Here is a 71,081-nt window from a genome sequence, read left to right on the forward strand (position 1 = left end):
CCTATAGATTCAATTGCTCAGGAGGTGAAAACATGGATGAAAGCCGACTTGGGTGAATATTTGAGAGTTTGATGGGAGTGAATTGCCTTAAAAGCAGCTGGTGATAGAACAATATACTGATTGTATTTAAAAAAACCCACAATCGTACTATTTGTTGCTGTGCCGATAAGCTTTCTCCTTGCTTGTAGGCTTGTGAGATCCAGGTTTGCAGAAAACAATCTGTGAAAAATCATGGGAATCATGTGGTTTTATGCTCAGCAATCTCATTAAAAACTTGAACTGACTTTTAGAAGCTTTTCTCCATGGTGTTAGCTGGACAAATCTGCATGTGGATGTCAACATGGAGGCTTTTATTGACCTGGAGTAGAAAACAGCATTCGTACCTACCAGGTGAGATGGGCAGCTACTGCACAGGTACACAGAAGAAACTGATGGAAGCATAAGTACTTGAAATCACCCTCCCTCCTATTTATTGACCTATGTATGTGAATGCCGTGCATGAATGCCTCATAGCCAGATGTCAAAATGGAACAATGCTGCCTGAAGTGGTTGGTGACAATATGGAAGACGGTTCTGATTAGCTGCAGTTTGCAAATTACTTGCAAATATTTCATATCCAGAAGACTGCAATTTATCAGCCATGCGATATTGGAGGCAAAGTCATTGCAGGGGATGGGAGTGATCTACTTGTTCCAGAAGCTGTTAATAGAGCTCTCGTTGCTACTGGGTACATCATGATATACACTTAATTACACTACTTTTCAAATGGTATTTTTATTATGAGAACAGCCTCATTGCTGCCTGCTGCTGCATGGGAAAAGTAGTTGCACACTTGGTATAATTATATGTGGTTCTCTGCTGCAAAACTGACCTTTTACAAAATGTCACATGTGGTGTTTGGTGAGTCTCAGGCTTGCCTAATTTCTGTGCATTTTCGTAAGGCACAGCAAGTGCAGAAAACAGGTTGCTTTGTTTAGGGAAAAGAAAAACCAACCACAAATGTTTAGCTGACTTGCGGAATCAAACTCTATAATCCAGAGATGGGTTGTAAAGCAGGTATGTTTATTCCAGCGTTGCGCAGCGCCGGGTGCAAGGGGGATAGCTCCTCCAAACCTGCACACCGACTTGTAAAGCCGTGATACAGAAAGCAGGCAGAAGAAACATCCTTCAAATCCAGAAGGTAAACTCCACCTATTCATTCCTTAACTGGGTTAATAAAGTGCATGGATTTGCCACCACTGAGTGTATGCATTCAACAATTCTATTACTTGCCTTCAAGTGTTGTACCAAACTACCGCACTAGCTATCAAAAATTTTTGCAAAATTGGAGTCCAAACTCCAGAAAGTCTTCTATCCTTCTACAGTTATGTATCCTTATAGGGTACCACTTTACCCTGACTGGGCAATCTCTTGCTTTTAACTTCTATTCAGGGCTTCATGTTTGGCCCTGATGCCCACACCCCTAAGTGCATCATGTTTGATATTGCTGTGACTCCTGGGGTATAACATTGTTTTTCCCCATTTGTGCTAATGTCAGACTTACAGTTTTTAAACAGTCAATATTGTTGGACCCTTAGCTCCAGTTTTATTAAATTTCTTGCCAGAGCAACCTGGCAGGTACAAGAATTTCTGTATTCCTACTTAGTTTATATTTAATTAATCCAAAAAAAACGTAAACCTTTTCTTGTTGGGCAGTAGCTTCTATTACTGTTACAAAACCATCTATGAGTAGTAAGAAGCACCCATATCCACCAGATATGGTGGATCAAATCCACTTCCCTCCAATTTGGAGATGAGGATGTTATGGGGGACCATGTCAAAGGCCTTGCTCAGGTCCAGGTAAATGACATCGGTCGCCTTCCCTTCATCCACCAACGCCGTCACTCCATCATAGAAGGCCACAAGATTAGTTAAGCATGACCTTCCCCTGGTGAAGCCATGCTGGCTGTCTCGGATCACATGCTTGTTCTTTATGCGATCAAGCATGTTGTCCAGGAGGATCTGTTCCATAATCTTCCCAGGCACAGAGGTGAGACTCACCGGCCTGTAGTTACCCGGGTTGTCCCTGCTCCCCTTCTTGTAAATGGGAGTGACGTGACCCTTCCTCCAATCATCCGGGACCTCACCTGACAGCCACGACTTCTCAAATATGATGGAGAGCGGCTCAGCAACCACCTCAGCCAGCTCCTTCAGGACCCTGGGATGCACGCCATCTGGCCCCATAGACTTATTCTCATTCAGTCTAAGGAGGCACTCTCGGACTTGCTCTACCCTTACAGTGGGGAGGGATTTACCTCCTTGGTCCCCACATGGAGGTATGGGGGTGCAAGACTTAGGGACGTGAAAAAGACTAGAATCCCGGCCACCAGTGAAGACCGAGGTGAAGAACTCATTCAGCACCTCAGCTTTCTCTTCATCTGTTGAAGCCATTTCTCCTTTTAAATTTACCAGAGTAGGCACGCCCATTTTGGCCTGTCTCTTCTGGCCAATGTACCTGTAGAAGGTTTTCTTGTTGTTTTTCACATCCCTCGCCAAGTTCAGTTCTGCCTGTGCCTTGGCTTTCCTGATCCCACATCTGCAAGTTCGGACGGCATCCCTGTATTCTTCCCGGGTGACACAGCCTTGTTTCCAGAGCTTGTACACCCCTTTCTTCACCCTCAGTTCTCTTAGCAGGTCCTTGCTGAGCCATGCCGGTTTTCTACCTCTCCTGCCCACTTTCTTAATCAGGGGAATGGAGACCTCTTGTGCTGCCAGGAGGGCATCCTTGAACAGTAGCCAGCTCTCCTCAACGTCCTTATCTTTGAGGGCAGCGCGCCAGGGGATCTTGGCCAGCATTCCATTGAGTAGCTTGAAGTCTGCTCTTCTAAAGTTGAGCATCCTGGTCCTGCTCTTTGCCAGGCCCACATCGCTTGAGATCACAAACTCAACCAGGGCATGATTGCTGGAGCCCAGGCAGCCTCCAACCTTGACGCCTTTGATGATCTCCTCAGCGTTGGTGAGCAGCAGGTCCAGCAACGCTTGACCTCTGGTTGGTCTGTCCAATACCTGAACCAGAAAGCTATCATCAATGGATTCCAAGAGCCTTCTGGAGCTCTTGCAGCTCGCCGTGTGGTTTTCCCAACAGATGTCAGGATGGTTGAAGTCCCCCACCAGGACAAGAGCCCGTGAGCCAGACGCCTCACGCATCTGGAGCAAGAAAGCCTCATCAGCAGCCTCCCCTTGATCAGGTGGCCTGTAGTATACCCCTAATACCAGCTGACCTTTATTAGTCCCATCTCTAATCCTAACCCACAGGCTCTCAACCTGTTCTTGACTGTTTCTCATGGGGAGCTCCTCACAGTTCATCCAATCTCTGACATAAAGGGCGACTCCCCCACCCTTCCTACCTCGCCTATCTCTCCTAAAGAGCCTATAGCCATCGATGGCAGTATCCCAATTGTGGGAGTCATCCCACCATGTTTCTGTGATAGCAACAATGTCATAATTTTCAGAGTGCATCACAGTTTCCAGTTCCTCCTGCTTGTTACTCAGGCTCCGTGCATTAGTATAAAGGCACTTCAGCCGGGCTGTCCATCTCACCACCTTCATAAGCGATCCAGGATCCGCTAGAACAGCGGCATCCCCAGCATCCCCCTGCTCTACTCCCTCCTTTTGCACTCTGCAATCTTTGCCCACAGAGTTTGGTACAATCCCTCGAATGCACCGTTCAGCCTCAGTAGCCCTTATTTTGCCCCCTTCCCCCTTCGTTCCTAGTTTAAAACCTATCAATGAGTCCCGCTAATTCTTCAGCTAATACCCTCTTACCCCTCAGGGACAGGCTGCTTGCATCAGCAGCCATCATTCCAGGTGCAGTGTAGATTGCCCCATGGTCAAAATAGCCAAAATTCTTGTGTCTGCACCAGCTCTTAAGCCATCTGTTTAAGAGATGGGTTTTTTGGATCCTCCCTGTATCTTTTCCTGACACCACGGGCATAGAAGAAAAGATCACCTGCACCCCAGCTCCTTCAAGTATTCGCCCCATTCCCCTGAAGTCTTTCTTGATGGACCTCAGGCTTTGCTTGCCAACTTCCTCACTGCCAGCCTGAATTATTAAAAGTGGGTAGTAGTCTGAAGGATGAATCAATCTAGAAATTTTCTTTGAAATGTCCCTGACCCGTGCCCCAGGAAGGCAGCACACTTCTCTGCGGGTAGGGTCAGGCCGGCATATAGGGCCTTCTGTTCCTTGCAGAAGGGAGTCACCTACAACAATCACCCTTCTGTCCTTACGTGTAGAAGCAGTCTTGAGGCTTCGGGGTGACCGCTTCACCTGAGGCAACCTCATGGGTGCACCTGTTTCCACACTCTCACTAGTCCCCCCTCAAGTTCCAGGGCCTCAAACCGGTTTCGCAGAGGCACCTGGGGAGCCGGGGATGGTCGTAATGGAGGATGCCCCTTCCGTCGAGCAGGTACCCGTTTCCACTTCTCCTCCCTTCTCAAATTACTGCTGGGGGGAAGAGAGGACAGGGGGCCGGCTGCAGTGTTGCCAGCTGGCTGGTTACCCTTTACCACCTGTTTGTGAGGTGGCAGGGGCTGACATGCTCCATTAGGAGCCTCGACTGTGTGCTGAGAACTTGAGGCTGAGAGGGACTGACACCACCAGTCAATCTCCCTCTCACACTCTTTTATAGTCCTCAGCCTCTCCACTTCCTCCTTCAGGTCAACTACGAGGCTGAGCAAGTAGTTCACCTGGTCGCAGTGAACACAATCACTGCCTCCCTCACCCAGCACTGCAAGGGCCATGCTCTGGCACTCAGTACAGCCAGAGACCTGCACACCAGCATCTTGGGTTGGGAGCTCAGTCTGAGTTTCCTCAGACATTTTGGCAGCAGCCTTCCTATAAGGCATGTGCAGGACGTCAGTCTGGGTCTCTGCAGTCTTCATGGTTGCTGCCTCCTGTTTCTGTGAGATCGGGACCCTTGTCTTGGCCTCCTCAGTATTTCTGGCAGCAGCCTTTCGCCGGGGAGCACCCATGTCGGAGCAGAATACTTACCAGAGCTGAAACAGGAAGTCAAGAGGTGCACGAGCCCCGCCTCTTCCTGACCGTTTCTGGTGGGCAGCGACTAGTCCTGTTTAAATCCTTGTGCCCGTTTAAATCTCCCTCCGTAGGCAGGGAACGCCCACACGCTGCGTCAGCGGCTGCGTCAGCTGCTCCCTGAGAGCTGCCGGGCTTCTCCTCTACCCGGGGGTTCCCTGCTTGAAGGAACCGCCCGAGATCCGCCTTGACCACGCGGTCAGCCGCTGCTGATCGGTCCGGGACGGCTCCGAGTCAGGCGACTTCAGCGATCAGAAAACGGCGTTGGCCATGGCTTTGGGGAGAGTGGTGGAGATGCAGCCCAGGTCGAGGAGGGCCAGGTTGAGGAGGAAGAAGTACATGGGGGTGTGCAGGTGGCGGTCGCAGGCTATGGCTGTGCTGATGAGGCCGTTGCCCAGGAGGGCAGCCAGGTAGATGCCCAGGAAGAGCCAGAAGTGCAGGAGCTGCAGCTGCCGCGTGTCTGCCAATGGCAGCAGGAGGAACTCGCTGATGGAGCTGCTGTTGGACATCTGCTGATCCTGGGCTTGAAGTCCTGCTCAGAGTGCGGAAGGTAATGACAAGCCCAGACCATTCTCAGAGACACTCCTCCTGCTATAATATGAAATGTTTTAATTCTCCTACAACAGTGTACATTTAGCACTATTACTTGCATTTAATTTCATGTTGTTCAGCATTTCTTAAGCAGAAGCAGTATATGGAGCTCTAACTTTCCACTTATTTTCTTATTCCTCCTCCCTGGATATTTTCATGTGCTTCATGTCTCATATCTTTAACCCAACTTCTCTTAGAGCCCCAAAAACAGCCTCTGTGCCATTCAGTGTAAATTCTAAAAAGCTGCCTGCTTGCAGGTTAATTATTCATGTCTACTGAAAATGAGGATATTTTCAATTGGTTACATTCTTCAGGAAATGGGATACTGAGAGCACATCATGTGTGACTGTTCTCAAAACAAGCAATTGAGTGAAGAAAAATTCTCAGAGCTGTGACAACCCCTTTTACATTTCTGCCTCCAATCCTTTCTGCATTCCCCTAGAACAGGAAATTGAAACCCCCTGCCTTGGCTCTCCTCTGGCAAAGCAACCTCAGAAACATTCAGTTGTGCAGTGGAGCTGTGATCCCCTGCCCCAGGCAGCAGCTGTGGCAGCACAAGCCCTGCCGGGGGGCTCCTTCCCCCCACCCGTCTCCCCGCAGCGCCCTGGGCAGCTCCCCGGGCAGGCTGAGTGCTGAGCCTGGCAGGCGGCAGAGTCCCATACCCGGCACACAGCCCCTGGGGCACAGCAGGGACCCTGCTCTGCAGGACAGCCCTGGGCACCCGCCTGCAGCCCCAGTAACACAGCCTGCAGCCGTGCTGGGACAGGCAGCCCTCAGGGCTGTGCTCTGATGCTGCAGCACAGAAGCCCTCAGCTGGAGCCGAAGTCTTTTTCCACAGTAAAGAAACATGCACTGCTTGCAGCCATGTCTTCTATGGGATGTCCCAGGTTTAGTTAACCCTCTATGAATAGCAGCTGCATTACCTACTGCAAGGGTCTTACTGTGTCATGGTCTGTGAGCAATATTCCTGCAGTGATCTCACAGCCCGCTCACACCACACACATGCTGTAAGCTCTCTCCATATTCTCTCTTCTGTTTCTGTCAGCTGCAGGCTGTGCTGTGCACAAGAGCTGCTCCCGGGCACAGCTGTCTCTCTACAGCACCATCCTCTTTTATGAGCTCCCTGTGTCCCAGGAGCGTGGCCCAGTTGAGCACCAGATGATGTCATTTATATCCTTCCCACTCATCTCCCCTGAGATGTCTCTGGGTCCTCATGGCCATCAGCTCCTGAAAGGCAGCAGTATCATAACTGTTCTTTGAAACCTGCTCCATTATCCACCAGTCAAATTTTAACATGAGATGAATCCTACTAGAGAATGTCTGATGAATCAAAAATTGCACCCAGACAAGGATAAGGAAGGTTGGACTTCCCCTGTGCAGGGCAGTGATCCAGAGAAGACAGTGCAGGTAACTCATCCCCAGTTAGAAATCCTGGGGCTGAAATGGGATGCAGCTCCCCACAGAAACAAAGGAGCTGGGATTCCTCTGTTTCAGCTCAGATGTTCACAAGTAGTTTTACAGTGCTGCATTCATACCTTATTTAAACAAAACTATAAACAAATAAACAGTAAATGTCTGCTGGATTCTTTCACTTTAAGCTCTCTCCAGATATCTCTCCATTTTGCTGAATAAGTTCTGATAACCTGAAATACATAACAGGAAGGCACAAGGCACAAGATGCTCTTTAGGTTATAATGGTCCCAGGGCACATTTGCTGCTGAGTCCATCAACCTCCAGTGCAGAGAGAAGTTTGTACAAAGTGCTCAACAAGACAAAGTCAGAAGTAATGGTGAAGTTTCTTGGAGTACTAATGGGTCCACTGAGGGCCATTACCAAGTAAGCTTCCCAAAGCACTAGTTAGAGCAGATAATTGTAAGCCATGACTACAGGCAGGCAAAGGCACTGGCATGCTAAGAAACCTCTCCTTTGCCTTACAAAGCAGACAGGTCAAGCCCTGATTGCAAGACCAGAAGTAGGGAGATCCTGTCTCTCATGTTGGCTCAGGGCACTTCCTGGGGCAGTGAGTTGGAAGTCTATATGATGTTAAATGAATGACATGGGAATGCAAGATCCCAGGCTCTGCATTTTGTGCAAGGATACTGTCAAGTTCATGTCCCACATGTGCCCTGTGTCTCATTGCTGGATGTGGGATGTGAGAAGGGCCCCGTCTGAACAAGCAGTCAATCCCTGTGAAACTCTGAACTTCAGATCTCTCAGTTCCAGTGCCCTCCTGTGCACACTCTCCCATAGTTTGATGTCCTTTATGTTCTGCATTGCCCAGAAGTGCACCCAGTGCTCCAGGTAGGGCTGTAGCAATGCAGAGCAAAGAGGGTCAACCTTTTCCCTCACCCAGCTGGCAATAAATTGCTTTATGCACTCCAGGGGACCATTGGCCTTCCTGGCTGCCTGGGCACACTGCTGACTCACGTTCAATTTGATGTTGTGCAGGACCCCCAATCCTTTTCAGTCAGACCTCTCTTATGTGTCCCATATCCAGTCCAGTGTGTATGTCGAGTGTTGCCCATACCCAGATACACAATCAGGCACTTCTTATATTTTAGGCACTTGGTGATTAGTACCAACTGGTACCCACTTCTCTGACTTGTCCACATCTCTCTGCAAGTCCTCTCCACCCTCAGTGGAGGCAACAGCACCTCCTCATCTGGTATCATCCTCAAACTTGCTAAGAACTACTTCTAGTCCTGCATTCAAGTCATCTGCATAAACATGAAAGGAAACTGGCCCTAAAATGGAACCCTGGGGAACTCTGATAGTGACCATGTACCAGCCCGATGGAACCCACTGACTATAAGCCTTTGGGGCAGACCTACTGGCCAACTGCTCAACCACCACTGCTGGTGAACCTGAAAGGCAAAATGTCAGTGTGCTGGGACAAACAGACAAACACCAATATGGTTAAATATAGCTGCATCAATGTATTGCCCGAAAAGACATACTTTTATAGGAGACAGACAAGGGTGTCCAAAAATCACACACACTAATTGGAGGAAAGCTACTGCAATAACAACCTGTCATGGTTTTGTAATTTTGTAATTTTGCTATCAGTATTCCACATCATAACATCATGTAAAGTATGGATACTTCTACTGAATGTGTAGTCCACAGAAGAAGACTACATATCCCAGAGAACAACAGGGTTAATGATAAGTCACGGGACCAGGACTCTATATAATCTCGTTCCCAGGCTGGAGTGCCCTCCTTCTTCTCTCAAACGTCTCGGAGAGTGGGAAGCGTTCCAGCCGTGTCGCCTAAAGTTCACAGTAGGCCTCTCGGTTTTCGGGGACTCTCTCTCTCTGTTTCGTTCGATTTGTTAGCCTCAATTATATTATATTGTGTTATCTTGTATTTCGATATCATATTTAGTAAAATAAATTTTTCCTCCTTAGATTGTCGCTGTTTTATCCCACTCCCCTTTTTCCCCTCCTTTCCGGGCCCCGGGGTGGGGGGCCCACGGGGTGGCTTCCCCTGTCACGGGCATAGGTAAATCTAAGTAACCCGTGACACACCGTTTGTGTTAACAGCAGCTATCCCAAAGGCCCATCGATACCCCTTGGGATCCTTAAAATATCCCATCCTAAGGTAATCGATACACAGTATACATGGAGCCTCTGGACGAGTCACAATAGGGTGTCTCTGCCAGTTTTTACCAGTGAGGCTTATTTCGGCCTCCAACATAGTCAATTCTTGGGAACCCCCAGTCACTCCATGTATATATATTGGTTGTGTTCCTTGGTGACTTGAGGGCATTAGGGTGCATTGTGCACCAGTGTCCACCAAGGCTTTATATTTCTGTGGTCGAGATGTGCCAGGCCACTTAATCCACACAGTCCAGTATACTCTATTGTCCCTTTCCCCCCACTGGCTGGGGGCAGGGCCCCTCTATTGTTTACCTCGGTGGCTTGCAGCGACTGGAACTTTCCCCTTCTTGGAAGAGTTCACCTTGGTGGTTGTTTCACATTGTAATTCTTTCACTCGTGCCTGAAGTGCAGAAGTGGATGAATTACACCACTTCTTCATGTCCTCCCCATGACTACAGAGGAAATACAACAAGGCAAGACGTGTAGTCTTATCATTGTCATTTGCTTGAATACGAGGACGTCTCTTTTTTATGGTTGAGATTTTCAATGATACGGGTCGAGAGGAACTCATGTTGTTTAGCTTTCTCAATAGGCGATCGTGGAAATCCTGGTCTCCATCATCTTGTACCACCGTGGATTCATCTACATCAGGCACATTAGCCAATTTGTCAATAATATCACTTTGTGTTCCCTCCATTTTGTTTAATCTTTCCACTATTTTGACAATGGCTGAAGTATACAGATTAACTTCTGTAGCGCTTATAAATAATTCAAGTTCCTGAAGTCTGCTAATTAGTTCATTCATAAGGGGTTTACTTTCCCCTTTGCCATATACTAATGCAAGTGCACTGGCATGCTTTTCTGGAGCTGCCTTTGTAAAGTCACGCCACATTTGTCGTGGAACGCGGACTGTTTCAGGATCATGTAATTGGTTTGGATCGTTACGATTGAACTCGGGGCTGTATAGCATTTCCACCAGAGCATTTTCTCTCAAAAATTGAATACCTTTCTCTATATCAGTCCATTTCTTTTTCTCAGGCTCCAAGTCCCGTTCAAAGGGGAATCTATCTCTTACCGCTATCAACATCCACTTCCAGAGGGTTTAGGACTGATTTTGGCATGTGCCAATACCTCTGTCCACACGTGAGTCCCTGGAAATGCTACCCAGCTGGCGAGCTTCACTGCCATCGAGCCATGCACTGTTGGCACCATTGTCCCAGCAGCGAAGAAACCAAGTGACCATATATTCTTTTGGCTGACGCGTGAAATCCTTTCTTAGATCTCGAATTTCACTCAGTTTAAAAGATCGATCAATAATGGTTGTAATACTTTGCTCGCCTTTGGCTCTATCAAGAGTCCCAGGTGTTGATGGTGGCAACTGTGTTGATGAGGCTGCCCCATCTAGAAGTTTGGACTTGAGAAATTCTCGTAATGAAAATCTAACTTTCGGCTCCTCTTCTTCTTCTAACTCTGACTCTTGTATTATTTCCTCCAGGTAACCCTCCTTCTTTTTCTTCTCTCCTAACTTCCTCTGCTCCTCTAACATCTTCTTATACTCCTCTAACATCCTCTGCTCCTCCAACTTCCTCTGGTCTTCTGACTCCCCCTGCGCTCCTGAGTCCCCCTGCTCTCCTGAGTCTCCCTGCTCTCCCGAGTCCTGCTCTCCTAACTCCCTCTGCTCTTCTAACTCCTTCTGCATTTTCTCTAACTGAGTTGAGACTCGTTTTGGTTTTCGCCCTCTTACAGGGGCAACCAACATTGTATCTGGTGCCCCCGGTGGTTTGTTAAGTTCGAGTACATACGGTTCAGACTTGAGGGTGTTGCATTCTGCCCTGAGGATGTTATAACTAGACTGGAGGGCGTCGTGCTTGCACTTGAGGGCGTTGCGCTCTGCCCGGAGAGTGTCATACCTGGACCGGAGGTCTTTGTGGTCAGACTGGAAAGTGTCGTGCCCGATCTGGAGGTCGTCGTACAAAGACCAGAGGGTGTTACGATTGGCTTTGAGGGCGTTGTAGTCGATCATGAGGTCAGTGTACAAAGAGTCAATAGTGTCCTGCTTGAACTGGAGATTGACGCACTCAGATTGGAGGGCATCGCGTTTGGACTGGAGAGTGAGGCACTCGGATCGGAAGGTGTTGTGCTCAGACTGGAGAGCATTATACTCAGACTCGAGGGCGATGTGCCTGGCCCGGAGAGTGTTGTGCTCAGACTGAAGGGCATTATGCTCTGACCGGAGGGCGTTGTGCTCGGACTGGAGAGTGTCGTGCTCAGACCGGAGGGCACTGTGCTTGGACTGGAGAGTGTCATGCTCGGACCGGAGGGTGCTGTGCTCAGACTGGAGAGTGTCGTGCTCAGACCGGAGGGCGCTGTGCTCGGACTGGAGAGTGTCATGCTCGGACGGGAGGGCGCTGTGCTCGGACTGGAGAGTGTCATGCTCGGACGGGAGGGCGCTGTGCTCGGACTGGAGAGTGTCGAGTTTGGATTGCAGGGAGCTTTTCTCATTTCGGAGAGCCTCTCCCTCATACCAAAAGGTGTCTCTTTGATATAGGAGATCTTTTCTCTCAGCTTCAAAAGCTTTTTCTCTCTCTACCTTCTCAGCCCAAAGTCTTTCTCCCTCAGCTCTAAGACTCTCCTTCGCATACCAGAATGAGTCTCATAGATACAGGCGGTCTTTTCTCTCAGCTCTAAGACTCTCATTCTCAGCCCTGAGACTCTCTCTCTCAGCTTCAAAAACTTCCGTTCTGTCCTGTCCCAGTTTGGTCCGTTCCGTTCAGTCCAGTCCTGTGGTTCCGTTCCCGCAGCAGAGCCCTCAGCAGGGCTGGCAGCCCCATGGAGTCGCACCATGGCTCCCATATAGGGCCGTGATCCCTTATAGGGCCCTGATCCCATAGGGGGTCCTGATCCCATATAGGGCTGTGCTCCCTTATAGGGCCATGCTCCCCTATAGGGCCATGCTCCCTTATGGGGCCATGCTCCTCTATAGGGCCCTGATCCCATATAGGGCCCTGATCCCATATAGGGCTGTGATCCCTTATAGAGCCATGCTCCCATAGCCGTCCATGCTCCACTATAGGGCCGTGCTCCCGTTGCCATCCGTGCTCCATTCCTGCCCCCAGCCCCGTCCCCCACCTCCTTTATCCCCCGACTCCCCCCTTTATCCCCCCCCATTGGAGCCGCCTCGTCTGCCCTGTGGGGCGGCGGCGTCTGGGGCTGCTGCCGTGTGGGGTCGGTGGTGCTGCTGTGGGGTGGGGCTGGCACCGGGGGAGCGTTGGGTGGGGGGCACCTCATGGGGATTGGATGAGCTCGGGACGGGGAACGAAGGCACCTGGCGACGGGGAAACTGCTCCTCAAGGCCTTCACCGACGAACCTAAAATAAGGGCACAAGCAAACCGGTTAACCCCTAGTAATCTTTGTGCACGAAGGCCGAACGAAGACCCATGGGGTGGGTAAGTATAGGCCGGTGAAGCCGTTCGGTTGGGGTTGGGTTCCCCGGGGCACAACGACTGAGACGTCCAATTGCGGGCGAAGCGAGTGCGGACCCGTCGGTAGTGTGGTTCCCACATCCCGCGAGGGACTGGGCGACGAAAAGGGGGAAGCGTGTGTGTGCATGTGTGCATGTGTGTGTGTGTGTGTGTGTGCGTGTGTGTGCGAGTGTGTTTGCGTGTGTGTGTGTGCGTGTGTGCGTGTGTGCGTGTGTGCGTGTGTGTGTGTGCGTGTGTGTGTGTGTGTGTGCGTGTGTGCGTGTGTGCGTGTGTGTGTGTGTGCGTGTGTGTGTGTGTGCGTGTGTGTGTGTGTGCGTGCGTGTGTGCATGTGTGCATGTATGTGTGTGTGTGCGTGTGTGCGTGCATGTCCGTGTGTGCGAGTGTGCGTGCGTGTGTGTGTGCGTGAGTGTGTGCGCACGTGTGCGCGTGTGTGCATGACTATGGAAAAAGAAAAGATGATACAAATGGGAATTTGGGAAAATGAAATGGGAAAATGGACATTACCTGATGGATGGGTGGTTTTACCAAAATCAGTAGCTATGAGGGTGTTACGGAGGTTCCATGTTGCATTGGGGTACTCAGGCCTTAGTGTATCAGTTTGCCAATAATTATATGTGTACAGGGCTATAGAACATAGCAAAGGGGATTGTTAATGGATATATGACTTGCTGGAGGGTGAATGCAAAGAATATGAGAAAAAGAATCCCAGGAGGGCGAGAATTGGCTTATCGACCCTTCACAAGGATCCAGTTGGACTTTACTGAACTCCCTAAAACTGGGAGATATAAATATTTATTAGTGATTGTAGACCATCTTACAAACTATGTTGAGGCATTCCCTAAAGCAAGGGCTACAGCACAAACAGTACTGAAGGTACTATTAGAAAATATAATTCCTCGATATGGAATTAGAGAAGCAATAGATTCTGACGGGGGACCTCATTTTGTGTCAAAGGTTACACGTGACACAATGAAAATTCTAAGGATTAAATGGGAATATCATACTCCTTGGCACCCTCAGAGCTCCGGTAAAGTAGAACGAATGAATGGGGAAATTAAAAAACAACTTAGAAAATGAATGATAGGAACTAAGACATCTTGGATGAAATGCTTGCTGTTAGCTCTGTTAAATATATGTGTGAAGCCCAGAACTGATCTGGGAATTTCGCCTTTTGAAATGCTGTATGGTATGCCCTATAATCTTGAAATACTTCTTGGTCACCCCCATTTACAAGATGATCAATTAAAATCTTATACAATTAATGAATGGGTGCAAGGAACTACAAGAAGGATCTGATTGCACAGCAGTCCCCATTGGAGATAGCAGTCCACAGGATACAGCCAGGGGATGGGGTCCTAATAAAAACTTGGAAAGAAGCTACACTAACACCACAAGGGGAAGGTCCCTATGTTGTTTTATTTACTGCAGAAACAGCTATTCGAACCGCAGAGAGAGGATGGACTCATGACAGCCGTGTTAAAGGACCCATCGGTGACGAGAAGTGGGAGGTAGCTCCCGGGAGTGACGACTTGAAACTCACACTGCGACAAGCCCAATGGGTATTCCAGGTAAAGGCTTACCCTGAAGAACACTACTGCTGCTGAGAAGAACTAAAAAAACCCCTCGTAGCTGGTTGCAACCCAGTTGACGAGTGAGGCAGAGGAGTGAATTGTGGAGAAAGATGGGCCTTAGGGGTATCCATTGGTACTTGGGGATTCTCACAGTGATCACATTTTGTATAGCAGCACAACGCCACCCACACCAAGCTTCCTTACATCCCTGTGTGACCTGGTACCTATACAGCCCAGTCTAAACCAAAAGGGTTACTATTTTTGCCTAAGCTCAAACCCAGGGAGGGGATACTGTAACCACCCAGGCTCATATTACTGTGCCTATTAGGGATGTGAAACTATTGCCTCAGATTGGGCACCTGGGGCTGGGCAGGATAAATATCTACAAGCAGGACATGGACCCTATGGGTGCATACCTCCTAACCGAAACCCACAGTTGGGAAGATGGGCTGTGTGGGGATTAAAGACAGAGAGAGAGAGAGAAACATCTGCCAGCAACTATGGATAAGTGTAACAAATCCAGATAACCCAGTGTGGCTGTTAGGGAAAATATGGGGTGTAAGTGACTTGCGGAATCAAACTGTATAACAGATAGATGGGTTATAAAGCAGGTATGTTTATTCCAGCGCTGGGTGCAAGGGGGATAGCTCCACCAGACTTGCACACGGACTTGTAAAATCGTGACACAGATATAGGTACATCTCATACATAGTCAATGATTTCTCAGAATTCTGATACATATTCAATAGTTGTTTAGCATGTAGACCCCCCTCTTGTTCTTATCAGGGGGATGCAACTCCTCTTCTGGTATTTACAACATCTATTCTCCTCCTTGCCTGATGTCTTCCGTGAGGTCTCACTCCTTATCTGCATCCTTCCTGCTCTCCCAGGCCCCTTGTTTCCTTTAAACAAAGAGGGAAGGAAGGGAGGGGTGCTCTGGGGGGGAATGGGAGGGGTGGAGGAGGGTTGATGTCAGATTGTGAAATCAATTTTTTTAATCTTAATTCTGCTTCAGAAACAACATCTGATTCCCATTCTCTCTGCTTGGTATTTTGTCTTTTGATGCAAACACGTAAGCCCCGTTGGTGCCTGGTTCAGCAGTTCAGCTTCCTTTGCGCCCTTTGCCTGGTTGTAGGGAAGGTGGCAGGCTCTGATTCAATGAGGGTGTTGTATGGACACAGTATTTATTGCCATGTATCCAAAGGTGCAACAGTTTCTGGAAACCGAGGTGGGATCCTATAGGTGATGGTTCTCTCGCCACCAAGCATCCAGTTGCCAGCAGTGGGTGAGTTCACTGGGACTTTAGGGATGGGAGGTGCCAACTAGCAAGCCTTCAATATCTGCTACTAAAATCAGACTTGGAAGCACGTTACACGTGGGAAATACACTTGGTGCAGGAAAGGGGATTTCCTTAGCCATCAAAAAAAGATGAAACTGCAGATCTACCAACAAAAATGTAAGCACGTGACACTTGACTTGGCGGGTCTGTGGGAAGGTCAGCTTCTCCGTGTTTGTATTTCAGCCATCATCCTCCACACTGGAGAGGATTTATCCGCTTGGCTTGCTTAATTGCAGCACATTTCACACGCGTGGATAACCTGTGCATATTGCGTCACTACCTCTGTGGCCTGAGGTGTTGCACCAAGCCGGAAATAAATAATGCCTTCTTGGGGTTGTTGAAGCTCTGCAAAAGTTTGCCAAGCAAAGTTGTGGATGCTCCATCCCTGGAGGTGTTCAAGGCCAGGCTGGATGGAGCTCTGGGCAGCAAGACTCTGTGGGTGGCATCTCTGCCCGAGGCAGTGGGGCTGGGGTTCTGAGTTCTTCACTGTCCCTTGCAAGCCAAGCCATTCTATGATTCTGCATTTCTATGATGTAAGCACCAGCCCCACACAGCCCTGGTGCAGTGCATCACAAGAGCAGCAGCCTGCGGGGAGCCGCCACCCGGAATCACAGAGATGTGAGGTCACAATGCCCCATCCTATGACTGTGCTGAGCTGTGTCATGAGCTCACAAGGCCTGGCTGCAGGCTTGGCTCAGTGCGACACTCACTGTGGCTGCAGCGGTGGTGTTGGAAGCGTGGTGCAAGTGTGGGGGCGGCCATGGACCCTGCCCGCCTTGTCCTCTTCCTCCTATTGGTGGCCATGAGTTTCCAGGAGAGCTGTGCTGCTCCATGGCGAGCACGGGGAGCAGGTGAGTGGGTAGAGATGGGACCCAAACTGAGCAGCGCTGGGAGCAAGAAGTCAGGCTGTGTCCCCACGGCCCTGTAGTACACTTGCCTGGGGCCTGCCTTCCATGGGGGTGTTGCTGGGTAGGGGGTGATGGGCAGCACTGCAGGAGCCGGGCAAGAGCCCGTGGCTGCGCTGCTCCCCAGGGCTGGCTCCAGCCATGCCAAACTGTAGCTCTGCTAATTGCTGGCTGCAGCACAGCCTTCGTCCTGGGAGAAGCCCGGGGAGAGTTCAGAAGAGGCGTGCTGGGCGTGCATGAGCATTTCTGCTTCAGGCTCATGGCACTCCCCAGTTTCCAAGCCAGAGCCCCAGTCCACAGCCCAGGGGAAGAGACAGGTGTGCTTTCCTCCAGTGCCTCAGTGTGACCTTGCTGTCCATCAGAGGCCTCCCAGTAAGAAAGCCCTGGGGGGCTGCATCTTCTTCCACGTAATCTGTGAGAGATGTGGCACGTGGCCCGGAGAGAGCACTGCATACGCTGCCAGGTGCCAGCCTATGGGTCATCCTGTCCACCCTGCAACTTTGGAAATCATGACCTGAGTTATTCTCCACATCCAGTTACTGAGGGAGAAGGAGATCACACCATATAGTGTATATAAGTGGGAACTTATCTCATCTGTTCTTGATTCTAGATGATGAGCTTCGTGCTCCCTTTCCGGATGCTCCTTTGGATCCGGACTTCATGCCTGTGCCTGGGGGACAACCCAGGGGTAAGTTGTGAGTGTCTGTTTCCTTGGAGGCTGAAACGTTCATGCTCTCATGGTTTACCTGGGTGCAATTTTACTGGAGATCCTCTCCAGGTCTTCCAAGCCTGTTTGTGCCCGGAAGGGTTTGCACAGATGAGCCATGAGTATTTTTTCTCTCAGAGAGCTGCCACGTTTCAGTGGGAAGGTTACCGCTGCCCCTCTGCAGCTGAGGGAGCCCAGACCTTTGTATTCGGGCTGTGGCATTCCCCAACCACCGCCAGATCCTACAGGTCACTCAGGGAAAAGGAGGCCCCCACATGTGCCGGAAGCTCTCCTCACCTGTGTCTGATCACACTTGTGTCTGCAGGCCCTGTCCCCTGTATGCTCTGCTACTCAGTTGATGCTGTAGTGTGTGACTAAAACTTTTCATGGGTCTTTGGTTGCAGAAGTGCCCCCAGTGTGGGCCTTGCCCGGTCATCGGTTTCCTCCTGTGCTGGAGCCCAGCTGGAATCCCAGCAGTGAGTACTCTGTCTTCACTGACTTGGCTGACTCGCCGCTGATCTTCAGATCTTCATGCACATGATATTTAACTTCATACATTCTGTTAAGGTCCGGAAAGAGAAGAGGATGAATCCAAACAAGGAAAATACTCTCAGGGCTCATCCCGTCTCCTGAAGCGACTGCTGAAGGAAATGGAGAAGGCAGAGCGTGGTGGGTATACTTCAGTCTGTTCACTGTGGGACCTGGGAAGCTGAGGTGTGATATACAGGTGTGGGCAGGCTGTAGCCTGCACAGCAGGAAGGGATGGGTCAGAGCCGTGCTGCAGCCGTGTTCCGTGTATCACCTTGCAGGTGCTGTCAAGCACCAGAGCTGGTCTGCTGCCAGATGGTCTGCATCCAGCCAAGACCCAGAGGCAGCTGCTCCCCCAGCACAACCATTACTTGTCAGAGCTGCTTTGTGCAGTCGTTGGCACCCAGATGGCAGCAAGTGGCAAGCGCTGTGCTTCTGTTCATCCAAAGCCCTCCGTGCAGCTGAGCAAGTTCAAGGCAGGAGGAGCATCCCGAGCAGGGTTGGCTGCCTTTGCTAATGCTGGAAATGAGGTGGAGATGCTAATTCTGAAGGCTTGGACTGTGTGTTAGAGCTTGGATTTCAGCCTGCAGCTACCTGGCTGTGACGGGCTGGTGACAGCACAGTATGTGAGGGCCTTGCACAGGAGCTGATTTCTCAAGAGGTGTGAGGGAGTCAGCATTGTCCAATAGCTGGGAGGGCCCAAATGCCCTTGGGTAACAGAGGGGCTCACAGTGTACTTGGGGGGGGGCCTGGACTTTACCTGAGCTTGGGATTGGAGAAGCTCAGTTTTTGATGAGGGCACGTGACATCCCAATCCTACTGCCCTGCTTTCTTTCTAAAGGAACGGACCAACAAAGTGAGCGGGATGCACTCCAGGAAGGTGGATATCCCACACTGCCGGTCCCGGATGCGCTGCAGGAAGGCGGATATCCCACACTGCCCGTCCCGGACAGAGGAATGCAGGCAGCACCAACCAGCATGCCAGGTAATTTCTGTCCCATGATCATACGGTGTCACGAACCAGAGTCACTGCGTGCCTGCAGGCTCTTGCTGCCAGCTCTTGCACACCAGGTCAGCAGCCAGACCTGAGCGTGTGAGCATAGAGCACATGTAAAAGAAGCAGGAGTGTTTCTCCCCTGGGCTGGCTCTGGCTGTGCCCTGTGCTGGCTGAAGCCTGACCTTCAGCCTGGGGGGCGTCCCACAGGAGAGCTCAGGACACGCATGCTGGGAAAAGCGTGAGGGATTCTGCTCTGTAGCTCTCCCCACGGACCAAGCCCAGACCCCAGAGTACAGCCCCAGCTCTCGGCCCAGAGGAGGACGCAGGTAGTGCCTGTGCAGCCTCTCTGTACCCAACGAGAGCTGGAAGCAATCCTTCTTGTCCTCCGGTGCTTCGGCACCAGAGACGGAGGCACCCACTGACAAAATGACCTCTTGGGTCCATGAAGCACACTGAGAGATTATCTGTAGCGCAGCTGAAGGTAACGTGGGACATTGACTCATTTCTTCCAGGGATGAACACAGGCAAAAGCACAGAGGCTGCTGCTCACACATCTGTGCGGAAGCGCCGCATTCCGGTGACGGTCTCAGCGATGCTGCTGCCTGCGCTGGTGCTGGCCGTTGGTGTTGGGATATGGGTGCTCAAAGACTACCTGTGAGTTGGCCTTTCCCCAGAACACCTTATTGCTGCATTTGGCAATGAAGCATTTGTGGTGCCAGGATCCTGGACGGCCAAATCAGCCGCTGGCAGTACACTGCCAGGACTTAGGTTGCAAAGTCTTTCAAGTTTCCCCTTATTTCCTGTCACTGAGTAGTGCTTTCTGAAACTCATTCTCACAGAGCGCGCAAGAGGGAAAAGAGAGCAGCAGAAGCAGCAGATGGAGCTGGGGAAGGCAATGAGACAGATTCTGACCGAGTCAAACAGGAATCTCCGTAATAGCTCCAGTCCGTTCCATTCTGCCATTGAAGAGGCCCGAAGTCTTCAAGGTCATCTGGAAGACCAGGAGCTTGAACTGAAAGCCATGAAAGAGATCCTTGGGAACAGTCCTGAGTGCTGCCTTCTGTCAGAGGACGGCCCTGAATGTGAGAGCAGAGCTTTTGTCCTTCATCCTGCATACTCCAGGACAGGTATCACCAGCAGTTTGAAGATTCTTAGCTCGACACAGCTACATTCCTGTTGAGGGTCCTCATGAGGACCCAGGAAACGAGCTTCCTCTGACTGCCGGACAAAACGTAATGTCTTTGGAGATGTGGGTGAGAATGGCTGGTTTCAGGGAGAGCTGACAGATGGCACAAGAGGACTGGTCCCTTCCAATTGCATTGCTCCATCTGCAAGACTACCATTGCTCCACTCAATGGAACAACTCGATGTTGAGCAGAATGTGGTTGAGCTCCTTCGGGAACTCTCTGAGGCGACTGACAGCGGAACTGCATAGCTTTATTGTATATTAAAAACAACCAAACAACTGTCCCCTCCCTCTCCCTTCCCCTCGCACCCCTCCACCCCTCCCCCTCTCCCCTCCCCCCCCCCCCCCCCCCCCCCAAAAAAAAAAAGACAAAAAAAACAAAAATAAACCCTAAAAAACCAACAAAAAACAACCCACCCTCAATAAAACAAAAAACCAAAACCAATTAAAATCTCAACACTGTTCTTTTTCTGAGATACACTGAGGTGACGCTTCTTCTAGCTTAGACTTTGCAATGAGTTTGTGTCACGGAGTTCTCTCTAGAGCTCACTCGGTGACAGTGGGAACAAACCCAGGGAGAGAAGGAACAAAGAACCTCCCCTCTCTAACAGCGCGGTGCGGCGCGGCCGAGAGGGGAAGGGAAGGGAGATTGTGAATGGGTCTAGGAGGGAAAAAATGAAAAAAAAACAACGATCTGAGAATGAACAGCAGTTTAACGAACCCAGTGACACTAAACAACAACGATGTTGCAGAACGGCGGGAGAAAAGCAGACGATCACACCTGTCATTGACATGTGATCAGCTAATCTCATTTATTCCTTGGCTGTGTGTACCTTTATAATACGGATAATTAGCTCATACATATTGCAAAAGTGGAGCTCATCATTGGTTCCCAATTACATACCATCCCCGAGTATCTTAACAGCTTGTTGTTATCATCCTGAAAGATACTCCCTTGCTGAGTTCCCAGAACCATGGCTAGTTTCTCACCATCACAGGGCATCCTGATGTTCTCACTGTCCTTGCAGGTGTTATGGCTGCTTGATTAACCGCACCGTGTTTACGACCCTTCTCAGCTAACTAGCTGTAAAAAACACACTCTACAGGACCCCACAGATTACCTTCAGAATTCAACAGTTAGTTCTGTTTCCTTTCTGAGTGCATAACAACCTGAGCAAATGAATTGAATGACGTGGCTTGTTAGTCTGGTACAAACTCTGCTGTACACTGGAACGTGGTCCATTTGTAAGCAGGACTTTGTCCATCTCTGCAGGACAGCAGAAAACCCTTTGTGCTAATCATGATGCCAAGAAGCAGAATGCGGCAAATGGCAGATGATCCAACTGCTTCAGGTGTTCATTTCCTTAAAACTGAGAATAGTTTTGGACTGAGAGTTTGTAAGCAGAACAGAGCTCTTAAAGCTGTCAGAGATTATTTCTGCACTGTTCAATTCTATCTGCATAACATACATAGGATCTCAGAACTGCGTTGTTTGAACTGGTGGAACTTGTTGAAGTGAACTGGGATGAGCAAGTTTTAGAACTTAGTCAGAGTGCTGTAAAAAATGGATAATCTCATGAGTATTAAGGTACAGGATTGCTATTTCTGCACTGAATTTGTTTTTATTTTACATGGCTGTGATCTGAAAGTTCCTAACCTTTATTCTGATTCTAAAATCGTCCCTAACTCCAAATGTAACAACAAAAATGATGCTAGAAATTTGTAGCAAAAGGAACCTTAACCCTGATCATAATCCAAAAACAATCATTAAGGTAACAATAATCTTTACCTTAAAAGTAATATTAATCAGAGCCCAGATGATGCCTGCATCCATTCAGAAGCATGCTTTGTATTATTTAAGAGTTGTATTTTTTCCAATGAACTCTCTCTATTATCACGTTTATAAAGTAACAGAGTCTGTTCTTTTTCTCCTGACACTGTGCCTTACTCCTGACATCCCCTGGAAATGACCCAGATAGGGCACCATCAAAGTAATGCTAATAGTAATGTCAATCCTAAGGGTATCTCTAGCCTCAGTGTTAATGGGACGCTAACAACAATCCCAACAGCCTTAAACATTCTGGTGGTGTGAAAGAGGTGCTGCCTTGCACATGCTGGGCTGTCCCATTGCCTGTTAAATGCAGGCGGCAGCGTAGAAACATGATGCCTGTGGTCAGAATGCCCTGTGGCAGATCCTGGCACCGGAGAACTGACCGGAGAACCATGAGAGAACTGACAACAAATCACTCAACATCAGAACCGACCCAGTGGTTATTTACAAGCCTTGGGTGACCCAGACAGGATCTCAGAGTGGTGGATGTATGTACAGAAGTTGTTACTACTCTGTTTTCTTCTAAAAGCTGCTCAGCTGCTTTGCGTTTCAGACCATCCCTGGCTTCACTGTGTGCATCTGTCCAATTGATACCAGGTGGTTTTTCATCTCAGAAGCTTGGGGGGGGGGGGGGGGAAGGGACATCAATTCAATTACTCATTTATTTATTGACAGAGATTCACGTTTGCTACGTTTGGAGAAGTTTTTATTTGTTTGCTGTGGTTTGGTTTTTTCTTTTTTTCTTTTTTTTTCCCCCCCTTCTTTTTTCTTCCATCTTTGTGTTCTTCTCCTATAACCAAAAGAGAACGGATCCCCAGGGTCTGTTTGGTGCCGCAGGAAGCACAACGCAGATCTGAGTTCTGACCGGTCTACGCAGCAAATCCGCCAATCTTTATTGCGATAAGCCCTCCACATGGCATTGCGCATGCACTCGAACATGCAACAGGCACAGATTTCTCCTAACTCCTTGAGGAGCAGGCAAGCAGAACAACTGAGCGCACCACTGCTTGTGATTGGGCCACCCCCATCATAGAGATGTGTGTTAGATCTTTTACCCACCCCTGGACTGGCCTTGTTGTTTAACGATAACCTCTGAAATCTGAGCTACTGGTTCTACCACCTGTAGTGTAGAATAGGTAGCCAATAAATGCTTTTCAACTGTGATGTATCTTTATTCTGCTCCATGCCAAACCTGTGACCAAAACCTCATAGGGGTTCACAAAGAACTCTGGCTCTGCCAAAGCCCCCATCCAGACCCTTCTTGAGTTACATTCACATCTAGTTTGGCTGAAAAGGTTGGACTATAAATACTCAGTGCTTGGGCCTGTTTAACAGATATTTTTTCCTGATTATGCTGTCCATCGATCTTTTTAAACTGAACTCCTGCTCTAATCTGGTCTTTAAACATTTGTTGTCTCAAGACCCTAATGGGCCCAGACTGGATTACCTTAGGGGCTGGACGCCTAAGTCATGGCAGCAGATGGTTCTCTGACCTTTCCACCACCATTCAGAGCCTGCATCTGGCCGTAGGCACTCTTGTCTCCCCATCAATTGGGCAGCCTGTTGTATTACAGCACCTGAGGGCCACTGGGGGGTTCAGTATGGATAACATAGACCCATCCTGATGTAAAGGTGATGGCTGTAGGATGAGATCCCTCATTCCTGATGAAAAATTTATTGACTGGGCTCTCAAAATCATCTTCATAGATTGCCTCTTTCATGCCTAATTCTCTAATATAATTTTGTTAGTCCTCCATAGAGGACCACAGGCTGATGTTTAATGGTATGTCATTCTTATTTGGCCATGTTATATGACACACAGCCATAAATCATTCACTGATCAAATGGCTATCCTCATTATGTTGGACAGAGCATACAGTCTTTGCCTGAGGGCAGGGTGAGTAGTAATGGATGTCAGTTTTGAAATTTCCAGTCCATTCACCACAGCGCTTTCTGCCTCCATGTCCCATAACCAGAGCAGCTATGCTGGCATGCTCTCTTGGTTTCTGTCTAAACCACTGTACTATATCCATCAGTTCAGCTGCTGTATTATGGGCAGCAGGGTTTGGGGGGTTGGCCACTAATCAGGGCACTCCCACCAGCCTATCCTGCATTTTTTTTTTTTTTCATTTTTGGGTTACAATCAGTCAGATCTCAAATAGATGTAGTCCAAATGGAACCTCAAAATCTGACCTTTTAGTGCCTTCATTTACAGAGTCCATTTTATACAGATTCCCTTGTACAGGGTCCCCATGGTCTTCCAGAGAGATGTTCCTGATCTTCCATAAGAGAATGATTGAATTAGGTTTTTTCCCCATCAAAACTGCCACCTGTCTTTCCAGTTTTTCAACACTGTCATTCAATAGCTGATTTGCATCAGCCTGAGCCTCTTCAGTTATGTTCAGACAGTTCAAGGCCATCCGCAGTGGCCATGCCACCATGAACGCAGCTAGCTGTCATTCTCAAGTTGTACGTATGTCTTTGCTAAGACCATGGAAATACTCAGTCAGGTGGGCCAGGGACTCATGGTCCCTCCCTCCGTCCCACACAGGGCCCCATTTTTCAGTGACAGAAGCAATGCTGCATTTTGAGGATCATAGGAATCCCAGGACATGCCCTGACAAAAGGTCATTCAAAGGGGTAGTCTTTCCCCATCCAAACCACCCCGTGATATTCACAGAATCACAGAATTGTAGGGGTTGGAAGGGACCTCCAGAGACCACTGAGCCTCCGCCCCCCTATCCTAACTCCTCTTATCCTTCATTGGACGCCTACAGGGATGAAGGGGGAGGGAAGCCCCTCGAGGAATGCGATGTTGCTACTGTACCTGATAAGAACAAGGACAGGGGAGAGAGAAAGGGGGGAGGCATGGTGGTGCCACCAGAGCTGAAAGGAGGAGGTGTGGTCCCACCAGAGCTGAAAGGGGGAGGTGTGGTGTCACCGGGGAAAAGTGTAAGGATGGGTGGTACTTCTTCGTTGTCGGGTCCCGCCTGTTGCTGTGCGTATGCCCAGAAAAGGGGGGATCGTGCCAACCCATGTGATAGTGAAGGTGAATGTGGGTGTGATGATTTCATGTGGCCCGCCCAAGGGGCTGGCCAAGCCGCCCAAGGGGCTGGTCAAGCCGCCCAAGGTGCCACCCAAGGGGGATGTGGTCCTGCGTGGGCCGCCCAGGGGGCCGCCCAAGGGGGATGTGGCCCCACGGCACCCGTACCGTGGAGCCCACCCACTTTCACTGATTGGGCCCAGACAAGGGAGGACCTCCAGACAGCCGACCCGGAAACAACAGCTTTTGCCCTCCCGATAATAGTGAAACAGGATGGTCCGGCTTGGACCCCTCTGGATTCCAAGGCGATTACTCGCCTTGCAGAGTTAGTTAAGAACAAGGGCTTGCGTTCTCCGGTAACTATGTCAGCAATTGAGGCTCTCATGGCCTCAAGTCTCCTGCCGTACGATGTGGTCAGTCTCATGAGGGTGATTCTTGAGCCCGTGCAGTACACGCTGTGGTATGATGAATGGAATAGATTGCTTCAGGCTGTTGTCGCTGAGGCAGCTCGTAATAACAATCATCCGGCTAATGCGCATACAGGTCAGGGCCGTGGAGCTAGGGTTGAAAGAACTACTCTCTTGCGCCTTCAGGGACTAGCAGATGGTATGGTGGGATCCCCGGAGGGTCAAGCAAGAGGGCTAAGAGCGGGGGAGTTAGCTGCGCTTACAAAGGCAGCCTTTCAGGCTCTGCTGACAGTGGCTAAAGTTGCGGAGCCTGTGCTCCCTTGGTCCGACATCAAACAGGAGCCTTCTGAGTCATTTTCTGATTTTGCAAATCGCTTGATTCGTGCCATTGAAGGGTCTGACCTCCCGAAGGGAGTCCAGCCTTTGGTTGTGATAGAGTGTCTCAAGCAAAAGTCGCTCCCGGACGTTCAGCAGATAATTAGGGCAGCTCCTGGAACTTTGAACACCCCAGGGGAGATTATCAAATATGTGCTAGATCATCAGAAAAATACTCCCTCCAATAATGATGGCTTGGCAACTGCCGTGCAGGGAATGGCTGCCGAAGTCAGCTCTGCGATTAAATCTGCAGTGATGATGGCAGCTCGCACCGGGGATGAGAAGGGAAAAGGTCCGTGTTTCAAGTGTGGGCAGCATGGTCATTTTAAAGCACAATGCCCCAAGAAAGCTGGGCAGAGCAAGCCGCAAGGAAAACGTTGTCAGTTGTGCAATGGGGTTGGACATGTTGCGCGTCACTGTCGAAAATTTGAGGTTTTGCCGCAGGGAAACTGGAACGGGAGGGTGCCAGCGGCCCAGGGCCCCTTCCCGCTTCATTAAAATGGGCCAAGCGTGTTGACCACACGGTGGCGCTGACCATGGATCTAGGTGATAGGCCATTGGTGAGGGTCATGATGACGTTGGACCCTGGAGTGCCTACACTAGGTCCTAGGACGGTGTACCTTACAGCTTTGTTGGACTCTGGTGCAGATGTTACTGTTATTGCAGAGCGCGATTGGCCATTCCAGTGGCCAAAGGTTGCAACATCAAAGGTCCTGATAGGGGTGGGGGGTGAAATGACCACCTCTGTGTCGGATGCGGAAGTGGGAATTTCAATCATCAATCGAGATGGCTCAATAGAAAAAACTGTTTTCATCACCCCCAATATAGCTCCGATCAGGGGATCTCTGCTAGGCAGAGATCTTCTTCTTCTCATTGGGTTACGGCTGACAAATTTATCCTAAGGGCCACTGTCCACCACTTGGCGCTGCAGCATGCGATTCCGCTGCGTTGGAAACAGGATACATCTCCTGTTTGGGTGGATCAGTGGCCCATTCCTGCTAAAAAATTGGCAGCGCTCATACAGCTTGTTTCCAGAGAACTTGCACTAGGCCATATAGAGTCATCGCTTAGCAATTGGAACACGCCCATCTTTGTCATTCAGAAGGCCTCTGGATCGTTTCGGCTGCTCCACGATCTCCGAGCAGTCAATTCACAGATCATCCCCTTTGGTCCTGTCCAGCAAGGGGGACCTTTGTTGTCAGCAGTCCCACAGGGATGGCCTCTGATGGTCATTGATCTAAAGGATTGTTTCTTCTCTATCCCATTGGCTAAACAGGATAGGGAAGCCTTTGCATTCACAGTTCCGGTTGTAAATAATCGAGAGCCAGCTCAGAGGTACCAGTGGAAGGTTCTTCCGCAAGGTATGGTCTGTTCACCTACGATCTGTCAACTTGTGGTGAGCAGAGTCATAGAACCAGTGAGAAAGGCACTGCCAGGATGCCAAATCGCCCATTACATGGATGATTTGCTGCTTGTTGCACCTGATGATGCTCAGTTGAAAACGTTGGAGGGGCAGATCGTCCGCACCCTCATCTCTGCAGGGTTTGTGATCTCTCAGGAAAAGATCCAGAGAGAACCAGGGATTGAATTCCTGGGCTATAAATTTGGATCTTCCACAGTAATCCCGGAGGGGCTGGAGATTAAGCCTCAAATTACAAACTTATGGGATGTGCAGAAGTTGGTGGGGGCACTGCAATGGGTGAGGAATGCCATTGGCATCCCTCCGCGCCTCATGAAACCTTTCTATGATCAACTGAAGGGATCAGTCCCACAAGAGGAGAGGCATTGGAATCCAGAGATGGAGTCAGCCTGGCAGGAGATACTGTCAGCCTGCTCCACCAATGCCCTTGCCAGGTGGGAACCTGATCGCCCGTTGGAGGCTGCGGTCACTAGGTGCCAGCATGGTTCAGCTGCAGTGATTGGGCATGCTTTGAACTCTCGGCCACGCCCACTGTCATGGTTATTTTCTGCTCAGCCGGTGAGAGCATTTACCACATGGCTAGAACAGCTGTCATATTTGCTGCGAAAGGCTCGCCTCACTGCGATCAGAGCTTTCGGGAAGGACTTGGAAGTCATCTATTTACCAGGAGCTTTTCGAAATGTGCAACCTCTGCCAGATGAGGTGTCATTGGCTGTTTATGACTTCAGCGGAAAGTTTTGCTATTCAGACTCACTGCCAATTTTTGAACTGGCAAAACCCCTCCAGATATCATTGCGACACAGGGTCCTGGACACCCCTGTGAACGGTCCTACAGTCTTCACTGATGCTTCGTCATCAACGGGCCAGGGGGTGGCTGTGTGGCAAACAGTTGAGGGTGGCTGGAGTTACAAGATGATAACAGACAAGACAGCAAGTGTTCAGATGCTCGAGGCTAGGGCTATGGCAGTGGCACTACATCTTTGGCCCACGAAGCCTTGCAATGCTGTCACGGATTCTGTGTTCGTGGCAAAAATGCTGCTACGGATGGGAAAGGAAGGGCAACCAAGTACAGCAGCTGCAGCCCTGTTAGAGGATGCTTTAGCTATCAGGGTTGCACCCGTTGCCATCCTTCATGTTCGTAGCCACTCTGAGGTGCCAGGTTTCTTTACAGCAGGAAACGACATGGCTGATCGGATAGCAGGGAACCAGGTGTGCACTTTGCAGGAAGCTCGTGATCTTCATTCAGCACTTCACATAGGGGCCAAGGCACTGGCTCGAGCCTGTTCTATCCCGATTACAGTCGCTAGGGAGGTAGTGCAAACCTGCCCTCACTGTAATTCTGTGCCAGCTTTAGGAGCGGGGGTTAATCCTCGTGGTCTCGCTCCATTAGACGTCTGGCAAACAGACTTCACAATGGAACCACGGATGGCCCCACGACAGTGGCTGGCTGTGACTATTGACACGTCCTCTACTGTCATTGTAGCCACACAACACGGTCGTGTCAGTTCTACAGCAGCACAACACCATTGGGCCACGGCTATAGCAGTTTTGGGAATGCCGCGCCACATAAAAACAGACAATGGTTCTTGCTTTATTTCGCGTTCGTCCAAAGATTGGTTAGCTCGCTGGAATATCACACACACCACAGGCATTCCGGGAAATTCGCAGGGCCAAGCTATCGTCGAAAGGGCTAACCGCCTCCTCAAGGAAAAGATTCGTGTCCTTGGGGAGGGGGAAGGCTATTCGGGAAAGATCCCAGTATCACAACAAGGGGAAATCTTGGCCCGCGCACTGTATGCACTAAATCACTTTGAGCGAGGAGAAAATTCCAGGACCCCCACCCAGAAACATTGGCGGCCAAGAATCATTGAAGAAGGCCCGCCAGTAAAGATCAAGGTGGATAATGGGTCCTGGGAGTCGGGATGGTCCATACTAGTCTGGGGAAGGGGGTACGCAGCAGTAAAATGCAAAGGCACAGGAGACATACGTTGGGTGCCATCGAGAAAAATTAAGCCAGAGGTTGGTGGTGAAAAAGAAAATGTCAGGGAAATAACAAGAGCTGAGTATCCTCTTCCAGGACCTCTTGATCGGCCGCCCAAGGAATCCTGAACTGGTGGAGCGCAGAAGAAGATCTTTCATCTGGATACCGAAGAAATTCTTGAGACTCAAGAACCCAAAGGACCCAGAGAAACAACCCCTGCTGCCAACGAGAGACACCATTTTGATGCTGCTATGTCTTTTGTCTTTATGTTGGTCGCCGGTGGGGGGTGTTCACTTGATCCAACAACCTGGGAATCTGTGGGTTACTTGGGCGAAACAAACAGGCAGGACGGATTTCTGTCTTAGCCTGCAATCAACTACCTCGCCATTTCAAACATGTTTAATTGGGATTCCTATATGGGGGAACTCCTCTGAGTTTCAGGGATACGTAAGATCATATAATCCCATACAAGATCCATGCAGAGAATTCTGTGCACTAACAGCTATTAACATCACACGTAGAGATTTAGGGAATGACACTGTAATCCTTGCCAGCAAAAGGATAGCATGTGTTGTTTGTACACTGAATGTCACTCTTCCTTGGGATCCCCAAGAGCTGCAGATATTGGGGTCTCAACAGGTACCTAACGATACATGGGATAAAGAGGGAGGCTATTGGTGGTCTCCTGGATGTATTGGCTTTGCAAGATTTAACCACGAGAGGAGCCGTTCAAATATTTTAGATCTTCTCACACCTCAAGGTCCTTATTGGAATGCACGGAAAAATAGATCAGATCCATTCACTACCGTCTATCCACACAATACAGAGCTATTTACCTGGGAAGGGTCATATTGTGGCTTCCTTCCAAACACATCCACACCTAGGGAAAATAGTAGTTATTGTCTGCCTGAACATTGGGTGAGTAACCCTGGTGTCATTAATGTGTCGAGGCCTGATGGTTCTCAACGGGGAATAAATTGTAATCTCAGCAGCAAGTATGCAAAAGGCTGCTGTTTTGAACCCAGGGCAAAAGAACAGGGGCTAGAAAAATACATCTGGAACAACTCCACTGCGAAAGCACTGCCACCGGGTATATTCTTGATTTGTGGTGACCGTGCATGGCAAGGTATACCATCAAATGCAGTGGGAGGACCTTGTTATTTGGGACGGTTAACCATCTTGTCCCCACGAGCCCTCGACTGGGTGCGCCTGACCAGAAACATGACGAAATCTCGGAAGAGACGGAGCATTCACACACTGGCATCGGACTGTGGTGACAAAGTTCAACTTTGGGGACCAACAGCAAGAATTTTTGCATCTATTTTTGCACCAGGAGCAGCTGCAGCGCAGGCGCTAAAAGAGATAGAGAGACTCGCTTGCTGGTCCGTGAAACAGGCTAACATGACTTCCACACTGCTGAGTGAGCTACTTGAAGACACTGACAGTATTAGACATGCTATGCTTCAAAACAGAGCAGCAATTGATTTCTTGCTTCTCGCACAGGGTCATGGTTGTAAAGACTTTGATGGGATGTGTTGTTTTAACTTGAGTGATCATAGTGAGTCATTGCACAAGAAGTTGGAGTGGTTAAAAGATCACACCAAGAAGATTGGCATCCAAGATGATCCTTTTGGTAACTGGTTGGAGAGTTGGTTTGGTGGTATTGCACCATGGTTCAAGCAATTGCTTAAGGTAGTGCTGATAGGGCTTCTCATATTCCTCGCATTTATGGCTTGTGTGCCGTGTGTGTTTCAATGCTTGCTAGGCTGCCTGCAACGCATGGCTGAAAGAATGGTTAATACGCAAATAGAGTATCATAAGATGCAAGATAGGCTTTAAGGTGAGATTTAGGTGTTAAGATTTAAAGAGAAGTTTACACAATATAAATCTATAAGCTTATAGACCTATAAATGTGTGACCTTGTATATATGTGTGAAATCTGCAAACTCTATAGAAGCAGGAGGTGAAGAGGCTGAAGAAGAGGAGGAAGGTGCTAAGGAAGAATCAGAAGGCTGCGTGTTCGAATCACGTCGGGGTCACCATTTGAAGGCTTTATGATCGTTAATGGATGCTCGGCATCCAGGCAGGTCTTGAATATCTCCAGAGAAGGAGATTCCACAACCACCCTGGGCAGCCTGTTCCAGTGCTCTGTCACCCTCACCATAAAGAAGTTATTGCACACATTAGTGCAGAACTTCCTGTGGTCCAGTTTCTGTCTGTTTCCCCTTGTCCCTCCTCCACACACTGCTGAAAAGAGTCTGGCCTCACCACTTTACCCCCCACACCTCAAATATTTATAAACCTGGATCAAGTCCCCTCTCAGCCTTCTTTTTTCAAGGCTAAACAGACCCAGTTCACTTAGTCTCTCCTCATAGGGGAGATGCTCCAGGCCCTTCACCATCTTAGTGGCCCTCCGCTGGACTCTTTCCAAGAGATCCCTGTCTTTTTTGTACTGGGGAGCCCAGAACTGGATACAGTATTCCAGATGAGGCCTCACCAGGGCAGAGTAGAGGGGGAGGATCACCTCCTTCGACCTGCTGGACACGCTCTTTTTAATGCACCCCAGGATGCCATTGGCTTTTTTGGCTACAAGGGCACACTGCTGGCTCATGGTCAATCTGTCGTCCACCAGGACACCCAGGTCCCTCTCAGCAGAGCTCTTCTCCAGCAGCTCTTCCCCCAGCCTGTACTGGTGCATGCAGTTATTTCTACCCAGGTGCAAGACTCTACACTTGCTTTTGTTAAACCTCATCCGGTTTCTCACTGCCCAGCTCTCCAGCCTGTCCAGGTCTCGCTGAATGGCAGCACAGCCTTCAGGTGTGTCAGCCAATCCTCCCAACTTCGTGTCATCAGCAAACTTGCTGAGGGTGGTCATTGATGAAGATGTTGAACAAGACCGGACCCAGCACAGACCACTGGGGGACGCCGCTAGTTACAGCCCTGCAGCCAGACACTGCACCGCCAACGACAACCCTCTGCACTCTGCCAGTCAGCCAATTCTCGACCCACTTCACTGTCCACTCACCTATCCCATACTTCCTCAACTTTGGTATAAGTATGTCATGGGAGATTGTATCAGTTATAGAGGTTATAGAGTTCAATTCCTGCAGTCAATTTGGCGGCCCAGGTGGGACCAGCTCTGTTCGCTGCAGGACCAGCTGAGAGGGAGACACTTTTGGCGCACCCTGAGATTTCTCTGAAGGACTCCCTTCCTCACCTGATCACTGCAGGGACAGACAAGGACCACCCGTAGGTGGACCAGGTATGTGTATGGTAAGTGGAGCCCATATGTCTTGAGGAGACATCCTACACAGTTTACAGCCATACGTGCTGCTCCCAGGGAGGTGAGCTCATGGCTTTGGTTGCCAGCTAGGGTAGGAAGACTCCTTGGGTGAGTTCCTATGAAAGGGAACTGTATGTCATATGAATGGAAACAAGAACAAATACTCTCTCCCAGGTAGTTGACAATAGGAGGGACCTAGGTTGGTCTCTCCTACGGGTATGGGATATAGTGGATAGCCCGTCAAATGGTAGCCTGGGTTCTCCAAGGTGTAATCATGGGGCTTATAGGTTGTATGTTCAATATTATCATCTGCTTTAAGTGTTTGGTACCGTGTGTCAAGCCGACTCTGGGAAAAACATTAACGTTTGCAACTGGTCGACCAGAGTATGAGTGTTATTGAGATTCCAGCTAGAAAACGTTGTCAGCATTGTGTAGTATGAATAAACCATGGTTTTTGATCTAAATGTCAGAGTGAGTGTGGTGTGAGTGAGACACAGAACAGCTGCAGGGTGAGTGCTGAGTCCCGACCCGTGTTTCCTTCCTCCTGTGAGGGAAATGGCCAGACACGGACAAAGTGAAAGACTGTGTTGTCTGTCCACTCATAAGTACTTTCTGCTTGTATGTAAGAAGACGGGAGTTTGTACTCTGTAGATTAGTAAGATTGTCCTGAGGAGAGGTGTACATTCCACCCGACCAATGAGTGTCAACCCATTTATGTAATACTATGTACTGCTTGCGAGGAAGTGTGTGAGGAAGGTGGTTCAGTCAGTGCTGGTTCTGTGGCACAGTGTTTATAACTGAAGAATACAGACTGTATTAAGGGAGTTTATGTGAACTGAAGAACTGTACTGTTTGACAAACTGTTTTGATGGTATAAGAAAGTGTAATTGTTAATGATATATGGAAGTGTACTTGAGGGAATGTGGAAGTGTATCTGAGCATAGAAACAGAGGAAGCATTTACAGAGGAAAAAGGATTAAAGTGAGTTTACCTGCACTGACATGAGAGCAACACCCTGCACCGCTGCCCTGTGAGCTGAGCAGAGCAGAGCAGAGACACAGTCCCCATGTATCAGGTAGTGTTATTCTGCTTACCAAATGAATGAGTTCACTACAGAAGAGGCAAAACTTCCCCTCTGCTCCATTTGTGGCATACTCTGGAGTTCAAGGCATTGCAAAGCTATGGCACATCTACTTTCTTTCAATGATGACACCTTAGTGTGCTCTGGGCTCTCATTTCAATTGCATCTAAAGAAGTCTAGGGTCATGCCAGCTGACAGGAAGCTGGCAAATGTTGTCTCATTGTAAGGAAGAGCAAGAAAGATGACATGGGCAATTATGGACCTGTCAGTCCAGAGCCTGGTAAAATTATGGAGAAAATGATGGTGGGAGTTATGGAAAAACAGCTGAAGGACAATTCTGTCATTGGTCGCAGCCAACACAAGTTTGTGAGGCAAAGGTCCTGTTTAATTTAAGCTCATTCTGTGACACAGTTATCCGTTTAGTTGACCAAGGGAAGCCAGTTGATGTAATCCTTGAGGATTTCAGTGGAGATTTTGACACTGTTTCTCACAACAACCTTCTGGACAGAATGTTCTGCATATGGCTAGACAGAAACACAATGTGGTGGGTGAGCAGTTGGCCAGTAGGTCAGTCCCAAAGGATTATAGTCAGTGGGTTCCATCAGGCTGGTAGATGGTCACTGTCGGGGTCCCCAGGGTTCCATTTTGGGGCCACTTTCCTTTCATGTTTATGCAGATGACTTGAATGCAGGACTAGAAGATGTTCTGAGCAAGTTTGCTGATGAGACCAGATGAGGAGGTGCTGTTGCCTCCACTGAGGGTGGAGAGGACTTGCAGAGAGATGTGGACAAGTCAGAGAAGTGGGTACCAATTGGTACTAAGCACCAAATGCATAAAGTATAACAAGAACAAGTGCCTGATTGTGCACCTGGCTATGGGCAACCCTGGACATACACACTGACTGGATATGGGACACTGGAGAGAAGTCTGACTGGAAAGGATTGGGGTGCTGGTCAGCATCACACTGAATGTGAGTCAGCAGTGTGCCAAGGCTGCCAGGAAAGACAACAGTCCCCTGGAGTGCATGAAGCAACTTATTGCCAGCTGGGTGAGGGAAAGGATCGTCCCTCTCTGCTCTGCATTGCTACTGCCTCACTAGCAGCACTGGGTGCACTTCTGGGCACCGCAGAACATAAAGGACTTCAAACTCTGGGAGAATGTGCAAAGGAGGGCACTGGAACTGAGAGATCTGAAGTTCAGAGTTTCACAGGGATTGACTGCTTGTTCAGACTGGGCCCTTCTCACATCCCTGCTCACATCCTGCAATGAAACATAGGTCTCATATGGGACATGAACCTCACAGTGTCCTTGCACCACATGTAGAGCCTGGGATCTTCTGTCCCCATGTCTTTCATTTAACATCATACAGACCTCCAACCCATTGCCCCAGGAAATGCCAGGAGCCAACATGAGATACAGGATCTCTCTACCACTGGTCTTGTAATCAGGGCTTGACCTGTCTGCTTTGTAAGGCAAAGGAGAGGTTTCTTAGCATGCCAGTGCCTTTGCCTGCCTGTAGTCATGGCTTCCAGTTATCTTCTCTAACAAGTCCCTTGGGAAGCTTGCTTGTTAATGTTCCTCAGTTGGCCCATTAATACTCCAAGAAACTTCACTGTTACTTCTGACTTTGTCTTGTTGAGCACTTTGTGCAAACTTCTCTCTGCACTAGAGGCTGATGAACCCAGCATCAAATGCACCCTGGGACCATTATAACCTAAAGAATCTCCTGTGCCTTATGCCATCTTGTTATCTTCTTCAGGTTATCAGAACTTGTTCAGCAAAAAGGAGGGATATCTGGAGAGAGATTAAAGAGATAGAATTTATTTTCTCTTTATTTATATCTGGGCTTAAAGCAGCACTGTGCAACTGATACCAATCCAGGTTGTCCCAATGAGTTCTGTACTGTTACTGTGTTGACAAAGGTCCTTCTCTACCTCCCCACCCAATTTCTGCTCACATTGGACCTATGGGACTTGCATCACTTTTCTTCACATCACTCTTCTCCTCTGCATTCATCTGCTCAGTGTTAAAACTGCTTTGCACCAACTCCCACTGGCTTTCCTCAGAGAACCAGCTACACATGGAAAAGGAAAGATTTCTCTTTTTTATCTGGCCAGCAAATGGAAGGAAAGGTGATGCAATGAATGAACAGTAAAACACAGTGTTCAGCTGCATGCCATGTTCAAGCGGCATCTATTGAAGTTTGTCTTTCATATGGAATATTTTTAAAATAAATGATTTAGACTGAGGTAGCATAGGATAGATTGAATCACAGTGAAGTAGTTGACAACAGAGGCCATCAGACTCTGGGAGATGGAGCAAATTCCAGTAATCTCCCTGGGATAGATCAGCCAGGTAGTTGAGAGGTATCAACTTAAAACTGAACAGGACTTGTGAGTATTTCACACATTGAGACGAGTTAACACATTCTCATTGATTTCTATCTTTGTCTCCAACTCTGTTTTTCACTTTTACTGACATTAATGAACATCTTTCAGACTTTGTGCCTTAATAAAAAAGAGACAGTGAGAAAAAGAAAAAGTATAAGAAGAAAAAGAAAAAGAATAGATAGGAAGGGATAGATCAAATCACAGTGAAGGAGTTGACAACACATTCCATCAGACTTTGGGGAGATGGAACAAATTCCTGTAATCCCCCTGAAAGTCAGAAATCAGACAGATAACTGGGAGGTATCTGACTGAACAAAGAGCAAGGGATGGAGAAATCTGGAGGGCAGTGGGAGTAGTTTGTGCCCAAATGGCCTGCTGAAAACATGCCCTTAACCATGGCCATTTCTTTAGGAGAGCTGAAAACACTTGGAGGATGAGACACATCAAATAGGCAGCAGGGAAGAGTAGTGCTGGGCACCGGGCTATAGTCACAGGGTATTGGCACTGGCACTGCTGTCTGTGTCTCTGAATCTGAAGACATTTGTGTCCAGCGAACACAGTTCTGGAAAACATTGTAGTTTCAGTAAAAGAAGAAAAAGAAAGAAAGAAAAAAAAAAGACATCAAATCACCTCAAAGATTCATATATACAACTTAAAATGGAACAAGACTCATGAGAATTTATCATGTTGAGAACGGTTAACACATTTTCATTGATTTCCATCTTTTTCTTCAATTATTTGTTTCAGTTTTATTGACATTTATGATCAACTATTAAGCTTACAGCCTCAAAATAAATAAATAAATAAAAAGAGATACATTTGCATCTTGCACATGGCCTGATGCCTCTTTGACCTTCACAGTTCCCACAAGTCCTTCCATGCCGGTGAGTATGAGATCCAGCAGAGCACCTCTCCTCTTTGGTTCCTCCACTGCTTGGTCAAGAAGCTGCCATCTGTGCTCTCCATGGATCTGCTGGATGCCACATGCCCTGCTGTGCTGTCCCTGCTGCAGATAATGGAGTGACAAAGGCCACCAAATGGGACAAGGGACAGACAACATCAGATTCCAATCTGTCTGCAGAGGGCACCTTCCATTGACTCTCCCTGATCAGGAAGACAGGTACAGACACTGATGGTCTCCTCTGTTGGCCATTTCCACTAGTTCTGACCTGTCTGCTCTTCCATCCCCAGGCAGAGCTCAGTGCACTCTCACAGAGGGCAGTCGCCCTTCTTTGTCTCCTCGCCCATCCATCCTAAAGACTCTGTATCCCCCTTGTGCTACAGTGCAGTTGTGGAAACCATTAAACTGTGTCCCCATGGTCCAAACAGGAGCTCAGGCCTGCAGCTCTACCAAGATTTCTAGCTTCTTGTGTGTTGGTGTTTGCATTAGTGCAAAAGCACAGAAGTAAACATCCTAATTGAAAAGCATCACTGGACATAGCCGGACTGGATAGCTCATCTATGGTATCAGTGTGCAGAAGGTGGCACACAAACATTAGACTGATCGTGGGTCTTGGAGGTGACGTAGCAGCACAAACACTCCTAGGGCATGACTTTGCTGAAGGCCCTGTGCTGCACTTGCAGCTGCGTGTGAATTCACCGGACAGCCGGTGCTATCCCCTCTCTGGCCCTCAGCTGATGCCCAGGAAGGAGCTGTCTATCTCAGGGATTTCCCACACAGTTTACAAGCTCTGGCACACAGCAGGAGCAGCCCAGGCACCTTGGGCAGCACCCAGTGTCTGTGTGTGAGCAACTGCCTCCCAGCTGAAGAACCGAGGACTCAGAGCAGGAGCTCACATGCAGGCAACTCCTTGTGCACTTCTGAACTGAACCAGAGGAATCCCAGCTCCTGTGGGTGTGTAGGGAGCTGAATCCCATTTCAGCTCCAGGATTTCTGTCAACGGATGACACTCCTGCACTGCCTCAGCTGGATCACTGCCCTGCACAGGGAAATTCCAAACCTCGCCTTCCTTGTCTGGGTGCCCTTATTGTTTCATCAAACGAACTCTGGGAGCACTCCCCATATGTCTCCAATCAGTCACTGACCACTGGACATGTGGTGGTTAATTGAGCGGATTTCAAAGCACAGTCATGATGCTGTTGTCTTTCAGGAGCTGTTGGCCATGAGGACCCAGGGACATGTCAGGGGAGACGAGTGGGAAGGATAAAAATGACATCATCTGCTGCTTGCTTGTCCAGGATCCTGGGACACAGGGAGCTCATAAAAGTGGGCAGAGCTGCAGAGAGACAGCTGTGCCCAGGAGCAGCTCTTGTGCACAGCACAGCCTGCAGGTGACAGAAGGAGAGGAAAGAAATTTGAGAGAGCTTGCAGGATGTGTGTGGTGTGAGCGGGCTGTGAGCTCACTGCAGGAGCATTGCTCACAGACCATGACAGGGTAAGTCTCACTGCAGACCATGAGCTGCTTTTCATAGAGGGTCAACTTAATTTGGGATATCCCATAGCAGATCTGGATGCAGGCACTGCATGTTTCTTTACTGTGGAAAAAGCCTTCTGCTCCAGCTGAGGGCTTCCATACTGCAGTGTCAGAGCACAGCCCTGAGGGCTGCCTGTCCCAGCACGGCTGCAGGCTGTGCAGCCGGGGCTGCAGGCGGGTGCCCAGGGCTGTCCTGCAGAGCAGGGTCCCTGCTGTGCCCCAGGGGCTGTGTGCCGGGTATGGGACTCTGCCGCCTGCCAGGCTCAGCTCTCAGCCTGCCCAGGGAGCTGCCCAGGACCCTGCGGGGAGACGTGTGGGGGGAAGGAGCCCCCGGCAGGGCTTGTGCTGCCACAGCTGCTGCCTGGGGCAGGGGATCACAGCTCCACTGCACAACTGACTGTTTCTGAGGGCCCTTTGCAAGAGGAGAGCCAAGGCAGGGGGTTTCCATTTCCTGTTCTGAGGCAAAGAGGTTTGGAGTCAGAAATCTAAAAGGGGCAATAAGAGTTCTGAGAATTTTTCGTCAATCAATTGCTTGTTTTGTGAACACTCACACATGATGTGCTTTCAGTCTCCCCTTTCTCAAAGGATGGAATTATCATCATTTTCTGTAGGCATGAATAATTCACTTATCCTACAAACAGGCAGCATTTTCTAACTGAAACTGAATGCCACAGAATCTGGGGTAAAGGGCTCTAAGAGCACTTGGGGTAAAGATATGAGACATGAAACAGATGAAAATATCCAGGGAGAAGGCATAAGAAAATAAAAGGAAGGTTAGAGCTCCATATGCTGCTTCTGCTTAAGGAATGTTGAAATACATGAAATTAAATGCAAGTAATGGTGCTAAATGTACACTGTTGTAAGAGAATAAAAACATTTCATAGTATAGCAGGAGGAGTGTCTCTGAGAATGGTCTGGACTTGTCATTATCTTCTGCACTCTGAGCAGGACTCCAAGCCCAACAACAGCAGATGCCCAACAGCAGCTCCATCAGCGAGTTCCTCCTGCTGCCGTTGGCAGACACGCGGCAGCTGCAGCTCCTGCACTTCTGGCTCTTCCTGGGCATCTACCTGGCTGCCCTCCTGGGCAACGGCCTCATCAGCACAGCCGTAGCCTGCGACCGCCGCCTGCACACCCCCATGTACTTCTTCCTCCTCAACCTGGCCCTCCTCGACCTGGGCAGCATCTCCACCACTCTCCCCAAAGCCATGGCCAATGCCCTCTGGGACACCTGGGCTATCTCCTACACAGGATGTGCTGCACAGCTCTTTTTCTTTACCTTCTTCATCTCAGCAGAGTATTCCCTTCTCACCATCATGTCCTATGACCGCTACGTTGCCATCTGCAAGCCCCTGCACTACGGGACCTTGATGGACAGAAGAGCTTGTGCCACCATGGCAGCAGCTGCCTGTGGCTCTGGGGTTCTCTATTCCCTGCTGCACACTGCCAGTACGTTTTAACTGCCTCTCTGCCAAGGCAATGTTGTGAACCAGTTTTTCTGTGAAATCCCCCAGATCCTCAAGCTCTCCTGCTCAGAATCAAATCTCAGGGAAGTTGTGTTTATCTTTTTAGGTGTCAGTTTAGTATTTGGGTGCTTTGTTTTCATTGTTGTGTCCTACGTGCAGATCTTCCTTGCTGTGCTGAGGATGCCCTCTGAGCAGGGACAGCACAAAGCCTTCTCCACGTGCCTCCCTCACCTGGCTGTGGTCTCCATGTTTGTCAGCACTGCTGCTTTTACCTACCTGAAGCCCCCCTCACTCTCATCCCCAACCATGGACCTGATGATGGCACTTCTGTACTCGGTGGTGCCTCCAACACTGAACCCTATTATCTACAGCATGAGGAACCAGGAGATAAAGCACGCTCTCAGGAAGGTGTTGCAATAAGCACTATTCCAGCTTCCATAAAATGCACAACTTTCTCACAGGATTCCCAGTGATGGTTATTTATGTTTTATGCATATTTGGTTGTTTGATTGTGTTTTATACAGCATTCTGAAAAAAATGTTGAAAATTATTTCACTTCCTTCCTACCTCCTTTCCATTTTCTCACTCCAATAACTCGTGTAAATGTGGAACCAGATTCCCTGAATATGTTAAGAGATAAATAAATACTTTCAAAGTAGACTTTTCCTTAGCTTTTCTGTCTTCCTACCTTCTCTGGGACTGGGGGAGGTAGAGCCGCTGACAGCAGCACAACGTGCTCTTTTCATTCCTGCTCCATTTACACTGCCATAGTGCTCTCAAGTCCTCTCATTTATGCAGGACTGAAGGTCCTGTGTGTCTCACAGCAGTCCTGTTGTCTCTACAGCAGCACTCTGGGGCTGCAGTCAGTAGCCGGCAATATGAACAGGTCTGTCAGAGCTGGTCTCCTTGCTGGCACTGCCATAACAAGAGGGCCCCTTCCGGTCAGGACTAGAGAACTGGATGTCTCTTCCAAAGCTGGTGTAAGGAATATACCTCAGGAGCTGCTCCCTGAGAAGTCCTCAAGATCTTCTGATGCTCTTCAGTGCGTGACCGGATCAGACTAAATAATCCCAATGTGATCAGTAAGAGACTTCGGGCAGTGCTGTGGTTTAAGGTTTATGGGTTGAGATAAAGAGAAAAAGAAAAAGATAATAATCATGACAAATGTATTTATACATATATATATATATTATACTTAGTGTATTTTCACGCATATACAACATATGCAGTTGCAAACATATATGAACTAATCCCTATGTGCATCTGTTTGCAAGTCCAGGACTAGTTGCAGGGGTTTTAACAGCCACAGGGTTCACTGTAGGAGCTGTACTGACTTTCAGGCTGTTGCTGGACTTGAAGCGACCTCAGAGTTCATTGCCTGAGCTGGAATCACCACAGGACATGTGATTATGTTGGAGCAGCCACTGTGCTCATTGGAGGGGTTGGAGTGACCACAGGGCTGAACCTCCTGGCACAGTGCAGCTCCCTTGGGAGGCATTTGTTTCACTTTCTTATCAAAATACTTGGAACAGCTACAGGACCCGTAGCAGGAGTGACTGCAGAGCTCATTATGAGGGATGGAGTGACAGCGGGATCTGTCCCAGAGCTTGGAGCAACTGCAGGACGTGTAGCAAAACCTTGGAGCTGCTGCAGGGTCTGTGCCAGGAGTTGCAGAGGCTACAGCACTGTCAGCAGATCCAGCTCTCTGGATATGGCACACTGCAGTCATGTGTGTATCTTGGGGATTACCAGAGCCACAGCAGACCTGCCCCCAGTATTCTACCAGTTTCTCAGGATCCTGCAGTTGCTCAGAGATGAAGTTCCAAAGCCCTGGGGGTGCCCACCACTCCAGGCAGCTGCCCAGACTGTCCCACACCCCCTGCCATGCAGAGCCTTCTCACCTTGGGGCAGATCTCTCACTGATATTCCTGAATAATTGTTTAACATCAATCATAGATTCATAGAATCACCAAGGCTGGAAAAGGCCTGAAAGATCATCCAATCCAACCGTTCACCTATTACCTATAGCTCCCACTAAACCATGTCCCTCAACACATTATCCAGTCTCTCCTTGAATACCCCTGGGCTTCCAGAGACGACAGTTTAAATTGTGTAATTCCTAATCATATGGACAATATTACTTCCAAAACCCAAAGATAACCACAGAGCTGAATGTGCACAAAACTTCACTTTGCCAATTTTATCGTGGTACAAACCAAGGTCAAACAGCATAGCAAAATAAATAGCCTAATCCAGCATCCAGAGTTGACAAATAATGCAGCAGGGAAAACAAGCAGCAAGCAACGAGCTGTGCAATGCAGCTTCATGAGAAGACTCAGCAAGCTTCACAAATAGGGAAACTATCAGCATCATGGCCTGCACATCTCCAACTCCCACAAAGCCCTGTCCACTCTGGACAGATGTGCTGTTACCACAACCCTTGGAGCCTCACATCAGGCACCAAAATGACTGTGGTTGTTGAACCCAACATGTGGCTCAGCAGCACACAGTGCTTTGTGCACTGCCCAATTCCCTGTGGGATGGGGATGAGAACTGGGAAAAAGAGTACAACTTCTGGGTTGTAACAAAGCAGTTTACTAAGAGAGATAAAAGGAGAGGAGTAATAGTTATCACTATATATCCGTTGATATGGAATCGTATGTAACAACTGATGCACAAGCACTTGCTCAGCACCACCAGACTGATGCTCAGCTGGGCCCTGGGCAGTGAAGAGACTGAGATGAACTCCCACCCCTTTCAATACAATTTCTGCTTGCTGTCAGCTGATAGAGAACGTCCCTTTGGCCACTTTCAGTCAGCTGTCCTCACTCTGTTCCCTCCCAGCTCCATGTGCCCTTTACTGACCATGGCCTTGGCTCCGTACAACACTGCTTAGCAGCAGCTGTAAACATCAGAGTGTTATGAATGATTTTCTCCAAGAACCAAAACACTGCACCATAGCAGGCAGTCTGAAGAAAAAAAATTCATCTGAGCTGTAACTCAGACCTGCCTGTCCCCCTCCTCTTGTACTTCCTGATCAGGAAGCAAGGAACAGAATCTGCTGCTCTTCTTTTTGAAACCTTTCCATCAGTATTCAGGTGGCTCCTCTGCCATCCCCAGGCAGAGCTCAGTGCACTCTCACAGATGGCAGCAGCCTTTTTTCATCTTCATTGCCTAATCATAATGAAGAGTCTGTACCTACTTTGCTACAGTTCAGAGGTGGGAACCATCCCACCATGTCTCTGTGAGACAAACAAGACCCTAGGCCCGCAAAGGCACAGAGATTTGGAGTTCACTGAGTGAATGTTTGTGGTCGTCTCATTAGCGTAAAGACTCTTCAGAAAGCATCCCCTTCCAGAAGCATGCTTTGATTTAGCCTGTCTGGGTCTTGCATCTACACCGTGGTACTGGTGTTCAGGGACTTGCTCAGAAGCAGCAGCCTGCATGAATGGAAAAGCTCTGTGGTTTTCTCTTGATTTGTCCCGTTTATTTCCCATGCTACCCGCACTGGTCTACAGGCACTTTAGGGCAGCAGCAGGTTGGGGTTACCCCTAGAGGATACACAGTAAGATTTAGGATGGGGTATTGGCAACAAGACTTTCTCTGAGGAATCCTCACACAATCCTATAGAACAACTCAGAGGCTTTCCATTCAATCTCCAACAGCAACAACATCCCTCAGCCCTTCTCTGTCACATCCAATTCCCCACCCTTCCCCATTTGGACCTGGTTTAAAGCCCTTTAATCAATCAGTGCAGGAGCATTTCAGATGGGGTCATGGAGGAGGCAGACTGCCATTCTTGGGGTGGCCATTTTCCCAGGAGGGCATGGTGGGAGGGCTTTGTCCCATCTGGTTCCACCAACACTTGCATCCACCCAGCAGAAGGCTGTGCCCTCTGTGTCCCACTTGAACTCTGCATGGAGCTTACAGTTGGCAGTGACATGGCTGAGAAGCTCTGGGCATGGATTAAGGGACAGGGAAGTAATGTGCCTTCCTAACTTCCTCCCTGCATACCTTAGCAACTTCCTTGTAATCTCCTCAAGTACCCAGCCCCTTCTTCCAGAGGGCGTAGATTCTCTTTTTCTTCCTGAGTCTCAATAGTTTTTCCCAGTTCATCTGCACTGGTCTTCTTCCCCTATGGCTCACCTTATGGCATTCAGGGACAGCCTGATCTCGTGCCTTTAAGATTTCCATCTTGAGGAGTGTCCAGGCTTCCTGGACCCCTTTACCCATAAGGAGCGACTCCCAAGGGACCTGTGCTACAAGTGTCCTGAACAGGTCAAAGTCCGCCCTCTAGAAGTTCAGGATAGTAGTTTTGCTAGTCAACCTTATGACATCTCCAAGAATAGAGACTTCTACCATTTCATGGCCACTCTGCCCAAGACAGTCCCCACCCTTCTCAACTCCAACCAGTCCTTCACTGTTAGTGAAGAGCAGGTCTAGCAAGGAACCACCCCTGGTAGGCCTTCATACCAACAGAGTAAGGAAGCTGTCTTCTATACAATCTAGAAACCTCTTGGACTGATTCCTCTGCTCTTTATTATATTCCCAGCATATATCAGGGAAGTTGAAGTCTCCCAAGAGAATGCGTGCTGGCGATCGTGCGACTTCAGTAAGCTGCTCATAGAATGCCTCACCCATCAATTCACCTTGATTAGGCAGTCTATAAGAGACTTTTAGCAAGATGTCACACCTACAGGTCTTTCCCCTGATCCTTACAAACATGCACGCATCTTGATGGTTCTGAAGCCCAAGCTCTTCAACATCAAAACTCTCTTTAATATAAAGGGCCACACCACCACCCTTCCTTCCTCATCTATCCCTTCTGAAGAGCTTGTAACCATCCATTACAGCACTCCAGTCATGGCAGTGGTCCCACCATGGGTCGGTAATAGCAACTAGGTTATGGTTTGTCAGATGCACAGTTGCTTCCAGCTCCTCCTGCTTGTTGACCAAGCTCCTTGTGTTGGTGTAGACACTTCAGCTGAGGCATCTACCTCTCTCCCAACACAAGCCGCATTCCCCTAGGCTCATCTCTGGTGAGCTCTGTTTTGTCCCCTCCCCCATCGTAGCTAGTTTAAAGCTCTTTCGATAAGCCCCACTACCTTCTGTGCTAGGATTTGTTTCCCCCTTTGAGACAGTTGGGTTCCTTTCATGGATAATAGACCACAGGCCAAGTAAACTGCCCTGTGATCAAAGAACCCAAAGTTTCTGGCTCAGTACCAACCTCTGAGACAATTGTTCATTGCTTTGCTTTCCAAGCCTTCTCCGTGTCCCTCACTGCCCCTGAAGGTACAGAACAAAATATCACTTGATCTCCCACTCTGTGAACTAAATGGCCTAAATTCCTGAAATCTCTTTTCATAGTTTGTAGGCTTCTCTAAGAAATTTCATCACTGCCCACCTAAACTAGGAGTAGTGGAAAATAATCAGTGGACCTAACCAGCATTGGGAGTTTCCTCATTATGTCCCTGACCTGAAGCCAAGAAGGCAGCAGACTTCCTGACAACTCGGGTCCAGTCTGCAAATGGGGCCCTCTATTCCTCTGAGAAGGGAGTCACCCACCACGGCCACCCTTCTTTCTTTCATGGCAGAGGAAGTCACAAGGCTTGGTAGTGACTGCCTTGCATTAGGCTCCCTCCTAGGCAGATCCTCCATTGCCTCCCCATTCTTATCTCCTTCAGATTTCAGAGTGTCAAACCTGTTGCTAAGATGGATCAGGGGTTGAGGGCTAGGCAGGCATGGGGGGGCTCCTGTGATGTTGAGTTGGGACTCTCTTCCAACCCTCCTCATCAGTCAGCTCTGTCTGACTGTGACAGGGCAGGGAGTCAACCACTTTTCTGGGGGTATCTGCCTGGCAGCCTTCCCTCGGGGATGCCAGCAAGTCACTCCACCAGCCCATCTCCAGATCACACTCCCTGATGGTGAATTGTGAGTAAAACCTTGAGTAAAGTGAGAGTTCACCTAGACAAAAGTATGAGTAGAAACATGGACTGACATGAGGGTAAACCCAGAGTAAACCCAGGATCCCATCCATCGGGCATGCTCAGCCTCTAAGGGCAAATTTTCCAGTGTTGCTGTGTAAAAAAATAGGTTCCTCACATCTAACCCATGTCTCCCCTTTTTAATTTAAATCCATTTCCATTTGTCCTGTTATCAACAGACCATCCCATCCTTATTCTAGTGTTAGGCATCTCATCCTCAGATGGAAACCCTGGGGCTGAATTGGGATCAGTTTTTCAAAGAACCACGGGGGCTGCAAGTTCACCTAGCTGAGTTCAGATGTGCACAGTGAGGTGTCTGTGTGTGAGTCCCTCATCTGAATCCTTGGGTTTTATTCCACAGCGACTGCACTGCTCATACACAGACTCTCAGTGATGCCCAAGGTGCCTTGGGTGATCCTAGTTTTGTGCTAGTGCTTGTAAACTGTGACGGAAAATCTATGAGATAGACACCTCCTTCTGGAGCATCAGCTGAGGGCCAGAAGGGAGGTATTCTTGGCCATCCTAAATACCACTGCAGCCCCGTGCTTAGGGCACCCATTGTGTCTTTTGTACCTGACCCCATGGAGTACGTAGTGATATTCAGCTTACCGAAAGGATGAGCTCAGAACTGAAGAGGCAGATCTTCCTCTCTGCTCCATCTGTGGCATAGTCTGGATTTCAAGGCATTGCAAAGATACGGCACATCTGCGTTCTTGCACTGATGACAATTTAGTATGCTCTGGGCTCGCATTTCAATGGCATCTAATAAATCTAGGGTCATACCAGTTGACAGGAAGCTGGCAAAAGTTGTCTTATCGTAAGGAAGAGCAAGAAAGATTACAAGGGGAACTATGGACCTCTCAGTCTCACACCAGTGCTTGATAAAATTATGGAGAAAATGATGGTGGGAGTTATGGAAAAACAGCTGAAGGACAATTCTGTGATTGGTCACAGACAACACAAGATCCTGAGAGGAAGGTCCTATTTAATTTCAGGTCTTTTTATGATACCTTTATCCATTGAGCTGAACAAGGGAAGGCAGTTGATGTAATCCTTGAGGATTTCAGTAGAGCTTTTGATACTATTTCTCCAGCACCCTTCTGGACAGAAACTCCTGCATACAGCTAGACAGAAACAGAACGTGGTGTTTTGTAATACAAGAAGAATTTTACAGAGCAGCAGCCATGGATTGAGATAAAGAGTTCACAGAGCAGCAGCTGCGGAGCAGGATAAACAGCATGAGAACAAAGGACATCTCTAGGAAAAGAATGAATGGCTCGTGGCTTTGAAGGGGGGTTATAGGGTTGTTATTGCAGTAGCTTTCCTCCAATTAGCGTGTGTGATTTTTGGACACCCTTGTCTGTCTCCTTTAAAATCATGGCTTTTCGGGTAATAAATTGATGCAGCTATATGTAACCATATTGGTGTTTGTCTGCATGTCCCAGCACACTGACATTTTGCCTTTCAGGTTCACCAGCAGTGGTGAGTGAGCAGTTGGCCAGTAGTTCTGTCCCAAAAGATTATAGTCAGTGGGTTCCATTGGGCTGGTAGATGGTCACTGTCAGAGTTTCCCAGGGCTCCACTTTAGGGCCACTTTCCTTTCATGTTTATGCAGATGACTTGCATGCAGGACTAGAAGATGTTCTGAGCAAGTTTGCTGATGAGACCAGATGAGGAGGTGTTGTTGCCTCCACTGAGGGTGGAGAGGACTTGCAGAGAGATGTGCACAAGTCAGAGAACTGGTTATCAGTTGGTACTAAGCACCAAATGCATAACGTATAACAAGAACAAGTGCCTGATTGTGCACCTGGGTATGGGCAACCCTGGACATACACACTGACTGGATATGGGACACATGAGAGAGGTCTGACTGAAAAGCATTGGGGGTCCTTCTCAACATAAAATTGGAAGTGAGTCAGCAGTGTGCCCAGGCAGCCAGGAAGGCCAACGGTCCCCTGGAGCGCATAAAGCAATTTATTGCCAGCTGGGTGAGAGAAAGGATCTCTGCTCTGCATTGCTACAGCCTCACCTGGAGCACTGGGTGCACTTCTGGGCACCGCGTAACATAAAGGACATAAAACTATGGGAGAGTGTGCACTGGAGGGCATTGGAACTGAGAGATCTGAAGTTCAGAGTTTCACAGGGATTGACTGCTTGTTCAGACTGGGCCCTTCTCACATCCCACATCCTGCAATGAGACACAGGGCACATGTGGGATAGGAACTTAACAGCATCCTTGCACCACATGCAGAGCCTGGGATCTTCCGTTCCTATGTCTTTCACTTAACATCATATAGACTTCCAACTCACTGCCACAGGAAGTGCCCTGAGCCAACATGAGAGACAGGATCTCCCTACTTCTGGTCTTGCAATCAGGGCTTGACCTGTCTGCTTCGTAAGGCAAAGGAGATGTTTCTTAGCATGCCAGTGCCTTTGCCTGCCTGTAGTCATGGCTTCCAGTTATCTTCTCTAACTAGTCTGTTGGGAAGCTTACTTGGTAATGGCCCTCAGTGGGACCATTAATATTCCAAGAAACTTCACTGTTACTTCTGACTTTGTCTTCTTGAGCACTTTGTGCAAACTTCTCTCTGCACTGGAGGTTGATGGACTCAGCACCAAATGCTCACTGGGGCCCATTATAACCTAAAGAGCCTCTTGTGCCTTGTACCTTCCTGTTCTCTTCTTCAGGTTTTCAGAATGTGTTCAGCAAAATGGAGAGAGCTTAAAGAGCAAGAATCCAAAATGCATTTATTGTCTATTTATTTATAGTTTGTTTTATACAAGAAGTTAAAGAAGCACTTTGCAACTGATGTCAATCCAGGATGTCCCAATGAGTTCTGTACTGTTACTGTGTTGACAAAGTTCCTCCTCAACCTCCCCATCCCACTCCTACTCACACTGGCCCCATGGGACTTGCATCACTTTTCCTCACATCACTCTTCTCCTCTACCGTCACCCGCTCAGTGTTAAACCTCCTTTGTACCAACTCCCACTGGCTTTCCACAGAGAACCAGCTGCACACAGAAAAAGAAAGAATTCTCTTTATTTACGGCCAACAAACAGAAGGAAAGGTGATGCAATTGAATGAACAGTAAAACACAGTGATCAACTGCATGCCATGTCCAAGCAGCTTCTATTGAGGTTTATTTTTCATAGGGAATATTTGCACAAGAAATGAGTTAGAAACAGATAGGATGGGATAGATAGAATCACGGTGAAGGATTTGACAACAGACTTTTGAGGAATGGAGCAAATTTCAGTAATCTCCCTTGGATAGATCAGCCAGGGAGTTGGGAGGTATCAACTTAGAACTGAACAGGACTCGTGAGTATTTCACACACTGAGACGGGTTAACACTTTCTTCTTGATTTCTATCTTTGTCTTCAACTCTTTTTTTCACTTTTACTGACTTTAATGAACATCTTTCAGAATTCATGCTTTCTTTAAAGCATGAAAAAATGAAAGAGAGAAGGAGAAAAAAAAAGAAATAGAAATAGGAAAAGGAAAATAAAGGATATGGAAAAGGAAAAAGAAAAGGAAAAGAAAAAGGAAAAAGAAAAGGAAAAGGAAAAGGAAAAGGAAAAGGAAAAGGAAAAGGAAAAGGAAAAGGAAAAGGAAAAGGAAAAGGAAAAGGAAAAGGAAAAGGAAAAGGAAAAGGAAAAGGAAAAGGAAAAGGAAAAGAAAACGACATAGAAAAAGAAAAAGTAAGAGAAAAAGAAAAGATAGGAAGGGATAGATAGAATCACAGTGAAGGAGTTGACAACACAGTCCATCAGTCTTTGGCGAGATGGAGCAAATTTTAGTCATCCCCCTAAAAGTCACAAATCAGACAGATAATTGGGAGGTATCTGATTGAACAATAAGAAAGGGATGGGGAAATCTGGCAGGCTGTGGCAGGAGCATGTGTCTAAATGGCCTGCTGAAAACATGCCTTTAACCACGACCATTTATTTAGGACAGCTGGAGACACCTGGAGGATGAGGGACATCAAATAGGCAGCAGGGAAGAGCAGCGGTGGGCGCCGGGATTTAGTCACAGGGCAGTGATGGCACTGGCATCGCCGTCTGTGTCTCTGTACCTGAAAGCATCTAAATTAAAGGGAAAAAAAAAAAAAAAAAAGACTCAAAATCGTTACAAAGACTCATATTTACAACTAAAAATGGAACAAGACTCATGAGAATTTCTCATGTTGAAAAGGGTTAACACATTTTCATTGATTTCTATCTTTGTCTTCAATTCTTTGTTTCAGTTTTATTGACATATATGTTCATCTTTTAAGCTTACAGCCTCAAAATAAATAAATAAATAAATAAATAAATAAATAAATAAATAAATAAACAAATAAATTTAGATTCTTTTGTCATTTGCACGTGGCCTGATGCCCCTTTCACCTTCACAATTCCCACCAGACGTTCCATTCTGGAGAGTATGAGATCCAGCAGAGCACCTCTCCTCTTTGGTTCCTCCACTGCTTGGTCAAGAAGCTGCCATCTGTGCTCTCCACGGATCTGCTGGATGCCACATGCCCTGCTGTGCTGTCCCTGCAGCACATACTGGAGTGAAAAAGGCTCCCAAAGGGGACAATGGCCAGACAACATGAGACTCCCATCTGTCTGCAGAGGGCACCTTCCACTTGCTCTTCCTGATCAGGAAGACAGGTACAGACACTGATGGTCTCCTCTGTTGGCCATTTCCATTAGCTCTGACCTGGCTGCTCTGCCATCCCCAGGCAGATCTCAGTGCACTCTCACAGAGGGCAGTCGCTCTTCCTTGTCTTCTCGCCCATCCATCCTAAAGACTCTGTATCCCCTTTGTGCTACAGTGCAGTTGTGGAAGCCATTAAACTGTGCCCCTGTGGTCCAAAAAGGAGCTCAGGCCTGCAGCTCTACCAAGATTTCTAGCTTCTTGTGCGTTGGTGTTTGCATTAGTGTAAAAATACAGGAGTAAACATCCTCACTGGAAAGCATCACTGGACTTAGCCAGACTGGAGAGCTCATCCATGGTATTAGTGCGCAGAAGGTGGCACACAGGCAATAGACCGATTGTGGGCCTTGGAGTTGACATAGCAACATGGTGACACCATGGGCATAGCTTTGCTGAAGGCCCTGTGCTGCTCTTGCAGCTGCATGTGAATTCACCAGACAGCCGGTGCTATCCCCTCTCTGGCCCTCGGCTGATGCCCAGGAAGGAGCTGTCTATCTCAGGGATTTCCCACACGGTTTACAAGCACTGGCACAAATCAGGAGAGCCCAGGCACCTTGGGCATCACCCAGTGTCTGTGTGTGAGCAGCTGCCTCCCTGCTGAAGGACCGAGGACTCATAGCAGGAGCTCACATGCAGGCAACTCCTTGTGCTCTTCTGAGCTGAACCAGAGGAATCCCAATGATACCGTGTGCCCATGGGGAGCTGAATCCCATTTCAGCCCCAGGGTTTCCAATTAGGGATGTGACGCCTGCACTGCCTCAGCTGGATCACTGTCCTGCACAGGGGAAGTCCACCTCTCTCTGTCCTTGCCTGTATGCCCATTTTGTTTCATCACAGGATCTCAGTTATCAGGTCTGGAATCAGTCACTGACCACTGTACATCTGGTGTTTAATTCATCAGATTTCAAAGTACAATCATGATGCTGTTGTTTTTCAGGATCTGTTGGCCAAGAGGATGCAGGGACATCTCAGGGGAGAAGAGTGGGAAGGATAAAACATGACATCCTCTGCTGCTGAGCTGGGCCGGGCTCCTGGGACACAGGGAGCTCATACAAGTGGGCAGTGCTGCAGAGAGACAGCTGTGCCCAGGAGCAGCTCTTGTGCACAGCACAGCCTGCAGCTCCCAAAAGGAGAGGAGAGAAAGGGGAAAGAGCTTCCAGGATGTGTACGGTGTGAGCAGGCTGGGAGCACACAGCAGGAGCATTACTCACAGAGCATGACATAGTAAGTCTCACTAAAGACCATGCAGATGCTTTTCTTTGAGGGTTAACCAAATCAGGGACATCCCGTATCATATCTGGCTTCAGGCACTGCATGTTTCTTTACTGTGTTAAAAGCCTTCTGCCCTAGCTGAGGGCTCCCGTGCTGCAGAGTCAGAGCACAGCCCTGAGGGCTGCGTGTCCCAGCATGGCTCCAGGAGAGTGCCCAGGGCTGTCCTGCAGAGCAGGGTCCCTGCTGTGCCCCAGGGGCTGTGTGCCGGGTATGGGACTCTGCCGCCTGCCAGGCTCAGCACTCAGCCTGCCCGGGGAGCTGCCCAGGGCACTGCAGGGAGACGTGTGGGGGGAAGGAGCCCCCCGGCAGGGCTTGTGCTGCCACAGCTGCTGCCTGGGGCAGGGGATCACAGCTCCACTGCACAACAGGATGTTTGTGAGGTTGCTTTGCCAGAGGAGAGCCAAGGCAGGGATTTTCCATTTCCTGTTCTGAGCGAAGGCAAAAAGGACTGGGGGCAGAAATCTAAAAGTGTATGTCTAATTTAAACACAGCTCTGAAATGAGCAAATATTTTGTCAATCCATCGGTTGTTCTCTGAACAGTCAAAGAGCAAGGTTGTGCTTTCAGCCTCTCCTTTCTAAAAGGAAACAATCAGTTTAACTTATTGAATTCTGCAGATATTAATAGTTGATTCCTCCTGCAAACAGGCAGATTTCTCTAAGAGAAATTGAAGTGCACAGATGCTGGGTCTGGGGTCTCAAAGAACAGCTGCAATAAAGTGGAAAATATCCAGGATGCTGGGATGTGATTAGGAAATGAGAAAAATGTAAGATCTCCTTTATCTTCTACTCCTTAAGGGATGGTGAAATTCATGAAAATAAATACAAGTTCTGGAGTTAAATGAACATTTTCTTAAGGGAAAGAAAAAAATTACAGTATAGAAGGAGGAGTGTGTCTGAGAATGGTCTGGACTTGTCATTATCATCTGCACTCTGACCAGGACTCCAAGCCCAGGAACAGCAGATGTCCAACAGCAGCTCCATCAGCGAGTTCCTCCTGCTGCCGTTGGCAGACACGCGGCAGCTGCAGCTCCTGCACTTCTGGCTCTTCCTGGGCATCTACCTGGCTGCCCTCCTGGGCAACGGCCTCATCAGCACAGCCGTAGCCTGCGACCGCCGCCTGCACACCCCCATGTACTTCTTACTCCTCAACCTGGCCCTCCTCGACCTGGGCTGCATCTCCACCACTCTCCCCAAAGCCTTGGCCAACGCCCTCTGGGACACCAGGGCCATCTCCTATGCAGGATGTGCTGCACAGCTCTTTTTCTTTCTCTTCTTCATGTCAGCAGAGTATTCCCTTCTCACCATCATGTCCTATGACCGCTACGTTGCCATCTGCAAGCCCCTGCACTACGGGACCTTGATGGACAGCAGAGCTTGTGCCACCATGGCAGCAGCTGCCTGGGGCACTGGGGTTCTCAATTCCCTTCTGCACACTGCCAGCACGTTTTCACTGCCTCTCTGCCAAGGCAATGTTGTCAACCAGTTTTTCTGTGAAATCCCACAGATCCTCAAGCTCTCCTGCTCAGAATCAAATCTCAGGGAAGTTGTGTTTATCTTTTTTAGTATCAGTTTAATCTTTGGGTGCTTTGTTTTCATAGTGGTGTCGTATGTGCACATCTTCATGGCTGTGCTGAGGATGCCCTCTGAGCAGGGAAGGCACAAAGCCTTCTCCACATGCCTCCCTCACCTTGCTGTGGTCTCCCTATTTATCATCACTGGCTTTTATGCCTATCTCAATCCCTACTCTGTCTCCTCTCCATCCATGAACCTGATGGTGGCAGTTATGTACTCAGTGGTACCGCCAGCACTGAACCCTATTATCTACAGCATGAGGAACCAGGAAGTCAAGGATGCAGTGAGGAAAGCGATGTCCATATGTGTTTCAAAAACATTGAACTGCCCATCTTTTCTAATTCATGACAAGTAATGCAGCTTTTTACTGTTGCAAACACTTTGTTTTATTTAGTTTTGATCAATTTTTATAATTGTAATGTATTAAATGTTATTTTATTTTTTTTTTTTTTGCTAAAATATAATTATTGAAATAAATTCCTCTTATCTTGTGCCTTTGTTGTGTAGCCCAGAGACACTGTATATAATGAACCAGGCTCTCTGTGAACCTTAACAGAATAAAGGACGTGCAGTGACTTTGTCTGTCCTCCTTCTTGTGAGACATTTATGGAGGTCTTGGGGTTGGATGTGCTCAGAAACCCACAGTCCAGCAGGAAGCAAATAGCTATTTATCAAACTGTGCCGTGACTTCAGCCTGCAACAGCTGACGGGCCATCCCTGGTCTCCTGGCTGGGGTCTGTGTTTTCAGGCTCACATCTGTCAGTGCCTCTGACAGGCCAGCAGCAGCAGCTGATTTGCACGTTGGTTGTCACGTCCCCTCTTCATCATTCCCTGTGAGACCCTGCACAGGACAAGTTCTTGGATATGGGTTATCACGTCAGAAGTTTCCAAGCTTCATAGAATCATAGGATCATAGAACTACCCAGGTTGGAAAAGACCTTGAAGATCATCAAGTCCAACCACAGCCTAACCATAGTGCCCCAACTCTAACAACCCTCTGCTAAATCATATCTCTGTGCACCACATCCAAACGGCTCTTGAACACATCCAGAGACGATGACTCAACCACCACCCTTGGGAGCCTATTCCCGTGTTTAACTACCCTTTCTGTAAAGTGTTTTCTAATGTCCAACCTGAACTTATCCTGGCACAACTTGAGGCCATTTCCCCTCATCCTGTCACTTGTCACCAGTAAGAAGAGACTTGCCCCACTCTCACTGTAAGAACCCATCAGATACTGGAAGAGAGCGACAATATCTCCCCTCAGCCTCCTTTTCCCCAGACTAAACAGCCCCAGCTTCCTCAGGCTCTCCTCGTAGGGATGATTTTCCAATCCCTTCACAAGCGTCGTTGCCGCTCTCTGGAGCTGCTCCAGTACTTCCATGTCTTTTTTGTACTGAGGTGCCCAGAAGTGAACACAGTACTCGAGGTGAGGCCTCACCAATGCCAAGTACAGGGGCAGGATGACTTCCCTAGTCCTGCTCATCACACCATTCCTGATACAAGCCAGAATGCCATTGGCCCTCTTGGCCACTTGGGCACACTGCTGGCTCATATTCAGCTGACTGTCCATCAGCACACCAAGGTCCCTTTCCATCAGGCAGCTTTCCAGCCACACCTCCCCAAGCCTGTAGAGTTGCCTGGGGTTGTTGTGACCAAAATGCAGGACCCAACTATTGGTCCCATTGAAGCTCACGCCGTTAACCTTGGCCCGTCAATCCAGTCTATCCAGGTCCCTCTGTAGTGCCCTTCTCCCCTCAGGCAGATCTACACTCCCTCCCAACTTGGTGTTGTCTACAAACTTTCTGAGGGTGCGCTCAATCCCCTCATCCAGATCTTCAATGAAGAAACATAGAAGCTATACAAAATAGCTTCCAAAACCCAAAGATGAACTCAGAGCTAAATCTGCACAAAACTTCATTTTGTCAGCTGCCAATTTTATCATGATATAAACCAAGGTTAAACAGCATAGCAAAATAAATACCCTGTTCCAGACCCTAGAGCTGACAAACAATGCAGCAGGGAAAACAAGCACCAAGCAAGGAGCTGTGCACTGAAGCTTTATGAGAAGGCTAAACAAGCTCCACAAATAAGGGAACAATCAGCATCATTGCCAGCAATTCTCCAGCTCCCACAAAACCCTGTGTTATCTCACTCTGGACAGATGTGCTGTTACCACAACCCTTGGAGCCTCACATCAGGCACCAAAATGATGGTGATTGTTGAACCCAACATGTGGCTCAGCAGCACACAGTGCTTTGTGCACTGCCCATTCCCAGTAAGAAGGGGAGGAGAATTGGGAAAAATAAGTACAACTTGTGGGTTGAAATGAAGCAATTTACAAAGAGAAATAAAAGGAGTGGTGTAATAATTATCACTATATATCCGTTTATATGGAATAATATGTAACAACTGATGCACAAGCACTTGCTCAGCACCACCAGACTGATGCCCAGCTGGGCCCTGGGTAGTGAAGAGACTGAGATGAACTCCCACCCCTTCCAATACTCCTTTTACTTGCTCTTAGTTGGTACGGAACATCACTTTGGCCACTTTAAGGCAGCTGTGCACCATCTGTTCCCTCCCACTTCCATGTGTCCTCCACTAACCATGGCCATGGCTCTGTACAGCAATGCTTAACAGCAGCTGTAAACATCAGAGTGTTATCAACGTTGTTTTTCTCATAGAGCCAAAACAATGCACTGGAGCAGATAGTCTGAATAAATCAATTCCAAACCAGCTGTAACTCAGATTGTAACTCAGCCTGTCCCCCTCCTCTTGCTCTTCCTGATCAGAAAGCTGTACCTGCTTTGCTAGAGTTCAGAGGTGGGAACCATCCCACCATGTCTCTGTGAGCCAAACAAGACCCTAGGCCTGCAAAGGCACAGAGATTTGGAGTTCGCTGAGTGAATGTTTCTGGTCCTCTCATTAGTGTAAAGACTCTTCAGAAAGCATCCCATTCCAGGAGCATGATTTGATTTAGGCTGGCTGGGCCTCAGATCTACACTGTGATACTGGTGTTCAGAAAGTGGCACACAGGAATGAGACCCATTCTGGTGCTCACAGGTGTCCAGCAAGCACTGACACTACCAGGACATGGCTTTCTTGAAGGTCCTCAGCTGTATTTGCCAGCTGGCTGGGGGCGTGCTGGAGACCCCAGGGAACTGCCATTCTGTTATAATTCAAGAAGGAATTTACAGAGCAGCAGCCATGGATCAAGACAGGATCTCACAGAGCAACAGCTGCAGAGCAGGATAAACAGCATGAGAACCAAGGACACCTCTAGGAAAAGAATGAATGGCTCGCAGCTTTGAAGGGGGGTTTAGGGTTGTTATTGCAGATGTTTTCCTCCAATTAGTGTGTGTGATTTCTGAATGCCCCCATCTGTGTGCTATAAAAGTATGGCTATTCGGGCAATAGATGGACGCAGCTATATTTAACTGTATTGGTGTGTGGCTGTTTGTCCTAGAACAGGAAGCTGACCTTTTGCCTTCAAGTTCACCAGCACGTGGGGGCCCGCAATGTCATGGGATTTCACTCTTGAACACCAATGGGATCCCCAGAAACTAAGCCAGTATTGGAGACAGGGATGGTGCAGCCTAGATAGATCTAAGGGGGTATGACTGAATTGGGGCTTGGCTTGTGTTTACTGTGCTCTTTATAACACTGTTCTGGAAAGACAGAGTTTCTGAGATGATGTTCAAACCAAAAAGGGAAATCCCCAAGTCAATTCTGATCAGTAACAATATAAGTTGCCCCTGTGGAAGGCAAGAAATGGAAATGGGTGTCCTCATGTCTAGGACAGAAAAAAGAAGCAGAGGAGGAGGCAGCAGAAGATCCAGGTGACGGGTCTGGATCAGCACTGAGAAAGGCAAAAGGAAAAGTGGCATGAAGAAGAGAGTGATGAGGAAGAAATCTCTATTACTGTTTATCGACCCCTGAAGATGACTGAAATCGAAGGCGTAAGAAAGGAGTTCACACGGCACCAGAATGAATCTCTTGTTACCTGGTTGCTTCGCTGTTGGGACAGCTGGGACGGTAGCTTGTTGTGATGTGACAGGCCCTTCCCCATATTCTGGAAGAATCTTAGTGTAATACAGTGGGTGTAGACAAAAAGGCGTAGGTTATATAAGGATGTGTCTGTTTCAATAAATCGCCATTTTGCCACTTCATCTCCTTGGTGTCACTTGGTAATTGGCCTAGCTGCTGCTTCAGTTGAAGGCGAGAGATCGTAAAGAAATTAACGATCATAAAGCCTTCATGTGTATCATTAAAAATCTCAGCTATTAGACACAAGCGCTTTCCAGACCGAGCAAGGAACAACAGTACAATTGCACTGCGTGTTTCCTTGTGGCGTTACCTACGTGACCACAGAGAAGACATGAGGAAGTGGCATGACCAGCCTACTCCTGTACGATTAGCACGGGTGAGAGAACTACAAAACAGTTCAACCACGAGTACAGCTGCTCCAGTTATCACAGGTAACCAATAGAGGGGCCCTGCCCTCAGTCAAGGGAGTGGAAGGGATAATAGAGTTTATTGGACTGTGTGGATTCGATGGCCTGGCACATCAGAACCACAGAAATATAAGGCACTGGTGGATACCGGTGCACAGTGCACCCTAATGCCCTCCAGTCATGAAGGGACAGAATCAATCCATATTTCTGGATATCTCTCAAGAATTGACTGTGTTGGAGGCTGAAATAAGCCTCACTGGTAAAGACTGGAAAAAACATCCTATGTGAGTGGCCCAGGGTTTCAGTTCATACTTGGTATTGATTACCTCAGAAGAGGGCATTTCAAGGATACTAAGGGTTATCACTGGGCCTTTGGAATCACTGCTGTAGATATGGACAACATTAAGCAACTGTCAGTTTTACCTGGCCTGTCAGAGGACCCGTCTGTTGTGAGGCTGCTACGAGTAAAAATAAAAGAGCAGCAGGTACCGATTGCTACAAAGACAGTGCACAGACGGCAGTATCGCACCAACAGGGATTCCTTGCTCCCCATTCATGATTTGATTCGCCAGTTGGAGAATCAGGGAGTGATCAGTAAAACTCACTCACCTTTTAACAGCTCCATATGGCCAGTGCGTAAAGCCAGTGGAGAATGGAGGCTGACAGTAGACTACCGTGGCCTGAATGAGGTCACACCCCCACTGAGTGCTGCTGTGCTGGAGAGCAAATAATTCAAATTCTTCTATGAGCCAGTTTTGCTATTAAGTGAAGCAAAGTAAAAGGGCCTGCCCAGGAAATTCAGTTCTTAGGTATAAAGTGGCAGGATGGATGTCATCACATCCCAACAGTGATTGACAAAATCACTGCCATGTCTCCACCAACTAGCAAGAAAGAGACACAATCGTTCCTGGGTGCAGTGGGCTTTTGGAGGATGCACACTGCAAACTACAGCCTCATTGTAAGCCCCCTTTATCAGGTGATGCAGAAGAAGAATGATTTTGCATAGGGCCCAGAGCAGCAGCAGGCTTTTGAACAGATTAAACAGGAGAGAGCCTGTCCCGTGGACCTGGGGCCAGTATGGACTGGACAGGATGTAAAGAACATCCTCTACACTGCTGCTGGAGAGAAAGGTCCCACTTGGAGTTTGTGGCAAAGAGCCTCAGGAGGGACCCAAGGCTGACCCCTGGGATTTTGGAGCTGAGCGTACAAGGGGTCTGAAGAGTGCTACACTCCAACTGAGAAGGAGATCTTAGCCGTGTATGAGGGGGCTCGGGCTGCTTCTGAAGTAGCTGGTACTGAAATGCAGCTCTTTCTGGCACCTCGACTGTCAATGATGAACCGGATGTTGAAAGGGGAGGTTCCCTCCACCCATCATGCTACCGATGCCACCTGGAGCAAGTGGATTGCACTGATTAGACAACAAGCGCGGATGGGGAACCTCAATCGTCCAGGAATTTTAGAAGTGATCATGAACTGGACTGAAGATAAAAAGTTTGGAACATCACCAGGAGGAGAGGTGTCATGTGCTAAAGCGGCCCCACCATACATCGAACTACCAGAAAATGAAAGGAAATATGCTCTTTTCACTGATGGATCATTTCATATTGTAGGGAAGCATCGGAGATGGAAAGCTGCTGTTTGGAGCCCCACACGACAGGTTGCAGAGGCCACTGAAGGTAAGGGAGAATCAAGTCAGTTTGCAGAGGTAAAAGCTGTCCAGCTGACCTTAGATGTGGCTGAACTGGAGAGGTGGCCAATGCTTTATCTTTATACTGACTCATGGATGGTGGCAAATGCCTTATGGGGGTTGTTACAGCAGTGGGAACAAAATAACTGGCAACGGAGGTGTAAACCTATTTGGGCTGCTGAACTGTAGAAAAACATAACTGCTCAAAAAAAAGATATGATTGTAAAGGTGTGTCACGTGGATGCACACTTGCCCAAGAGTCGGGCTATTGCAGAACAACAAAACAACCATCAGGTAGGTCGAGCTGCCAGAATTGAGGTGGCTCAGATAGACTTGGACTGGCAGAACAAGAGCGAATTATTTCAAGCTAGATGGTTCCATGAGACCTCAGGCCATCAAGGAATGGACATAACATATAATTGGGCTAGAGACTGAGGGGTGGACTTAACTATGGATGCTATTGCACTGGTTATTCATGACTGTGAATCATGTGCCATAATTAAACAAGCCAAGAATATGAAGCCTCTCTGGGGGGAAGGCCAAGGTAAAAGTATAAATATGGGGAGGAGTGACAGGTGAATGATGTCACCTTGCCAGGATCTCATAGTGATAAGTGTTTTGTGCTTACCATGGTGGAAGCAACCACTAGGTGGCTTGAAACATACACAGTACCCCATGCTACTGCCAGAAACACAATATTGGGTTGTTAGAAACAAGTCCTATAGAGACATGACACCTCAGAAACAACTGAGTCTCATAATGGGACACATTTCAAAAATTCCCTTAATAAATACTTGGGCCAAAGTTCATGGCATTGAGTGGATTTTTCATATCCCCTACCATGCACCATGCTTCTGGTAAAATTAAAAGATACAATGGGGTGTTGAAAACTATGTTGAAAGCAATGGGTGGTGGAACACTGAAGCACTGGGAAAAGCATTTGCATGTGGTGCAAGGATGCTGTTAAAGTTCATATCCCACATGTGCCCTGTGACACATCACAGGATGTGGGGTGTGAGAAGGGCCCAGTCTGAACAAGCAGTCAATCCCAGTGAAACTCTGAACTTCAGATCTCTCAGTTCCAGTGCCCTCCTTTGCACATTCTCCCAGAGTTTGATGTCCTTTCTGTTCTGCGGTGCCCAGAAGTGCACCTAGTGCTGCTAGTGAGGCTGTAGCAATGCAGAGCAAAGAGGGACAAACCTTTCTCCCACCCAGCTGGCAATAAATTGCTTGATGCACTTTAGGGGACTGTTGGCCTTCTTGGCTGGCTGGGCACACTGCTGACTCACTTAAAATTTTATGTTGAGCAGGACCCCCAACTCTTTTCAGTCAGACCTCTCTCATGTGTCCAATATACAGACAGTGTTTATGTCCAGGGTTGCCCATACCCAGGTGCACAATCAGGCACTTGTTCTTGTTATGCGTTATGCATTTGGTGCTTAGTACCAACTGATACCCAGTTTTCTGACTTGTCCACATCTCTCTGCAAGTCCTCTCCACCCTCAGTGGAGGCAACAGCACCTCCTCATCTGGTCTTATCAGCAAACTTGCTCAGAACATCTTCTAGTCCTGCATGCAAGTCATCTGCATAAACATGAAAGGAAAGTGGCCCTAAAATGGAACCCTGGGGAACTCTGACAGTGACCATCTACCTGCCCGATGGAACCCACTGACAATAATCCTTTGGGACAGAACTACTGTCCAACTGCTCACCCACCACTGCTGGTGAACCTGAAAGGCAAAATGTCAGCGTGCTGGGACAAACAGACAAACACCAATATGGCTACATATAGCTGCGTCAATTTATTGCCCGAAAAGCCATGATTTTAAAGGAGACAGACAAGGGTGTCCAAAAATCACACACGCTAATTGGAGGAAAGCTACTGCAATAACAACCCTATAACCCCCCTTCAAAGCCACGAGCCATTCATTCTTTTCCTAGAGATGTCCTTTGTTCTCATGCTGTTTATCCTGCTCCGCAGCTGCTGCTCTGTGAACTCCTTATCTCAATCCATGGCTGCTGCTCTGTAAAATTCTTCTTGTATTACAAAACACCACGTTCTGTTTCTGTCTAGCTGTATGCAGGAATTTCTGTCCAGAAGGGTGCTGGAGAAATAGTATCAAAAGCTCTACTGAAATCCTCAAGGATTACATCAACTGCCTTCCCTTGTTCAGCTCAATGGATAAAGGTGTCATAAAAAGACCTGAAATTAAATAGGACCTTCCTCTCAGGATCTTGTGTTGTCTGTGACCAATGACAGAATTGTCCTTCAGTTGTTTTTCCATAACTCCCACCATCATTTTCTCCATAATTTTACCAGGCACTGTAGTGAGACTGACAGGTCCATAGTTGCCCGTGTCATCTTTCTTGCTCTTCCTTACAATGTGACAACATTTGCCAGCTTCCTGTCAACTGGTATGACCCTAGATTTATTAGATGCCATTGAAATGCGAGCCCAGAGCATGCTAAAGTGTCATCACTGCAAGAACATAGATGTGCCATAGCTTTGCAATGCCTTGAAATCCAGACTATGCCACAGATGGAGCAGAGAGGAAAATCTGCCTCTTCTGTTCTGAGCTCATCCTTTTGATAAGCTGAATATCACTACATACTCCATGGGGTCAGGTGCAAAAGACACAATGGGTGCCCTAAGCACGTGGCTGAGGTGGTATTTAGGATGGCCAAGAATACCTCCCTTCTGGCCCTCAGCTGATGCTCCAGAAGGAGGTGTCTATCTCATAGATTTTCCGTCACAGTTTACAAGCACTAGCACAAAACTAGGATCACCCAAGGCACCCTGGGCATCACTGAGAGTCTGTGTATGAGCAGTGAAGTCCCTGTGGAATAAAAACCAAGGATTCAGATGAGGGACTCACACACAGACACCTCACTGTGCACATCTGAACTCAGCTAGGTGAACTTGCAGCTCCCGTGGTTCTTTGAAAAACTGATCCCAATTCAGCCCCAGGGTTTCCATCTGAGGATGAGATGCCTAACGCTAGAATAAGGATGGGATGGTCTGATGATAACAGGACAAATGGAAATGGATTTAAATTAAAAAGGGGAGACATAGGTTAGATGTGAGGAACCTATTTTTTTACACAGCAACACTGGAAAAAGTTGCCCTCAGAGGCTGTGCATGCCTGATGGATGGGATCCTGGGTTTACTCTGGGTTTACCCTCACGTCAGTCCAGGTTTCTACTTATACTTTTCACTAGGTGAATTCTCACTTTACTCAAGGTTTTACTCACAATTTACCATCAGGGTGTGTGATCGGGAGATGGGCTGGTGGAGTGACTTGCTGGCATCCCCGAGGGAAGGCTGCCAGGCAGATACCCCCAGATAAGTGGTTGACTCCCTGCCCTGTCACAGTCAGACAGAGCTGACTGATGAGGAGGGTTGGAAGAGAGTCCCAACTCAACATCACAGGAGCCCCCCCATGCCTGCCTAGCCCTCGACCCCTGATCCATCTAAGCAACAGGTTTGACACTCTGAAATCTGAAGGACATAAGAATGGGGAGGCAATGGAGGATCTGCCTAGGAGGGAACCTAATGCAAGGAAGTCACTACCAAGCCTTGTGACTTCCTCTGCCATTAAAGAAAGAAGGGTGGCCGTGGTGAGTGACTCCCTTCTCAGAGGAATAGAGGGCACCATTTGCAGACTGGACCCGAGTTGTCAGGAAGTCTGCTGCCTTCTTGGCTTCAGGTCAGGGACATAATGAGGAAACTCCCAATGCTGGTTAGGTGCACTGATTATTTACCACTACTCATAGTTTAGGTGGGCAGTGATGAAATTTCTTAGAGAAGCCTACAAACTATGAAAAGAGATTTCAGGAATTTAGGCCATTTAGTTCACAGAGTGTGAGATCAAGTGATATTTTGTTCTGTACCTTCAGGGGCAGTGAGGGACACGGAGCAGGCTTGGAAAGCAAAGCAATGAACAATTGTCTCAGAGGTTGGTACTGAGCCAGAAACTTTGAGTTCTTTGATCACAGGGCAGTTTACTTGGCCCATGGTCTGTTATCCATGAAAGGAACCCAACTGTCTCAAAGGGGGAAACAAATCCTAGCACAGAAGGTAGTGGGGCTTATCGAAAGAGCTTTAAACTAGCTACGATGGGGGAGGGGACAAAACAGAGCTCACCAGAGATGAGCCTAGGGGAATGCGGCTTGAGTTGGGAGAGAGGCAACTGTGCATCTGACAAACCATGACCTAGTTGCTATTACTGACCCATGGTGGGACCACTGCCATGACTGGAGTGCTGTGATGGACGGTTACAAGCTCTTCAGAAGGGATAGATGAGGAAGGAAGGGTGGTGGTGTGGCCCTTTATATTAAAGAGAGTTTTGATGTTGAAGAGCTTGGGCTTCAGAACCATCAAGATGCGTGCATGTTTGTAAGGATCAGGGGAAAGACCTGTAGGTGTGACATCTTGCTAAAAGTCTCTTATAGACCACCTAATCAAGATGAATTGATGGGTGAGGCATTCTATGAGCAGCTTACTGAAGTCGCACGATCGCCAGCACGCATTCTCTTGGGAGACTTCAACTTCCATGATATATGCTGGGAATATAATAAAGAGCAGAGGAAGCAGTCCAAGAGGTTTCTAGATTGTATAGAAGACAGCTTCCTTACTCAGTTGGTATGAAGGCCTACCAGGGGTGGTTCCTTCCTAGACCAGCTCTTCACTAACAGTGAAGGACTGGTAGGAGTTGAGAAGGCTGAGGACTGTCTTGGGCAGAGTGGCCATGAAATGGTAGAAGTCTCTATTCTTGGAGATGTCATAAGGTTGACTAGCAAAACTACTATCCTGAACTTCTAGAGGGCGGACTTTGACCTGTTCAGGACACTTGTAGCACAGGTCCCTTGGGAGCCGCTCTTATGGGTAACAGGGTCCAGGAAGCCTGGACACTCCTCAAGATGGAAATCTTAAAGGCACAAGATCAGGCTGTCTCTGAATGCCATAAGGTGAGCGATAGGGGAAGAAGACCAGTGCAGATGAACTGGGAACAATTGTTGAGACTCAGGAAGAAAAAGAGAATCTACGCCCTCTGGAAGAAGGGGCTGGGTACTTGGGGAGATTACAAGGAAGTTGCTAAGGTATGCAGGGAGGAAGTTAGGAAGGCACATTACTTCCCTGTCCCTTAATCCATGCCCAGAGCTTCTCAGCCATGTCACTGCCAACTGTAAGCTCCATGCAGAGTTCAAGTGGGACACAGAGGGCACAGCCTTCTGCTGGGTGGATACAAGTGTTGGTTGAACCGATGGGACAAAGCCCTCCCACCATGCCCTCCTGGGAAAATGGCCACCCCAAGAATGGCAGTCTGCCTCCTCCATGACCCCATCTGAAATGCTCCTGCACTGATTGATTAAAGGGCTTTAAACCTGGTCCGAAGTGGGAAGGGAGGGGAATTGGATGTGACAGAGAAGGGCTGAGGGATGTTGTTGCTGTTGGAGATTGAATGGAAAGCCTCTGAGCTGTTCTATAGGATTGTGTGAGGATTCCTCAGAGAAAGTCTTGTTGCCAATACCCCATCCTAAATCTTACTGTGTACCCTCTGGGGGTAACCCCAACCTGCTGCTGCCCTAAAGTGCCTGTAGACCAGTGCGGGTAGCATGGGAAATAAACGGGACAAATCAAGAGAAAACCACAGAGCTTTTCCTTTCATGCAGGCTGCTGCTTCTGAGCAAGTCCCTGAACATCAGTACCACAGTGTAGATGCAAGACCCAGACAGGCTAAATCAAAGCATGCTTCTGGAAGGGGATGCTTTCTGAAGAATCCTTACACTAATGAGAGGACCACAAACATTCACTCAGCGAACTCCAAATCTCTGTGCCTTTGCGGGCCTAGGGTCTTGTTTGGTTCACAGAGACATGGTGGGATGGTTCCCACCTCTGAACTGTAGCAAAGTAGGTACAGGCTCTTCATTATGATTAGGCAATGAAGATGAAGAAAGGCTGCTGCCATCTGTGAGAGGGCACTGAGCTCTGCCTGGGGATGGCAGAGGAGCCACCTGAATACTGATGGAAAGGTTTCAAAAAGAAGAGCAGCAGATTCTGTTCCTTGCTTCCTGATCAGGAAGAACAAGAGGAGGGGGACAGGCAGGAATCTGAGTTACAGCTCAGATGAATTTTTTTTCTTCAGACTGCCTGCTATGGTGCAGTGTTTTGGTTCTTGGAGAAAATCATTGATAACACTCTGATGTTTACAGCTGCTGCTAAGCAGTGTTGTACGGAGCCAAGGCCATGGTCAGTAAAGGGCACATGGAGCTGGGAGGGAACAGAGTGAGGACAGCTGACTGATAGTGGCCAAAGGGACGTTCTCTATCAGCTGACAGCAAGCAGAAATTGTATTGAAAGGGGTGGGAGTTCATCTCAGTCTCTTCACTGCCCAGGGCCCAGCTGAGCATCAGTCTGGTGGTGCTGAGCAAGTGCTTATGCATCAGTTGTTACATACGATTCCATATCAATGGATATATAGTGATAACTATTACTCCTCTCCTTTATCTCTCTTAGTAAACTGCTTTGTTACAACCCAGAAGTTGTACTCTTTTTCCCAGTTCTCTTCCCCATCCCACAGGGAATGGGGCAGTGCACAAAGCACTGTGTGCTGCTGAGCCACATGTTGGGTTCAACAACCACAGTCATTTTGGTGCCTGATGTGAGACTCCAAGGGTTGTGGTAACAGCACATCTGTCCAGAGTGGACAGGGCTTTGTGGGAGTTGGAGATGTGCAGGCCATGATGCTGATAGTTTCCCTATTTGTGAAGCTTGCTGAGTCTTCTCATGAAGCTGCATTGCACAGCTCGTTGCTTGCTGCTTGTTTTCCCTGCTGCATTATTTGTCAACTCTGGATGCTGGATTAGGGTATTTATTTTGCTATGCTGTTTGACCTTGGTTTGTACCACGATAAAATAGGCAAAGTGAAGTTCTGTGCACATTCAGCACTTTGGACATCTTTGGGTTTTGGAAGTAATATTGTCCATATGATTAGGAATTACACAATTTACACTGTTGTCTCTGGGAGCCCAGGGGTATTCAAGGAGAGGCTGGATAATGTGTTGAGGGACATGGTTAAGTGGGAGCTATTGGTAATAGGTGAACGGTTGGATTGGATGATCTTTCAGGCCTTTTCCAGCCTTGGTGATTCTCTGATTCTAGGATTGAGATTAAACAATTATTCAGGAATATCACTGAGAGATCTGCCCCAAGGTGAGAAGGCTCTGCATGGCAGGGGGTGTGGGACAGTCTGGGCAGCTGCCTGGAGCGGTGGGCACCCCCAGGGCTTTGGAACTTCATCTCTGAGCAACTGCAGGATCCTGAAAATCTGGTAGAATATTGGGGGCAGGACTGCAGTGGCACTGGTAATCCCAAACAGGCACAAATGACTGCAGTGTGCCAGATCTAGAGAGCTGGATCTGGTGACAGTGCTGCAGCCTCTGCAACTCCTGGTACAGACAATGCAGTAGATCCAAGATTTTGCTACACATCCTGCGGTTGCTCCAAGCTCTGGACAGATCCCACTGTCACTCTGCCCCTCTGCGGTCACTCTTGCTGCAGGTCCTGTAGCTGTTCCAAGTATCGCTATAAGAAAATGAAACAAATGCTGCCCAAGGGAGGTGCACTGTGCCAGGAGGTTCAGCCCTGTGGTCACTCCAACCCCTCCAATGAGCCCAGTGGCTGCTCCAACTTACTCACAGGTCCTGTGGTGATTCCAGCTCTGACAATGAGCTCTGAGGTTGCTTCAACTCCTGCAACAGCCTGACAGTCACTTCAGCTCCTACAGTGAACCCTATGGCTCTTAAAACCCCTGCAAATAGTCCTGGACTTGCAAACAGATACACATAGGGATTAGTTCGTATATGTTTGCAACTGCTTATGTCATATATGTGTGAAAATATACTAAATATATTATATATGTATATATATATTGTCATAATTATTATCCTTTTCTTTTTATCTCAACCCATAAACCTTAAACCACAGGACTGCCCCGAGTCTCTTACTGATCTCATTGGGATTATACAATCTGATCTGGTCAGACAGTGAAGAGCACCAGAAGATCTTGAGGTCTTCTTAGGGAGCAGCTGCTGAGGTATATTCCTTACACCAGCTTTGGAAGAGGCCTCCAGTTCTCTGGTCCTGCTCTGAAGCAGCCCTCTTGTTATGGCAGTGCCAGCAAGGAGACCAGCCCTGACACAGCCATTCATGTTGCCGGCTACTGACTGCAGCCCCAGAGAGCTGCTGTAGAGACAACTGGACTGTTGTGAGACACACAACTCCTTGAGCCTGCACAAATGAGAGGAGTTGAGAGCACAGTGGCAGTGTAAAGAGAGCAGGACTGAAAAGAGAATGTTGTGCAGCTGTCTGTTACTGTCCCCCCGACCCAGACCCGAACAAGGTAGGAAGAGGGAAGAGATAAGGAAAAGTCAATTTTGAAAACTTTTTATTTATCTCTTAACCTAATCAGGAAATCTGGTTCAATGTTTACTTGAGCTCTTGGAGTGAGAAAATGGAAAGTAGACCGGAAAGAAGAGAAATAATTTGCAACATTTTTCTCCAGATTTCTGTATCATACATGATCAAAAAAGTATATATGCATAAAATATAAAGAACCATCACTGGGAATCCTATGAGGAAGATGTGCATTTTATGGAAGCTGGAATAGTGCATATTGCAAAACCTTCCTGAGAGCGTGCTTGATCTCCCTGTTCCTCACGCTGTAGATAACAGGGTTCAGTGTGGGAGGAACCACTGCATACAGAAGTGCCACTGTCAGATCCAGGAGTGGGGAAGAAATGGAGGGGGGTTTCAGGTAGGCAAAAAAGGCAGTGCTGAGAAACAGGGAGACCACGGCCAGGTGAGGGAGGCATGTGGAGAAGGCTTTGTGCCGTCCCTGCTCAGAGGGCATCCTCAGCACAGCCATGAAGATCTGCACATAGGACACAACTATGAAAACAAAGCATCCAAAGACTAAACTGGCATTAAAAATGAGAAACACAAATTCCATGAGGTAGGAGCCAGAGCAGGAGAGCTTGAGGATCTGGGGGATTTCACAGAAAAACTGGTTGACAACATTGCCTTGGCAGAGAGGCAGTGAAAACGTACTGGCAGTGTGCAGCAGGGAATTGAGAACCCCAGTGCCCCAGGCAGCTGCTGCCATGGTGGCACAAGCTCTGCTGTCCATCAAGGTCCCGTAGTGCAGGGGCTTGCAGATGGCAACGTAGCGGTCATAGGACATGATGGTGAGAAGGGAATACTCTGCTGAGAGGAAGAAGGAAAAGAAAAAGAGCTGTGCAGCACATCCTGTGTAGGAGATGGCCCTTGTGTCCCAGAGGGCATTGGCCATGGCTTTGGGGAGAGTGGTGGAGATGCAGCCCAGGTCGAGGAGGGCCAGGTTGAGGAGGAAGAAGTACATGGGGGTGTGCAGGCGGCGGTCGCAGGCTACGGCTGTGCTGATGAGGCCGTTGCCCAGGAGGGCAGCCAGGTAGATGCCCAGGAAGAGCCAGAAGTGCAGGAGCTGCAGCTGCCGCGTGTCTGCCAACGGCAGCAGGAGGAACTCACTGATGGAGCTGCTGTTGGGCATCTGCTGTTGTTGGGCTTGGAGTCCTGTTCAGAGTGCAGAAGATAATGACAAGTCCAGACCATTCTCAGAGACACTCCTCCTGCTATACTATGAAATGCTTTTATTCTCTTACAACAGTGTACATTTAGCACCATTACTTGCATTTAATTTCATGTATTTCAACATTCCTTAAGCAGAAGCAGCATATGGAGCTCTAACCTTCCTTTTATTTTCTTATGCCTTCTCCCTGGATATTTTCATCTGTTTCATGTCTCATATCTTTACCCCAAGTGCTCTTAGAGCCCTTTACCCCAGCTTCTGTGGCATTCAGTTTCAGTTAGAAAATGCTGCCTGTTTGTAGGATAAGTGAATTATTCATGCCTACAGAAAATGATGATAATTCCATCCTTCGAGAAAGGGGAGACTGAAAGCACATCATGTGTGAGTGTTCACAAAACAAGCAATTGATTGATGAAAAATTCTCAGAACTCTTATTGCCCCTTTTAGATTTCTGACTCCAAACCTCTTTGCCTCAGAACAGGAAATGGAAACCCCCTGCCTTGGCTCTCCTCTTGCAAAGGGCCCTCAGAAACAGTCAGTTGTGCAGTGGAGCTGTGATCCCCCTGCCCCAAGCAGCAGCAGCACAAGCCCTGCCGGGGGGCTCCTTCCCCCCACCCGTCTCCCCGCAGTGCCCTGGGCAGCTCCCCGGGCAGGCTGAGTGCTGAGCCTGGCAGGCGGCAGAGTCCCATACCCGGCACACAGCCCCTGGGGCACAGCAGGGACCCTGCTCTGCAGGACAGCCCTGGGCACCCGCCTGCAGCCCCGGCTGCACAGCCTGCAGCCGTGCTGGGACACGCAGCCCTCAGGGCTGTGCTCTGACACTGCAGTATGGAATCCCTCAGCTGGAGCAGAAGGCTTTTTCCACAGTAAAGAAACATGCAGTGCCTGCATCCAGATCTGCTATGGGATATCCCAAATTAAGTTGACTTGATGAAAAGCAGCTCATGGTCTGCAGTGAGACTTACCCTGTCATGGTCTGTGAGCAATGCTCCTGCAGAGAGCATGCAGCCTGCTCACACTATACACATCCTGCAAGCTCTCTCCAGTTTCTCTCCTCTCCTTCTGTCACCTGCAGGCTGTGCTGTGCACAAGAGCTGCTCCTGGGCACAGCTGTCTCTCTGCAGCCCTGCACACTTTTATGAGCTCCCTGTGTCCCAGGAGCCTGGACAAGCAAGCAGCAGATGATGTCATTTTTATCCTTCCCACTCGTCTCCCCTGACATGTCCCTGGGTCCTCATGGCCAACAGCTCCTGAAAGACAACAGCATCATGACTGTGCTTTGAAATCCGCTCAATTAACCACCACATGTCCAGTGGTCAGTGACTGATTGGAGACATATGGGGAGTGCTCCCAGAGTTCGTTTGATGAAACAATAAGGGCACCCACACAAGGAAGGCGAGGTTTGGACTTTCCCTGTACAGGACAGTGATCCAGCTGAGGCAGTGCAGGAGTCTCATCCCTTGACAGAAATCCTGGAGCTGAAATGGGATTCAGCTCCCTACACACCCACAGGAGCTGGGATTCCTCTGGTTCAGTTCAGAAGTGCACAAGGAGTTGCCTGCATGTGAGCTCCTGCTCTGAGTCCTCGGTTCTTCAGCAGGGAGGCAGCTGCTCACAGACAGACACTGGGTGATGCCCAAGGTGCCTGGGCTGCTCCTGATGTGTGCCAGTGCTTGTAAACCGTGTGGGAAATCCCTGAGATAGACAGCTCCTTCCTGGGCTTCAGCCGAGGACCAGAGAGGGGATAGCACCGGCTGTCTGGTGAATTCACTCACAGCTGCAAGTGCAGCACAGGGCCTTCAGCAAAGCCATGCCCATGGTGTGTCCATGCTGCTACGTCACCTCCAAGACCCACGATCAGTCTAATGTTTGTGTGCCACCTTCTGCACACTGATACCATAGATGAGCTATCCAGTCAGGCTATGTCCAGTGATGCTTTCCAATTAGGATGTTTATTTCTGTGGTTTTGCACTACTGCAAACACCAACAAATAGTAAGCTAGAAATTTTGATAGAGCTGCAGGCCTGAGCTCCTGTTTGGACCATGGGGACACAGTTTAATGGTTTCCACAACTGCACTGTAGCACAA

General features: G+C 48.4%; 3 protein-coding genes across 4 annotated transcripts; all 3 read left to right on the forward strand.

The window, feature by feature from the left end:
• Positions 1 to 16,766: 16,766 nt before the first annotated feature.
• On the forward strand, positions 16,767 to 20,280 carry LOC146754972 (uncharacterized). Of its 2 annotated transcripts, XM_085526460.1 has the most exons (6): positions 16,767 to 17,248; positions 17,671 to 17,742; positions 17,834 to 17,935; positions 18,636 to 18,779; positions 19,304 to 19,445; positions 19,631 to 20,280. In XM_085526460.1, exons 1-6 carry the CDS (start codon positions 17,221 to 17,223, stop codon positions 19,725 to 19,727), a joined length of 585 nt encoding a protein of 194 aa, XP_085382586.1. In that variant the 5' UTR covers positions 16,767 to 17,220; the 3' UTR covers positions 19,728 to 20,280. The 2 variants fall into 2 exon arrangements, with proteins under 2 accessions (XP_085382586.1, XP_085382587.1); XM_085526461.1 differs by lacking the exons at positions 18,636 to 18,779; positions 19,304 to 19,445; positions 19,631 to 20,280 and adding an exon at positions 18,076 to 18,612.
• Positions 20,281 to 24,571: 4,291 nt separating this feature from the next.
• LOC146754973 (uncharacterized) lies at positions 24,572 to 26,368 on the forward strand. The gene has a single exon (XM_085526712.1). It carries the CDS (start codon positions 24,677 to 24,679, stop codon positions 26,129 to 26,131), a length of 1,455 nt encoding a protein of 484 aa, XP_085382838.1. The 5' UTR covers positions 24,572 to 24,676; the 3' UTR covers positions 26,132 to 26,368.
• Positions 26,369 to 52,599: 26,231 nt separating this feature from the next.
• LOC146754974 (olfactory receptor 14A16-like) lies at positions 52,600 to 53,582 on the forward strand. The gene has a single exon (XM_085526650.1). It carries the CDS (start codon positions 52,612 to 52,614, stop codon positions 53,575 to 53,577), a length of 966 nt encoding a protein of 321 aa, XP_085382776.1. The 5' UTR covers positions 52,600 to 52,611; the 3' UTR covers positions 53,578 to 53,582.
• Positions 53,583 to 71,081: the final 17,499 nt, after the last annotated feature.

This window comes from Coturnix japonica, chromosome 37, assembly GCF_054131305.1.
Source record: "Coturnix japonica strain WE chromosome 37, WE-NBRP24, whole genome shotgun sequence".
NCBI lineage: Eukaryota > Metazoa > Chordata > Aves > Galliformes > Phasianidae > Coturnix > Coturnix japonica.

Excerpts from the sequence above, each read along its gene's own strand:
- LOC146754972 (XM_085526460.1), top strand. The coding sequence starts at position 17,221 with ATGCCTGTGCCTGGGGGACAACCCAGGG. Across the intron at positions 18,780-19,303 it reads AGCACCAACCAGCATGCCAG|GGATGAACACAGGCAAAAGC; the intron begins GTAATTTCTGTC and ends CATTTCTTCCAG. Across the intron at positions 19,446-19,630 it reads TGGGTGCTCAAAGACTACCT|AGCGCGCAAGAGGGAAAAGA; the intron begins GTGAGTTGGCCT and ends TCATTCTCACAG.
- LOC146754973 (XM_085526712.1), top strand. The coding sequence starts at position 24,677 with ATGGTGGTGCCACCAGAGCTGAAAGGAGGAGGTGTGGTCCCACCAGAG.
- LOC146754974 (XM_085526650.1), top strand. The coding sequence starts at position 52,612 with ATGTCCAACAGCAGCTCCATCAGCGAGTTCCTCCTGCTGCCGTTGGCA.